At 45.8% G+C, this 72089-nt stretch overlaps 1 protein-coding gene across 1 annotated transcript; it reads left to right on the top strand.

The window, feature by feature from the left end:
* Positions 1–19867: 19867 nt before the first annotated feature.
* LOC143995913 (mitochondrial import inner membrane translocase subunit TIM14-like) lies at positions 19868–55174 on the top strand. The gene is made up of 5 exons (XM_077490671.1): positions 19868–19939; positions 22800–22873; positions 36054–36130; positions 44120–44190; positions 54992–55174. Exons 1-5 carry the CDS (start codon positions 19897–19899, stop codon positions 55060–55062), a joined length of 336 nt encoding a protein of 111 aa, XP_077346797.1. The 5' UTR covers positions 19868–19896; the 3' UTR covers positions 55063–55174.
* Positions 55175–72089: the final 16915 nt, after the last annotated feature.

Below are 72089 nucleotides of genomic sequence, written 5' to 3'. Positions count from 1 at the left end.
TAGTGCTGATCCCATATGTGTATAGGAATGACAGCACCCTTATATTATATTATATATACACTATGGATCATTATGGTTTCCTACCTGATGGGTCTTCTGTTGCTTTGTCTACAATCTTTTTGGGTTTGAAAAACCTTCTGATGCGGCGCCCAGCTGCCCGAATACCCCGCACTATTCTGCTACTAATACCCCTTTTCCGGGCAGCTACATTGGGCTGTGCATCGTGTTGTAAAGCAGGCTGGAGATCCTCGGGGGAGGATTTCCTTTTCTGCTCTGTAGATTCCTCTTTGATGACCAGAGGATTTATCTTATTTCGGTTACGAAATCGATTCATTATAATCTAAAGTTATATCTAATCTATATCTAAATATTAAACGCTACAAATCGCAAGAGCTCACAACTCGTGTCCTGTCTGTACAAGAGTCAGTAGCTTTCTGGGGAAGGGCAGTTGGTCTCTGATTTATATAATGCAGTCTGCAGCAGTTGATGACATCACAGTGAGCGATGGTTGCCTAGCAACTGATGTCATAAGTCACATGACCATCCAGGTGCAGCTGCACTGAGCTTCCTATGTTTTTTTTTTTTTTTTCTTTTTCATGGTCACCTTTGCAGCTCACTATGACAGCTAACAAGTCACATGACCATCACACTTCACAGAGGGATTTTTTTTCTTTTTTTTTTTTAAGATGTTGCTGTTGTTGAAAACTTTTGGTATTCAAAAAAAAAAATGTTTATTTGAAAAAAATATATAAAAAAAAAAATCCCATTTTATGGACCAGAAAATAATGTAAATATAAAGTGCTATTCGTAAGTGTCGGTGTGATACCAATGGGATTTATGATTACAGCTCAGTACAGTACTGCATACTCATTGGTGGAGAATCATGGGATCTATACAATGGAATTATATCTGTTATCAAGCCACTAGGGGGTTAATAGGATGTCATTCTGTGTATAATCCATGAGATATATATACTGTGTGTGTGTTTTCAATCATTTGCCAAACTGGTTGCTAGGCTACGGCTGCCCCGCGTCTAGCAACCAGTGATGTCGGCTGACATGTGGGCAGGGGGCACCCTACGGCTGAGCAGCGTGCCTCCGAGTCCACCTGACCAAAGAAGCAAGTGCAGCAACCCTGTAAGCTCTCGGGCTTCTTTCCACCGGTCTCCTGAGAGCCTCGGCAAGATGGCGGCAGCATGTTACTCGGCCCGCGGCCGGCCCTCTAGTGTATGCCTCTGCAGCTTCTCCCTCGGCCAGCCTGGCCGCCGCTGGGGACACAAATGGCTCAAGTATATCCACTCCTACCTTCTCAAGCCCAGCAAAGTCTAAACCTATCAGGGATCCACCCCCCCTCAGGCGAGGATGCTGTGCAGGATGAGGTAGGAGCAGATTCTGCAGCTTCCAGGCCTCTCCCAGACCACCTCTGGCCAGCCAGTGTCACATACAGTATTAAAAGATACGCCGCTCTCGCTTAGAGTGTCCCTGCAGGGGGTTTGGCGCCATTCCACGAGCGTGTGCAATTTTGAAGCGTGACATGTTAGGTATCTATTTACTCGGCATAACATTATCTTTCACATTATATAAAAAAATTTGGGTAACTTCGAGTTCTTTTTTTTTTTTAAAGCACATCCTGTTTTTTCCCCCCCCCAAAAAAATTGTTCGAACAATTGCTGCGCAAATGCAATGCTCACCATTGTATTCTCTGGGGGGTTCTATATAATTTTCTAGCAGAAAAAAAAAATGATTTTTACTTGAAGGAGAGAAATGTCAGAATTGGCCTGGGCGGCAAGGGGTTAAACAGCTTAGCATGTTATTCAATATATAACAAGTTGTTTTATACTTTAACCACTTAAGGACCGCCGCATGCCATTGTACGTCATCACAATGGCATGTACAGGCACAAGCACATACATGTACGTGCTTGCCTTCCAGCGGGTGGGGGGTCCGATCGGACCCCCTCCTGCTTGATGCGGGGGTCCGTTTCGCTGCAGGAGCGATCCGGGATGAGGGGATGGCCGTTGGTTTCTGGCCATCCCCTCTCGATCGCTCCTGGCGAATGAGAAGCTTCCTCCCTCTGTGTATAGTAAACACAGGCAGGGAGGAAGTGATGTCATTCTCCTTGGGGCGGTCTTATTGACCGGACTACGAGGAGAAGTGAAAGTAAGTGCACCAACACTACACTAACACATAGGCACACATAGGTATACAAACCCCCCCCCCCCCCGATCGCCCCCCCCCCCCCCCCCCCCAGTTACAGTGTCACTGATTGTAGTGATCATTTATTTACTGATCACTGCATTCAGTGTCAGTTGTAACAGTAAAAACTGTCAGGGCAGTTAGTGTTAGGTCCAGGGTAGCCTCCTACCACCCCCCAATAAAGGTTTAACCCCCTGATTGCCCCTAGTTAACCCTTTCACCAGTGATCACCGTATAAGTGTTACGGGTGACTCTGGTTAGTTTGCTTTTTATAGCATCAGGGCACCCACCATTTATTACCCAATAAAGGTTTAACCCCCTGATCACCCGGCGGGTGATATCAATTAGGTTTTAGGGTCAGGGTCTGCGTCGCCCCAGGCAGCGCTAGGTTAGTGCCAGTACCGCTAACACCCACGCACAAAGCATAAACCTCCCGTAGTGGTATAGAATCTGAACAGATCAATATCTGATCTGATCAGATCTATACTAGCGTCCCCAGCAGTTTAGGGTTCCAAAAAAACGCATTGTTTGGTGCAGTTTGGTGCAGTGAGTCTAGTATGTGTTCATGTATAATCAGAGATTTGTGTATGTAGGGGAGACTCTAATCCAGGTATATAGTGCTGATCCCTTATATCAGGACTCGACAAAACCCAGGCGCCAGGTCGCATTTGCGACTAGAATTAGCGACCTGGCGCCTGGGGCAGCACAGCTGGGGGGTATCCTGTCTCCGTGGACCCCCCAGCGTGATCACATCGGGCCGCGCCGCCGGCGGCCGGTAATTGAGCCCCCGGCTTTGAGGCCTTCTGTGATCCTATGGTTCCTTCTGGAATCTGGCACCCTCTTGTGGTGGCTGTTGGAATCACAACTAGCAATGCTAATGGAGCTATTTCCTTCCCTTTCCTTAGAACCCCTAAACAATATAAATATATATATATATATATATATATATATATATATATATATATATATATATATATATATATATATATATATATATATATACACTTTTTTTTTTTATTCTAACACCCTAGAGAGTAAAATGGTGGTCGTTGCAATACTGTCTGTCACACCATATTTGCACAGCGGACTTACAAGCGCACTTTTTGGGGGGGGGGGGAAATAATTTATTTAATTAAAAAAAATAAGACAACAGTAAAGTTAGCCCAATTTTTTTTTATATTGTGAAAGATAATGTTACGCCGAGTAAATTGATACCCAACATGTCACGCTTCAAAATTGCGCCCGCTCATGGAATGGTGACAAACTTTTACCCTTTAAAATCTCCATAGGCGACGTTTAAAAAATTCTACAGGTTGCACGTTTTGAGTTACAGAAAAGGTCTAGGGCTAGAATTATTGCTCTTACTCTACCGATCGCAGCGATACCTCACATGTGTGGTTTGAACATCGCTTTCATATATGCATTCGCTTCTGCTTGGCGGGACAGGGCGCATTTAATTTTTTTTTTTTTTTTTTCACTGTTCTTTAAAAAAAAAAAAAATGTGTGTCACTTTTATTCCTATTACAAGGAATGTAAAAATCCCTTGTAATAGAAAAAAGCATGACAGGTCCTCTTATATATGAGATCTGGGGGTCAGAGAGACCTCACATCTCATATTTACACTAAAATGCAATTTAAAAAAAAATCGTCCTTTGAAAAAAATAAAACAAATAAAATGTCCCTCTAAGAGCTATGGGCAATGACTTGGAGACAGGTGGGGGGGCTGGGGGCTATCTTCCCCTCACTCGTCTCCATGTCAGGCCAGGGACAGGTCCAGATCGCCGTCACGGACCCGGCTCCTAACTTTTTTAGCTGGCTCCTAGATTCCAAGCAAATTTGTCAACCCCTGCCTTATATTATATTATATATACACTATGGATCATTATGGTTTCCTACCTGATGGGTCTTCTGTTGCTTTGTCTACAATCTTTTTGGGTTTGAAAAACCTTCTGATGCGGCGCCCAGCTGCCCGAATACCCCGCACTATTCTGCTACCAATACCCCTTTTCCGGGCAGCTACTTTGGGCTGTTCATCGTGTTGTAAAGCAGGCTGGAGATCCTCGGGGGAGGATTTCCTTTTCTGCTCTGTAGATTCCTCTTTGATGACCAGAGGATTTATCTTATTTCGGTTACGAAATCGATTCATTATAATCTAAAGTTATATCTAATCTATATCTAAATATTAAACGCTACAAATCGCAAGAGCTCACAACTCGTGTCCTGTCTGTACAAGAGTCAGTAGCTTTCTGGGGAAGGGCAGTTGGTCTCTGATTTATATAATGCTGTCTGCAGCAGTTGATGACATCACAGTGAGCGATGGTTGCCTAGCAACTGATGTCATAAGTCACATGACCATCCAGGTGCAGCTGCACTGAGCTTCCTATGTTTTTTTTTCTTTTTCATGGTCACCTTTGCAGCTCACTATGACAGCTAACAAGTCACATGACCATCACACTTCACAGAGGGATTTTTTTTTTCTTTTTTTTTCTTTTTTTTTTAAGATGTTGCTGTTGTTGAAAACTTTTGGTATTCAAAAAAAATTGTTATTTGAAAAAAAAAATATATAAAAAAACAAAAACCCATTTTATGGACCAGAAAATAATGTAAATATAAAGTGCTATTCGTAAGTGCCGGTGTGATACCAATGGGATTTATGATTACAGCTCAGTACAGTACTGCATACTCATTGGTGGAGAATCATGGGATCTATACAGTGGAATTATATCTGTTATCAAGCCACTAGGGGGTTAATAGGATGTCATTCTGTGTATAATCCATGAGATATATATACTGTGTGTGTGTTTTCAATCATTTGCCAAACTGGTTGCTAGGCTACGGCCGCCCCGCGTCTAGCAACCAGTGATGTCGGCTGACATGTGGGCAGGGGGCACCCTACGGCTGAGCAGCGCGCCTCCGAGTCCACCTGACCAAAGAAGCAAGTGCAGCAACCCTGTAAGCTCTCGGGCTTCTTTCCACCGGTCTCCTGAGAGCCTCGGCAAGATGGCGGCAGCATGTTACTCGGCCCGCGGCCGGCCCTCTAGTGTATGCCTCTGCAGCTTCTCCCTCGGCCAGCCTGGCCGCCGCTGGTGACACAAATGGCTCAAGTACATCCACTCCTACCTTCTCAAGCCCAGCAAAGTCGAAACCTTTCAGGGATCCTCCCCCCCCCTCAGGCGAGGATGCTGTGCAGGATGAGGTAGGAGCAGATTCTGCAGCATCCAGGCCTCTCCCAGACCACCTCTGGCCAGCCAGTGTCACATACAGTATTAAAAGATACGCCGCTCTCGCTTAGTGTCCCTGCAGGGGGTTTGGCGCCATTCCACGAGCGTGTGAAATTTTGAAGCGTGACATGTTAGGTATCTATTTACTCGGCGTAACATTATCTTTCACATTGTACAAAAAAATTTGGGTAACTTCACTGTTCTTTTTTTTTTTTAAAGCACAACCTGTTTCCCCCCTCCCCCCCCCCAAAAAAAATTGTTCGAAAAATTGCTGCGCAAATGCAATGCTCGCCATTGTATTCTCTGGGGGGTTCTATATAATTTTCTAGCAGAAAAAAAATATGATTTTTACTTGTAGGAGAGAAATGTCAGAATTGGCCTGGGCAGCAAGGGGTTAAACAGCTTAGCATGTTATTCAACATATAACAAGTTGTTTTATACTTTAACCACTTAAGGACCGCCGCATGCCATTGTACAAGCCGCATGCCGTTGCACAAGCACGTACATGTACGTGCTTGCCTTCCAGCGGGTGGGGGGTCCGATCGGACCCCTTCCCGCTGGATGCGGCGGTCCGTTTCGCTGCAGGAGCGATCTGGGATGAGGGGATGGCCGTTGGTTTCTGGCCATCCCCTCTCGATCGCTCCTGGCGAATGAGAAGCTTCCTCCCTCTGTGTATAGTAAACACAGGCAGGGAGGAAGTGATGTCATTCTCCTCGGGGCGGTCTTATTGACCGGACTACGAGGAGAAGTGAAAGTAAGTGCACCAACACTACACTAACACATAGGCACACAGGTACACAACCCCCCCCCCCGATCCCCCTGCCCCCCCCCCCCCCCGAGTCACAGTGTCACTGATTGCAGTGATCATTTATTTACTGATCACTGCATTCAGTGTCAGTTGTAACAGTAAAAACTGTCAGGGCAGTTAGTGTTAGGTCCAGGGTAGCCCCCTACCACCCCCCAATAAAGGTTTAACCCCCTGATTGCCCCTAGTTAACCCTTTCATCCCCTTTTGCCAGTGTCACTAAGCGATCATTTTTCTGATCACTGCATTGGTGTCGCTAGGTAGCTAGTTATTTTTTTAGGTTCACCGCCAGGTTTTTATAGCGCTAGGTACCCCCATATACTACCCAATAATGGTTTTAACCCCCTGATTGCCCCTAGTTAACCCTTTCACCAGCGATCACAGTATAAGTGTCACTGGTGACGCTGGTTAGCCAGTTAGTTATTTAGGTTCCCCGTCAGGTTTTTATATAGCGCCAGGGACCCCCATATATTACCTAATAAAAATTTGAACCCCCTGATTGCCCCTAGTTAACCCTTTCACCAGTGATCACCGTATAAGTGTTACGGGTGACTCTGGTTAGTTTGCTTTTTATAGCATCAGGGCACCCACCATTTATTACCCAATAAAGGTTTAACCCCCTGATCACCCGGCGGGTGATATCAATTAGGTTTTAGGGTCAGGGTCTGCGTCGCCCCAGGCAGTGCTAGGTTAGTGCCAGTACCGCTAACACCCACACGCAAAGCATAAACCTCCCGTAGTGGTATAGAATCTGAACAGATCAATATCTGATCTGATCAGATCTATACTAGCGTCCCTAGCAGTTCAGGGTTCCAAAAAAACGCATTGTTAGCGGAATCATCCCAGATACCTGCTAGCACCTGCGTTGTGCCCCTCCGCCCAGCCCACCCAAGTGCAGTATCGATCGATCACTGTCACTTACAAAACACTAAACACATAACTGCAGCGATCGCAGAGTCAGGCCTGATCCCTGCCATCGCTAACAGTTTTTTTTGGTAGCGTTTTATATTTAAATCCGGAAGGCAGTGCTTGGTTTTCGGGGTCCCGTACGCGGCTAGGCTCCCAAAAAGTCCCCCACATGTGGTATCCCCGTACTCGGGAGAAGCAGCAGAATTTATTTTGGGGTGTAATTTGACTGATGCCCATAGCATGTGTGAGCAATATCTCATTTAGTGACAAGTTTGTGCAAAAAAAAAAAAAAATTGTAAAATTCCTGCAACTTGTGGCAAAATATAAAATATTTCATGGACTCAACATGCCTCTCAGTAAATAGCTTGGGGTGTCTACTTTCCAAAATGGGGTCATTTGGGGGGGTTTTGTGCTATTTTGGCATTTTATGGCCTTCGAAACTGTGATAGGTAGTGAGGAGTGAAATCAAAAATTTGCACCCTTAGAAATCCTGAAGGCGGTGATTGGTTTTCGGGGTGCCATACGCAGCTAGACTCCCAAAAAGTCCCACATATGTGGTATCCCCGTACTCGGGAGAAGCAGCAGAATGTATTTTGGGGTGCAATTCCACATATAACTATGGCATGTGTGAGCAATATATCATTTAGTGACAACTTTTTGTAAACTTTTTTTTTGTGTGTCATTATTCAATCGCTTGGGACAAAAAAAAATTATTCAATGGGCTCAACATGCCCCTCAGCAATTTCCTTGGGGTGTCTACTTTCCAAAATGGGGTCATTTGGGGGGGTTTGTACTGCCCTGCCATTTTAGCACCTCAAGAAATGAGATAGGCAGTCTTAAATTAAAAGCTGTGTAAATTCCAGAAAATGTACTCTAGTTTGTAGACGCTATAACTTTTGCGCAAACCAATAAATATACGCTTATTGACATATTTTTACTAAAGACATGTGGCTGAATAAATTTTGCCCTAAATGTATGACTAATATTGAGTTTATTCGATTTTTCTTATAGCAAAAAGTAGAAAATATCTTTTTTTCTCAGTATTTTCGGTCTTTTTCCATTTATATCGCAAAAAATAAAAATAAAACCTGTATAATAATAATATCATAAGAGGGCCAATGAGAGCTGCAGAGCAGGAGGTGTGCCTCTGTATTTTACCACTTCCTGTTTCTTGTCTGGTCATTAGCTTAGGCTTATGACATCATGCACACCTCTCTCTCTCTCTCTCTCTCTCTCTCTCTATCTCTCTCTCTCTCTCTCTCTCCCTCTCTCCCTCCTGACAGTTTCCCAGGGAGGGAGGATGAGTCTTAAGAGGGCCAATGAAAGCTGCAAAGCTGGAGGTGTGCCTCTGTGTAAATCCAGGAAGTGAACAGGCAGCAGCTTCAGCTGCCCAAAGTTAAAATGGCTGCAGCCAGACTCAGTGGAGGGAGATTTCTGCAGCATATTTGGCAAGTACAGAATCCCAGTATATATATATAAAATAATATGCAAAGTGGTTGGACGGAAGCTTCAGAATGGCAAAGATGTTTTTTATTATAAATTATGTGAGCAGACTGCAGTTCTTCTTTAAAGTGGAGGTCCAGCCTGGGGGGGGGGGGGGGGGGTTAGCAGGAGGAGACGGAAAAGCAGAAGTTCCGCTTTTGAGTGTCACTCTCTGCTTTAAGTCCCCAAATCTATCCCATAGTTTGTAGGCGTGATCACTTTTGCGCAAACCAATCAGTATACACTTATTGGGATATTTTTATATTTTTTTTACAAATAAGTATATAGCATAATACATATTTCTTCCTGAAGACGTGTTCACACGAAACGTACGTCGAGGCGGTTCTTTGGTCACGCGATTACGTCATATCCGGCCCCTGTGGTTGTCTCCCCGTCGTAGGTGGAACGCATGCTGCTTGTCAGTGCAATACTGTGGGATACCATTCAAATAAGCAGCGCTTTTCAGCCTCAGTGACGGGCCATGGCACAAGATATGTAAGCAGACATTTGGCATTTTTCTTGTTTTTAACCTTTTTTAAAGTGGTTATAAACCCTTACAAACCACTTTTACCTACAGGTAACCCTAGATTAAGGCTTACCTGTAGGTCCAAGAAATATCTATACGGTTTAGGAGATCTTTACAAAAAGACAGCCACCGCTGTGTAGGGCACATGCGCACTGGGCAGGCCGCAGATTGCGGCGATATGGCGCGAGTGTCGGCTACCGTGCGCATGCGCGGGACTGACGTCATCACGGCTCCGGCGAATCACAGCGCCGGAACAGCGAGACCTGGAAGTCACTCCGGGATCCATGGCAATGGCAGACATGAAGACGGAGGACCGCTTCGGGGGCTTTGTTCTCGGGTAAGTTATTCATAATGAGCTAGTATGCTATGCATACTAGCTCATTATGCCTTTGCCGTACAGGGTGTGTTTTTTTTTTTTTTTTCACATGGGTTTACAACCACTTTAAAATAAATGGGATTACACTATTTTTGGTTCCTCTGCATTTTGTTTCATATTCCATCCGTGAGCTCCATGTGCTGGATCTGATCCACAGATTTCTCCAACACAGCAAGGATTGTCTTGCAAAAGCCCGCTTGACCTTTTTTTTTTTTTTTTTTTTCACTAATTAGGTCAACTTCATCTGGTAAACTGATACCCGGGTTTTTATTTTTATATATTTTTTTAGCACTTTTCGGGTGATATCCATAATGTGGTGAAGGTTTCCCATTGATGGTTCGGTCACAAGAATCACATATATATATATATGGACTTTTGTTGTTTGGTTCACTCATAAATGTTATTTAATTTAAGATTTGTACACTGATTTTGATTGGTACACCTAGATAGGTATTCCCGGTGTAAGCACTCTATTGGTATTTATTATATGCGATTTGCCAGTTCACAGGTATAACCGTTTTTTTTATTTTGTGGTTCTATAGGAGGGCTGGTGCATTCACTTATCCAGTCGTAGGGTTTAAACGAATGCAGTTTCTGTTTGCTATGAAATTTTGTCTATTTTATCACAACATTTTTGCACATACCTTTTGATTGGTTATTGGAATACATGCGGATACTGTTAATATTTTTATTTTTTATAAGTCAATTATTTTTCACATATAGGTTAGTTTTAACAATTTATGTGGGTACTGTTAAGATTCACATCTATATGCATTTTATAAGTCAATTATAGTTTACCAGATATTCAACTTAGTTGTAAAACCAGGCAGGCTGGTAGCCCCCCCCAAAAAAAAAAAAAAATGTAATACCCTATTAATTTTTTTTTTTTTTAGACCAATTTGTTGGTTTGTTAGACCAATTAGCGCCCCCTACCAACCTCTCCAAATAATACATATTGGCCGAAATTTAAGAAGAAATTCGTTTTTTTTTTTTATAGCAAAAAGTAAAAAAAAAAAAAAAAATTTTTTTCAAAATTGTTGCTTTTTTTTGTTGTTGTTTTTATAGCGCAAAAAATAAAAACCGCAGAGGTGATCAAATACCAATAAAAGAAGAAAGCGCTGGGGGGGAAAAAAGGACATCAATTTTATCTGGGTAGATTGTCGCAATTGTCAGTAAAAATAGCGCAGTGCCGTATCGCAAAAAATGGCCTGCTCGTGAAGGGGGGTAAATCTTTCAGGGGCTGAAGTTGTTAAAGCTTTGCCTATGGATGGTAACATTTCCACCGTTTTGTTGTAGTTCTAAGTACATTTTTAGCAAATAAAAATACAAATTGGTACATGTAAAGAAAAAGTATTAGAATTGGCCCGGTGTTGTGGCATATAGTGTCCTGCCATCGGATACTGTCCACCCCGTACTGCACATGTGCAACGCTTGCGCAGTACAGAGCAGAAGAAGCTTTGGAAAATCTCAGAAGATGAACTGCGCCGTGAGTCGAGGTGGTAGCCCCACCATCCAAGCGGACATAGGGCTGCCGATATTAGAGGGCCCCTCGCGGGCTCGCCACGCTTCGGGCTCGGTGTTGCTGCGCTCGGTTCTTTTATATTCCATCTCTATGTCCACTTGGATGGTGGGGCTAGAACCTGGACTTACGGCGCAAGCGCCGTTCATCTTCGGCTATTTTCGGATTGTGTGTGTACTGCGCATGCGCAGTACACAGCGGACACTATCCGATGGAGGACTCTATATGATAGGACACCGGTCTTCAACTGATTGATCAAAAAAGTTTTTTGTCTTCAGATATATTATAAATTGCGGGACATTTTCTTGCAGTGTCAGTTTGCTGATTGTTCCTTTTTTTGTTTTCTTTTTCTTTCCAGGCGAGTACGATGATAGCGGCCGGACTGACTCTCGCCGTTGCGGGATTTACTGGTAAACGCACGACGCTGAACCGGAGCAGCTCCAGCATTCCAGCTGCATTCCCGCTCCACCTCCTTCCCACTGCCATGGTGTAAGGATGGTTGGGAGGCAGGACTGTACCGTGAAAGGTACTGAGGACTCTATAAAGTGTGGGGGGGGGGGGTGTGTGTGTAAGGGGGGGACCGAGGACTTTGATGTAAACGGAGGGGAGACGAGACTGGGCACTGTTATGTGAAAGGAGGGGGAGGGGCTGGGAACTGTAATGTGACTGGGGACTGTAATGTAAAAGGAGGGGGGGGGTGACTGGGGACTGTAATGTGAAAGGAGGGGGGGGTGACTGGGGACTGTAATGTGAAAGGAGGGGGGGGTGACTGGGGACTGTAATGTGAAAGGAGGGGGGGGTCTGATGTGAAATAAAGGGGGGTTTCGGACTGTGATGGGAAGTGACTGAGAAATCAGTTTTTTGGGGGGTGTGACTGAATACTCTGATGTGAAAGGGGGGGCTGAGGAACGTGAAGGGGAGCGGGGTGGAGGGGAACGGAGGATTCTGATGTGAAAGGAGGAGGGGGGCGACAACGACTGGGGACTCTGTGAAAGATGGGGGGGGGAACTGTGAGGACTCTGATGTGAAAGGAGGGGGAGGGGGATTAAGGACTCTGATGTGAAAGATGGGGGGGGGGGGGGGGCTGAGGACTCTGATGTGATTAGTTGTCCCAAGAACAAGAGTAGCGGGTAGATCTTTCGATGAGGATGTTGGTTCTGGTGGCGACTGTCTATCCCCCTGGTGCCTAACCTGTGGCCCTTTGGTATATGGCATGCGGCCCTTGGGCCTCAGCAGTGGAGATATATATATATGGTATAAGCAATCCTTTTTACTGAATGAAACTGATCCATTCCATGTGTTATGTTGTGATTACCAATGATTGGCCACAGCTAATCACATGGTGCAGATGGGCTGTGATTGGCCCTGTCTGTACCATGTGATCACTATGACCAATCACAGGTAGCAACATAAGCTGTACACAATGAATGGCATGAATCAAAGCCATCCACTGTGTACAAATGTCATGTGCTCTGCTGTGATTGGTCGCAGGAATCACATGATGCTGTCAGGAGGCCGGTACACTGATCAGTCATCGGCGGTGTCTGGTGAGCACAGCTGTGACAGATTGCGGCCCATTCTGGTGGGATCTCATATGACCTCGACCCGGAACGACAAATGTCCCGCCCAGCCATTTGACAATAGGCTCGGCAGGAAGTGCTTAAAAGGGGTTGTAGGGACTGTCGCTGAATTGCATTTCAATTGCATAATATTCTGAATGTCTCCCGAAAACCTCCTCTATGCACTTGTGTTGCTGGACATCGGGTTGACATTTGCTGCTAAAAATGCTGCAGGCGCCTGTTTTCTGCACAGCATCCTGCCCATTCAAATGAAGGGAACACGTCCATTATTGCAGTTTTTATCAGGCCTGTATGATTATTCTCCATCATAATATTTCATCCTAAAACACAGAAACGGGATAGTGTCCAGTATTCAGACATTGGCAGATTGTACTTTTTCGTATGATGTGTTTTTTTTTTTTTTAGGTCGTTACGTTTTACAAGCTTTCAAACACCTGGAGCCTCAAGTGAAGCAAGTTATACAGACCCTGCCAAAGGCGGTGAGTTTCTTAAAGGGAGGCTATAACTGTTTTTTGGGCTATTTTTAATGTGTGTGTGTGTGTGTGTGTATATATATATATATATATATATATATATATATATATATATATATATATATATATATATATATATATATATGTTCGACCCATTATTAAATGAATATTTTATCTAATTTGTTAATAGTTTCAAGTCTTCAAAATAATGGAATAATGTATAATTTTTTTATTTTTTTTTCTCTTTTAAAGCGGAGGTCCACCCTAAAGTGGACCTTCCGCTCATCGGAACCCTCCCCCCCTCCGGTGCCACAATCGGCACCTTTCAGGGGGGAGGGGGGTGCAGTTACCTGGATAATCCAGGTAACTGCTCCCACTTCCGGGATAGCTCTCTGCGGAAAGGGGCGTAACTTACGCCCCTTTCCGCAAGTGCCCGCCCCTTCCCGCAAGTGCCCCGCTGCCTGCTGGGAAACACACAGATCCCAGAGGCAGCGGGGAGCGTCCTTATTGCGCAGCGCGATTCGTGCATGCGCAGTAGGGAACTGGGAAATGAAGCCGAAAGGCTCCATTTCCTGATTCCCATACCCAAGATGGCGGCGGCAGGACCCGACAGACGACCTAGAGATCGGCTTCGGGTGCCGACATCGCGGGCACGCTGGACAGATAAGTGTCACTATTTTAAAAGTCAGCAGCTGCAGTATTTGTAGCTGCTGGCTTTTAAAAAAAAATAAAAAACGCGGAGTCCCGGTGGACTCCCACTTTAAGAACAAGTATAACCAAAACTAAAAGACAGTTGTTGATCCGTGCCCTTCCTTGTCATTCCTATGGGGGAGCTACAGCCAGCCCCATTGATTCCCCCCTATCCTCAGTGTACTGTCTGGCACAGGCTTAGAGAAAGTGCTGCAGCAGCCCTGGAAGCTTTAATACAACATCTATTCATCTACATTCATGTTGTGATCCATCTACATCACAGGGGTCAAACTGGCGGCCCTCCTCCCGCTGTTGCGGAACTACAAGTCCCATAAGGCATTGCGAGGCTGACAGTTACAAGCATGACTCCCACAGCCGGAGGCATGATGGGACTTGTAGTTCCGCAACAGCTGGAGGGTTGCCAGTTTGACTCCCTTAGTAATACCCCTCACCCCATTAGCTAATTGCTACATCAGTTTCTATAATAAAAAAATAAAAAAAACACATGCAAAAGCCCCAAATGCTCCCCCTAAATTTGCTGTCATGCTCCAGGTCCTGCATCTTCTCTTCTTCTACTGGACTGCTGAAGGGGTGATTCCATTCTTTGGGTATCTATGTCACTGCCTGGGTGATGTGGGCAGTACCCATTGGCTGTCCAGTGGCAGGATTCTCTCAGGCTCCAGAAGACTGCAACCACGTGATGATGTCACAAAGAGGGGCGGAGCACACTTCCAACGCTGGATTGCTGGCCTCCACTCCCGGAAGAGCTGTTGAAGGACATGCACTCAGATATGTTAAACCTGAAATCCAGACATAAAAACTTTAATTTAAATACATTGTTCAGTAGCCAGAGAGGATATAAATCCGCTCTGTGTTCACTAACTTTTTTTTTTTTTTTACAAACCCAGATATCATCTTGTAAACGTAGCAGTGACATCATGTGCTGTACACAACCTGAGCAGAGCTGTGGGAGGGGCCCAGCAGGCTCCACCCACTACAGGCTGCCTGTAGAAAACGACAGGAGGGGCGGAGACGTGACCAGCCACCCGGTACAAGGAGAGAGAGCAAAGCTGTGGGAGGGGCCCAGCAGGCTCCACCTACTACAGACTGTCTGCAGAAAAGGACAGGAGGGGCGGAGACGAGACCAGCCACCCGGTACAAGGGGAAAGAGCAGCAGTGATTGGTAGGAGGGACCCTTCAGGCTCCACCCACTTCAGGCTGCCTGTAGAAAATTAGAGGAGGGGGCGGAGACCAGACTAGTCCCCCTGCACAAGGAGAGAGAGCAGCAGTGATCAGTCTTTATTACAGGAGGGTGAAGTCTCACGCTGGATTACTGCAATGCACACCAAGATTTAGGAAGAATTCACATGATCAATGGACTTAAGCCGCGTACACACGGGCCTACTTAGTCCACCTAAACACATTTCAGCGGACAGTCCGCTCGTGTGTGGGCTTCAGCGGACTTTTTCAGCGTGCAGTCTGGCGGACTACGTATTTCGGAATTTCCGTAATACTGTCCGTCGGACTCGCATTTCGGCGGACAATCCGCCCGTGTGTGTGCCAGTCCGCCGTACTTTTGAAATGAGCGGACTTTTCCCGCCCGGAGAAAAGTCCGCTCATTTCGAGCGGGTATCCAGGTAGGCGGGGCCCGCGAAGGAGACGTCGCTGACCCCGCCGCCTGGTATGGACTTAAAGGGGAACCCCAACGCCGAAAAAAAACGGCGTGGGGGTCCCCCCAAAGTCCACAACAGACCCTTGCCCGAGCACGCTACCCGGTCGCCCCCCCTCCTGAGCCCTACCAGGCCGCGTGCCCTCAACATGGGGGGGTGCCTTGGGGAAGGGGGGGCCACGCGCCCCCCCACCCCAAAGCACCTTGTCCCCATGTTGATGAGGACAAGGGCCTCTTCCCGACAACCCTGGCCGTTGGTCGTCGGGGTCTGCGGGCGGGGGGCTTATCGGAATCCGGGAGCCCCCTTTAATAATGGTGCCCCCGGATACCGGCCCCCCACCCTATGTGAATGAGTATGGGGTACAATGTACCCCTACCCATTCACCTCTAAAATAAAAGTACAAAAAAAAACACAACACACGAGATAAAATACTTTATTGCACAGCTCCGGAGAGAACCGAAGAGGGGGACAAGACCCCCGAAGTCGGGAGAAGAGGCCGGCGGCGAGGAAGAAAGCCGGACTCCTCCGCTAGCAAAAGAGCTACAAGAAGAAGATAGCGGAGGAGTCCGGCGAGAAGACCCCCGAAGACGGAAGACCCCCGGAGCTGTGCAATACCCCATACTCATTCACATAGGGTGGGGGGCCGGTATCCGGGGGCCCCCTTATTAAAGGGGGCTCCCGGATTCCGATAAGCCCCCCGCCCACAGACCCCGACAACCAACGGCCAGGGTTGTCGGGAAGAGGCCCTTGTCCTCATCAACATGGGGCCCCCCCTTCCCCAAGGCACCCCCCCATGTTGAGGGCACGCGGCCTGGTACGGCTCAGGAGGGGGGGCGCTCGCTCGCCCCCCTTTCCTGGCTGGCCGGGTAGCGTGCTCGGACAAGGGTCTGTTGTGGACTTGGGGGGGGACCCCCACGCCGATTTTTTTCGGCGTTGCGGTTCCCCTTTAAGTCCATTCCAGGCGGCGGGGTCAGCGACGTCTCCTTCGTGGGCCCCGCCTACCTGGAGACGCGCTCGAAATAAGCTGACTTTCCTCTGCGTGTGTGGGCGAGTGCGTTCATTTCAAAAGTAGGGCGGATAGTATGGCGGACTTAGTACGCCGTATTAGTCCGCTCAAAAAGTGCCGTGTGTGGGCAAGTCCGTTCATTCGAAAGTATTGTCTGACGGACTAAGTTGGCCAGACAGTCCGCCCCGTGTGTATGCGGCTTTAGTCTGTTTACTTAACCTAGGGTTTAGCTTTAAAATAGATTTTAAAAAATGGTGTGGCGGGGGTCAAATCTTTTTTTGCTTCCTGCACAACAGCACTTCCACTTAAAGGGACATCATTGTGAACCAAGCAAAGCTTTATTGTTTTACAGTCAGTCTAACATTGTGAACACACATGCAGGCGTGAAATCTGTGTATTGGTGTTACTTTATTTTCTTACCTGTTAAATGGGGGAAGAAAGGTGACCAAGGAAGCAGAGCTTCACTAGCCATGTTCTCCTATGGCCAATTATTTCATGGGGAGGTTGGAAGGGGATGTGTACCAGTACCATCTCCGTGTATAAAAATAAGGTAGGACGTGTGTGTGTGTGTATATAATAATAATAATAATAATATTTCTTGGTTTGAGAGCGTTTTGCAAGGCGAGCAAATTTTTTATTTATTTTTCACCCATTATACTTGCCTACCATTGGTCCAAAGCAGCATATGTCCCCCGGCGCCTCTAAACTGATAACCGTGCAATCGAGCACCGCCGATGGCTCGTCCCCCACAGCTCCCTAAGCAGAGAGCTGCAGCCTGTCAGTCAGAGGCTCTCCGCCCAAACCCCCCCCCCCCCCACCCCCTGTCAGCGGCCAGCTCAGGCTCTCTGCGGCTCGCTAAGAGCCTGAGACACGGGTATCAGTCCAGGCACCTGGCGGATCCAGACTTTATTGATGTGATGACGCGGTGCCTTGACTTATTCCAGTAACATCAGCAGAGAGAGCGGACTTCAGCCACCTGTAGGCTTAAAACGGGTCACAGGAGTGAAACATGGATTGCACTCCTGTGATCCTTAGGAGAAGCCCAGCCAGACGAGCTCAGGTTAGACTTCTCCTTTTTAAATACATTTTGACTTGATATACAAGTAGCGTCATGTCACAACTGAGTACAAAAGAGAAGAGAGGCGCCTCTAAGTGTAGCAATTTGGTTACATGTAATGAAGGTCCAACATTTAGCAACTCACATGGTTGATGATTAAAAGAGGCACATCTAAGTATGCAGGCATCTGGGGTAAAGCTGCTCACATAGACCGTCCTCCGTACCGCCATCAATGTCCTCCCTTCCATGCTGCGCTTCACGAGCGGTTCAGATCGCTGTACTGCAGGGTAGTCTTCCCGGTCACGATTGCAGACAGACAGCGGTGAGAGTCGGCGGAAGACAGTCTATATGGACAGCTTCACCCCGGATGCCTGCATACTTAGATGTGCCTCTTTTAATCGTCAACCATGTGAGTTGCTAAATGTGGTAACTTCATTAAATGTAACCATATCGCTACACTAATGCCGCGTACACACGAGCGGACTTTTCAACGTCCAAAGTCCGACGGACTGAGTCCGTCAGACTATTCGATCGTGTGTGGGCTGCAACGGACTTTTGACTCGCCAAAGTCCGAAGGACTTTAGAATATGGAACATGCTTCAAATTTTCCCGACGGAACTCCGCCGGACCCGGGTCCCTTCGAAAACTCCGCTCGTGTGTGTGCTATTCTGACGGACTAAAACCGACGCTAGGGCAGCTATTGGCTACTGGCTATAAACTTCCGTATTCGAATCCAGTCGTACGTCATCACGTTCGAATCCGTCGGAGTTTAGTGTGATTGTGTGTGGCCAAGTCCGCTCCGCCGAAAAGTCCGTCAGAACTCTGTCGGAACTCCGGCAGAACTCCGACGGAACTCCTTCGGAAGTCTGTCGGACATAAGTCCTCTCGTGTGTACGGGGCTTTAGAGGCGCCTCTCTTCTCTTTTATACTCTGGAGCTCCTGATGGATTTTTCTTCTAATCCCCTTGTGGAGGCTTCCATTTGTGGATGGACATTTTATGGTTACACAACCGATCACATTGCTATAATCTTTTTATATGGACTATAAACTGAAGGATTTATGAATAAATGGTTGTGGAACGAATCATCTGAGTTTCCATTATTTCTTATGGGGAAATTCGCTTTGATTTACAAGTGCTTTGGATTATAAACTTGTTTCTGGAATGAATTATGCTTGCAATCCAAGGTTTTAGAGGTTTTAGTGTGTGTATGTGTATTATACAGGATGTATACAGCACCAACAGTTTGCGCAGCATTTTACAACATGAGGGCCGACAGTACAGTTACAATACAATTTAATACAAGAGGAATCGGAGGGCCCTGCTCGATCTAGATCAGCCTTTCTCAACCTTTTCAACACAGAGGAACCCTTAAAATAGTTCTCCAGTCTCGGGAAACCCCTGCTAAAAATTAGAAATCTACAACTCGTGATACATTAATGTGATGGTCAGTGAGAAGAATCTTCAATGGGAAGAATTACCTCCTTACAGAGAGCTAAAAAGATCAATGGTGTCGGTGGAACTTATCCGAGAGGCAGAAATGGCCCAATGCTGAAGGAACCCCTACAACCTCTTTAGGAACCCTGGTTGAGAATCACTGATCTAGTATATATGGGGGAAAAAAAAAAAACTGTGAAACTTTTTTATTTTTTTATTCATCTTTTATTATTATTACAGTATTCTAATATAGTGCCGTATCGCAAAAAATGGCCTGCTCATGAAGGGGGGTAAATCTTTCAGGGGCTGAAGTTGTTAAAGCTTTGCCTATGGATGGTAAAATTTCCACCATTTTGTCGTAGTTCTAAGTACATTTTTAGCAAATAAAAATACAAATTGGTACATGTAAACAAAAAGTATTAGAATCGACCCGGTGTTCTGGCATATAGTGTCCTGCCATCGGATACTGTCCACCCCGTACTGCACATGTGCAGCGCTTGCGCAGTACGGAGCAGAAGAAGCTTTGGAAAATCTCAGAAGATGAACTGCGCCGTGAGTGGAGGTGGTAGCCCCACCATCCAAGCAGACATAGGGCTGCCGATATTAGAGGGCCCCTCGCGGGCTCGCCACGCTTCGGGCACGGCCTCTCTGCGCTCGGCTATTTTATATTCCATCTCTATGTCCACTTGGTTGGTGGGGATAGAACCTGGACTCACGGCGCAGGCGCCGTTCATCTTCGGCTATTTTCGGATTGTGTGTGTGCTGTGCATGCGCAGTACACAGCGGACACTATCCGATGGGGGACTCTGTATGATAGGACACCGGTCTTCAACTGATTGATCAAAAAAGTTTTTTGTCTTCAGATATATCATAAATTTCAGGACATTTTCTTGCAGTGTCAGTTTGCTGATTGTTCGTTTTTTTGTTTTCTTTTTCTTTCCAGGCGAGTACGATGATAGCGGCCGGACTGACTCTCGCCATTGCGGGATTTACTGGTAAGTGTTGGATTGAAGGTCGCTGTGTGTTTTTGTTGGACCTCCCTCTGTTTTCCACCCCCATCACCCCCCCCCCCAAAAAAGAAAACGTCCGCTGTCTGGCCGTTCCTGTAAAATGTCCTCTGTAGTGTACAGTACATACTGGGCCAGCATTTCTCAACTGGGTGCTGTTCTGCGTCCATTTTTTGGGGGTTTTTTTTCCTCGCACATCTTGCATTTCCATGTGGTTGATGGGCCGGCCACCAGCACCATAGTAAACGCATGACGCTGAACCGGAGCAGCTCCAGCATTCCAGCTGCAGACCTGCTCCACCTCCTTCCCACTGCCATGGTGTAAGGATGGTTGGGAGGCAGGACTGTACCGTGAAAGGTACTGAGGACTCTATAAAGTGTGGGGGGGGGGGGGTGTGTGTGTAATGGGGGGACTAAGGACTGTGATGTAAACGGAGGGGAGACGAGACTGGGCACTGTAATTTGAAAGGAGGGGGAGGGGCTGGGAACTGTAATGTGAAGGGGGGGGGGTGACTGGGGACTGTAATGTGAAAGGAGGGGGGGGTGACTGGGGACTGTAATGTGAAAGGAGGGGGGGGTCTGATGTGAAATAAAGGGGGGCTTCGGACTGTGATGTGAAATGGGAAGTGACTGAGAAATCAGTTTTTTGGGGGGTGTGACTGAATACTCTGATGTGAAGGGGGGGGGGGGGCTGAGGAACGTGAAGGGGAGCGGGGTGGAGGGGAACGGAGGATTCTGATGTGAAAGGAGGAGGGGGGGACGTCGATAACGACTGGGGACTCTGTGAAAGATGGGGGGGGGGGAACTGTGAGGACTCTGATGTGAAAGGAGGAGGGGGGGTGATGACTGGGGACTCTAATGTGAAGGAGGGGGATTAAGGACTCTGATGTGAAAGATGGGGGGGGGCTGAGGACTCTGATGTGATTAGTTGTCCCAAGAACAAGAGTAGCGGGTAGATCTTTAGATGAGGATGTTGGGTCTGGTGGCGACTGTCTATCCCCCTGGTGCCTAACCTGTGGCCCTTTGGTATATGGCATGTGGCCCTTGGGCCTCAGCAGTGGAGAAATATATATGGTATAAGCAATCCTTTTTACTGAATGAAACGGATTCATTCCATGTGTTATGTTGTTATTACCAATGATTGGCCACAGCTAATCACATGGTGCAGATGGGCTGTGATTGGCCCTGTCTGTACCATGTGATCACTATGACCAATCACAGGTAGCAACATAAGCTGTACACAATGAATGGCATGAATCAAAGCCATCCACTGTGTACAAATGTCATGTGCTCTGCTGTGATTGGTCACAGGAATCACATGATACTGTCAGGAGGCCGTTACCCTGATCAGTCATCGGCGGTGTCTGGTGAACACAGCTGTGACAGATTGCGGCCCATTCTGGTGGGATCTCATATGACCTCGACCTGAAACGCCGAATGTCCCGCCCAGCCGCCATTTAACAATAGGCTCGGCAGGAAGTGGTTAAAAAGGGGTGGTAGGGACTGTCGCTGAATTGCATTTCAATTGCATAATATTCTGAATGGTTCCCCAAAACCTCCTCTATGCACTTGTGCTGCTGGACATCGGGTAGACATTTGCTGCTAAAAATGCTGCAGGCGCCTGTTTTCTGTGCAGCATCCTGCCTATTCAAATGAAGATCACAGCTGTGCGGACGCATCCCGAGGGCCCATGCACACCTACCCAGCCCCATCGGCTGCATTAAACAGCCTACCAAGAGCACCACAGTAGGCTGAGGAACGTGAAGGGGAGCGGGGTGGAGGGGAACGGAGGATTCTGATGTGAAAGGAGGAGGGGGGGGGGGCGACAACGACTGGGGACTCTGTGAAAGATGGGGGGAACTGTGAGGACTCTGATGTGAAAGGAGGAGGGGGGGTGATGACTGGGGACTCTGATGTGAAAGATGGGGGGGGGGGGGCTGAGGACTCTGATGTGATTAGTTGTCCCAAGAACAAGAGTAGCGGGTAGATCTTTCGATGAGGATGTTGGTTCTGGTGGCGACTGTCTATCTCCCTGGTGCCTAACCTGTGGCCCTTTGGTATATGGCATGCGGCCCTTGGGCCTCAGCAGTGGAGATATATATATATGGTATAAGCAATCCTTTTTACTGAATGAAACGGATTCATTCCATGTGTTATGTTGTGATTACCAATGATTGGCCACAGCTAATCACATGGTGCAGATGGGCTGTAATTGGCCCTGTCTGTACCAGGTGATCACTATGACCAATCACAGGTAGCAACATAAGCTGTACACAATGAATGGCATGAATCAAAGCCATCCACTGTGTACAAATGTCATGTGCTCTGCTGTGATTGGTCGCAGGAATCACATGATGCTGTCAGGAGGCCGGTACACTGATCAGTCATCGGCGGTGTCTGGTGAACACAGCTGTGACAGATTGCGGCCCATTCTGGTGGGATCTCATATGACCTCGACCTGAAACGCCGAATGTCCCGCCCAGCCGTCATTTGACAATAGGCTCGGCAGGAAGTGGTTAAAAGGGGTTGTAGGGACTGTCGCTGAATTGCATTTCAATTGCATAATATTCTGAATGTCTCCCGAAAACCTCCTCTATGCACTTGTGTTGCTGGACATCGGGTTGACATTTGCTGCTAAAAATGCTGCAGGCGCCTGTTTTCTGCACAGCATCCTGCCCATTCAAATGAAGGGAACACGTCCATTATTGCAGTTTTTATCAGGCCTGTATGATTATTCTCCATCATAATATTTCATCCTAAAACACAGAAACGGGATAGTGTCCAGTATTCAGACATTGGCAGATTGTACTTTTTCGTATGAGTTTTTTTTTTTTTTTTTCTTTTTTTAGGCCGTTACGTTTTACAAGCTTTCAAACACCTGGAGCCTCAAGTGAAGCAAGTTATACAGACCCTGCCAAAGGCGGTGAGTTTCTTAAAGGGAGGCTATAACTGTTTTTTGGGCTATTTTTAGTGTGTGTGTATGTATGTAAATATATATATATATATAAAAAATATTTATGTTCGACCCATTATTAAATGAATATTTTATCTTATTTGTTAATGGTTTCAAGTCTTCAAAATAATGGAATATATATCATTTATTATTTTTTTTTTCTCTTTTAAGAACAAGTATAACCAAAACTAAAAGACAGTTGTTGATCCGTGCCCTTCCTTGTCATTCCTATGGGGGAGCTACAGCCAGCCCCATTGATTCCCCCCACCCACAGTGTACTGTCTGGCACAGGCTTAGAGAAAGTGCTGCAGCAGCCCTGGAAGCTTTAATACAACATCTATTCATCTACATTCATGTTGTGATCCATCTACATCACAGGGGTCAAACTGGCGGCCCTCCTCCCGCTGTTGCGGAACTACAAGTCCCATAAGGCATTGCGAGGCTGACAGTTACAAGCATGACTCCCACAGCCGGAGGTATGATGGGACTTGTAGTTCCGCAACAGCTGGAGGGTTGCCAGTTTGACTCCCTTAGTAATACCCCTCACCCCATTAGCTAATTGCTACATCAGTTTCTATAATAAAAATAATAAATAAAACGCATGCAAAAGCCCCAAATGCTCCCCCTAAATTTGCTGTCATGCTCCAGGTCCTGCATCTTCTCTTCTTCTACTGGACTGCTGAAGGGGTGATTCCATTCTTTGGGTATCTATGTCACTGCCTGGGTGATGTGGGCAGTACCCATTGGCTGTCCAGTGGCGGGATTCTCTCAGGCTCCAGAAGACTGCAACCACGTGATGATGTCACAAAGAGGGGCGGAGCACACTTCCAACGCTGGATTGCTGGTCTCCACTCCCAGACGAGCTGTTGAGGAACATGCACTCAGATATGTTAAACCTGAAATCCAGACATAAAAACTTTAATTTAAATACATTCTTCAGTAGCCAGAGAGGATATAAATCCGCTCTGTGTTCACTAACTTTTTTTTTTTTTTTTTTACAAACCCAGATATCATCTTGTAAACGTAGCAGTGACATCATGTGCTGTACACAACCTGAGCAGAGCTGTGGGAGGGGCCCAGCAGGCTCCACCCACTACAGGCTGCCTGCAGAAAACGACAGGAGGGGCGGAGACAAGACCAGTCACCCAGCACAAGGAGAGAGAGAGAGAGCAAAGCTGTGGGAGGGGCCCAGCAAGCTCCACCTACTACAGGCTGTCTGCAGAAAAGGACAGGAGGGGCGGAGACAAGACCAGCCACCCGGTACAAGGGGAAAGAGCAGCAGTGATCGGTAGGAGGGACCCTTCAGGCTCCTCCCACTACAGGCTGCCTGTAGAAAATTAGAGGAAGGGGGCGGAGACAAGACTAGTCCCCCTGCACAAGGAGAGAGAGCAGCAGTGATCAGTCTTTATTACAGGAGGGTGAAGTCTCACGCTGGATTACTGCAATGCACACCAAGATTTAGGAAGAATACACATGATCAATGGATTTCGTTAATATTTACTTATCCTGGGGTTTAGCTTTAAAATAGATTTTAAAAAATGGTGGGGGGGGGGTCAAATCTTTTTTTGCTTCCTGCACAACAGCACTTCCACTTAAAGGGACATCATTGTGAACCAAGCAAAGCTTTATTGTTTTACAGTCAGTCTAACATTGTGAACACACATGCAGGCGTGAAATCTGTGTATTGGTGTTACTTTATTTTCTTACCTGCTGAATGGGGGAAGAAAGGTGACTAAGGAAGCAGAGCTTCACTAGCCATGTTCTCCTATGGCCAATTATTTCATGGGGAGGTTGGAAGGGGATGTGTACCAGTACCATCTCCGTGTATAAAAATAAGGTAGGACGTGTGTGTGTATATAATAATAATAATAATAATAATAATAATATTCCTTGGTTTGAGAGCGTTTTGCAAGGCGAGCAAATTTTTTATTTATTTTTCACCCATTATACTTGCCTACCATGGGTCCAAAGTCCCCCGGCGCCTCAAAACTGATAACCGTGCAATCGTGCACCGCCGATGGCTCGTCCCCCACAGCTCCCTAAGCAGAGAGCTGCAGCCTGTCAGTCAGAGGCTCTCCGCCCAAACTCCCCCCCCCCCCCACCCCCTGTCAGCGGCCAGCTCAGGCTCTCTGCGGCTCGCTAAGAGCCTGAGACGCGGGTATCAGTCCTGGCACCTGGCGGATCCAGACTTTATTGGCGTGATGACGCGGTGCCTTGACTTATTCCAGTAACATCAGCAGAGAGAGCGGACTTCAGCCACCTGTAGGCTGAAAACGGGTCACAGGAGTGAAACATGGATTGCACTCCTGTGATCCTTAGGAGAAGCCCAGCCAAACGAGCTCAGGTTAGACTTCTCCTTTTTAAATACATTTTGACTTGATATACAAGTAGCGTTGTGTCACAACTGAGTATAAAAGAGAAGAGAGGCGCCTCTAAGTGTAGCAATTTGGTTACATGTAATGAAGGTCCAACATTTAGCAAGTCACATGGTTGATGATTAAAAGAGGCACATCTAAGTATGCAGGCATCCGGGGTAAAGCTGCTCACATAGACCGTCCTCCGCACTGCCATCAATGTCATCCCTTCCATGCTGCGCTTCACGAGCGGTTCAGATCTCTGTACTGCAGGTTAGTCTTCCCGGTCCCGATTGCAGACGGACAGCGGTGAGAGTCGGCGGAAGACAGTCTATATGGACAGCTTTACCCCGGATGCCTGTATACTTAGATGTGCCTCTTTTAATCGTCAACCATGTGAGTTGCTAAATGTGGTAACTTCATTACATGTAACCAAATTGCTACACTTAGAGGCGCCCTCTCTTCTCTTTTATACTCTGGAGCTCCTGATGGATTTTTCTTCTAATCCCTTTGTAAAGTCTTCCATTTGTGGATGGACATTTTATGGTTACACAACCTGTTCACATTGCTATAATCCTTTTATATGGACTATAAACTGAAGGATTTATGAATAAATGGTTGTGGAACGAATCATCTGAGTTTCCATTATTTCTTATGGGGGAAATTCGCTTTGATTTACAAGTGCTTTGGATTACAAGCATGCTTCCGGAATGAATTATGCTTGCAATCCAAGGTTTTAGTGTGTGTGTGTGTGTGTGTGTGTGTATATGTATTATACAGGATTTATACAGCACCAACAGTTTGCGCAGCACTTTACAACATGAGGGCCGACAGTACAGTTACAATACATTTTAATACAAGAGGAATCGGAGGGCCCTGCTCGATAGAGCTTACAATCTAGATCAGCCTTTCTCAACCTTTTCAACACAGAGGAACCCTTGAAATAGTTCTCCAGTCTCGGGAAACCCCTGCTAAAAATTAGAAATCTATAACTCGTGATACATTAATGTGATGGTCAGTGGGAAGAATCTTCATTGGGAAGAATTACCTCCTTACAGGTAGCTAAAAAGATCAATGGTGTCGGTGGGAACTTATCCGAGAAGCAGAAATGGCCCAATGCTGAAGGAACCTCTAGCAACCTCTGGAGGAACCCTGGTTGAGAATCACTGATCTAGAATATATGGAAAAAAAAAAAAACTATGAAACTTTTTTATTTTTTTATTCATCTTTTATTATTATTACGGTATATTATATATATATATATATATATATATATAAAGCTGAAACTCATTTTTGCTTAATTGATGTTACTGCTGTAACTATTGATTGATACGTAACAATAATCTTGGAATGTGGGCTCCCTCTAGTGGCCAGTTGTGTAAGTGCGACAGCTCTGGCTGAATGGCGTCAAGCGATTGATGTTCATACAGAGCCAACTATTCACAGCTCTGCCTGATCACTAATCCTACCATGTGGCTGGATTCCTGTGATTACAGAATCGGTATTTAATCGCCTTTCCTTTTGGGGAGCATTAACCGTAAAGACATTTTTAGGATATTGGGCCACTTTAAAAGGAACCTAGACAGAAGAGAAGAGAAATATAAAAGCTGCCCTTGCAGATCTGTTTTTTGAAGGCCCTTAGAAGCTCCAGGACCACACACACTTTTCATTCTTGGTTCGCTACTGAAAGTGGAGCAATGAGCAAAATAAAAAATGACCTATATGTTGGAGTCTGTCACTAGAATTAAAGTAGTATTCCGAGATATACCCAACTAATTATAAAAACTGCTCCCTCCCCATTCCTAACACCTATACCAGGGATATGCAATTAGCGGACCTCCAGCTGTTGCAAAACTACAAGTCCCATCATGCCTCTGCCTCTGGGTGTCATGCTTGTGGCTGTCAGAGTCTTGCTTTGCCTCATGGGACTTGTAGTTCTGCAACAGCCAGAGGTCCGCTAATTGCATATCCCTGACCTATACTAACTAACCCGTGTAAGAAAGATCTGTATAATTACATATTTTTAAGGTCGCTCTGGTCCAGTTGCATGACCAGATTTCTCTGTGTCAGCCAGCGGTGGCTTCAGGGGAATGCTGACAACAGATGGACCACAATAAGCTTTTGAGTGACCCCCCCACCCCCCCCCACCCTCAAAAGTTCAGGTCTATCATTCTTGTTAAGGTGAGGATGAGGTGCCCAGACCCTGCACATGTACAGGAACCACACTGGGTTTTTTTCGGATACGTTGCAGCATTTCTGTACATGCGCGCTGACCTGTTCATTACCTCCTGGGATTTCTACTCGTCCCAGGAGGCAGATCGTGGGCTCTCGCTCGTGTGCAGAAACGTTGCAGGATGTCTGTCAGTTTACTAGCACGGGATCACGGTGTTGTCTGCACATGCATCAACATGCCATGGGGCACTGCCAGGTCCCGCATACCTGGCAAAGATCCCTGTAGTGTGCCAGCACATGCACCAGAAATGAATTCAAGATGGCGCCGCCAGAGAGTAGCGGAACTTTTCCTACAAAGAAAAACGCTGCACTCCATTCACTAGTAAGTTTTTGTTTTTACCTTTTGTACAAGGACAATTTTTAATATTTTTATTTTTGATGGTATGGGTGGAGTTCCTCTTTAGAGTCCACCCAAAACTGTAGAGCGAAAAGTATTGCCCCAGTGCGACGTCTCTCTAATTCTGGTTGTAAAGACCTAGAGAATTTCCTTAAAAAGAAAATAATAGAGAAAGAAAGGAGAGTAAGAAGTAAAAAGGAAAAAGGGAGAAAAATGTGCAAATGAGAAAAGGGGGGGGAGGGAGAAAAAATATGATTGTTATGTGTATGAGTGTTAGATTGTCTCTCTTGTGGCATTTGTAGTATTACCCGTTATTTAGGGCAATATAGGGGTTTATTTACTGTTTGGGTTTGTGGGTTTATTTTCAAGACATTTTTGTTCATTAACATCCTGGTAGTGAAGATATATGGGTGTCTAATTATAGATATTCTCCCCCTGTATAATCTCTGAAATTGCCATTGATAGTCTTCGAAATTGCCCCTGGTCTGTTCGTTTTTTCATGCACACATGCGTTTATTGACACAGACAGCAGGACTCAGCCCTGCCCCCCAGCTCCAATTATTGGATTTGATTGACAGCAGCGGGAGCCAATGGCTGCGCTGCTATCAATCTATCCAGTCAGGACCCAAGACTGCGGCTGGAGCGGGTGTGCTCGTCCCTGTAGCTGGACATTCCTGGTTCAGGTAAGTAAAGGGGGGGGGGGGCTCAGAGGGCAGCACAGGTGGTTTTAAAAAACCTTGAGGGTTTACAACCCCTTTAAAAAAAAAAAAAAAAAAACACACACACCTCCCCGTTGAAATGCATTAAAAACACAGCAAGAACGCACCTGTTACATGACATGAAAAACACACCATAAAGCACAGTAAAATTGCAGTTAAAATCGCAGTGTGTTTTCTGCTCCATCATTGCCACCTTTTTCTTTTATCGACAAAATGCGGATAACACCATTTTCGGTTGATATGTTTCGGCGACCCAAATTTTCGGTGCATCTCTAGTGGAAATGCATTGAAAATGCAGCAATAACGCACCTGTGTTTATGTTTTTGAGTCGCATGACCTAAAAATGCACCCTAAGCACAGTAAAATCGTGGCAAAATCACCTGCTTTTATAGGCACCTTTTTTCTTTTACCTTTTTATATTCTTTATTTTGGTGCATCTCTACTTTTTGAGTAAAGTTCTGCTTTACGTTTTGCCATCAAAGGGCCCGTTCACACCAAATCTTGGTGCAGAAAAAGTACGTTCCATGCGGGTGCCAATTAATTGTTAATGGCGGTTTGGTGCAGTGCGATCTGAAAGGGTACTGCTTGCGCTACTTTTTCTGTGTTCCGGTGCATTTTGCACTCCGTCTTTAAATGAAAGCGATGTCTAGAGCGGAATGTGTTAGTTCCTTCCGAGAACGAGGAGGACTCTCTCAGGAATTGTTCTCAAACTGTTACGCATTTTGCTTCTTACCTATAACTGCATAATCTATACCGGGGGGGGGGGGGGGGGGACAATTTACTGCCTTTCAGGCTTTGGGAGGGTTTGGGGGGTGGCGGGCGGACGGTGGCCAGTGGAAGTAGAAAATTCTCTGGCATCCGTGCCCCATCATTGGTTTTGGTGGAAGGAATAGTGCCCCATTGTTGATATCGATGAGACGAATATTCCCCTCGTTGATATCGATGAGAAGAATAGTGCCCCATTGTTGATATCTATGAGAAGGATAGTGCCTCATTGATGGTGTTAGTAGGTGGAGCAGTGCTCCATCGTGGGTGTCAGTTGGTGAAATGGTGCCCCAAGAGCCAGATAAAGGTAAGCAGAGGACCACATCTGCCCCTTGGGTTGCAGTTTGGAGACCACTAATCTATACCATACTTTGAATTATTTTGTACATTTCCTGGCACCTTGCGATGACTGACTAGGTTTTTTGTGTACCTATTTTATATACACCTTGCAATGGCGCCTTGGCATTTCAGATGTGACTTAAAGCGGAGTTCCAGACAAAAATACACCCCTGTCCTAAACAAAAGGCGCTATATATATATATATATATATATATATATATATATATATATATTTGTTTTTTACTTTTTGTGTAGTACTTCCGTCCTAGGCATGGTACCTAATTTCTCCATCTGCATCGCCCCCCTCCTCCTTCCAATTTGCTGCCTTCTGGGACCTGTGTGTGTCAATTGGAGGAGTTGTAAAGTCAGAAGGTTTTTTATTTTAAATCGTTCTATATTCTATGTGTGCAGCAGCTCCCCTCAGCCCCCCTAATACTTACCCTGAACACCATCTCTGTCCAGCGATGTTGCAGGACTGTCTTGACTGCCCGAGACTCTCCCTCCTGAAATGGCTGTCAGTCGACTTCATTGAGCCAATAAGGAGAGGGGGCGGGGCCAGGCTATGGCTCCGTGTCTGAATGGACACAGGAAGCTGTGGCTCGGCTCAGGTGTCCCCATAGCAAGCTGCTTGCTGTGGGGGTGTCAGGGCTGGGCTTAGAGCAGGCCGCTCAGCTGTCTGTTAATTGCCAGCTTCAATCTTTTCCGCAGTGATTCACTTGATGATGATATCCTATTCAACAGTCCTGCTTGTTACTTAAGCTGTTCAGTTAAGTTCCTCTCTGCCTTCGCCTTGGTCAACACATCCAGAGACTTTCTTCTGTGTACCTGTTGAAGACTCCCTTGGCTGACGTCCCTTCTGATTCCTGATCCTGTTTGCTGTTCCACTACTACGCTGATTCTCCAGTTTCCTGATTTTCTGGCCTGTCCTGAAGTATGCTGACATCTGGCTTCCCGACGTCCTGGCTTGTCTGACTATCCGTTCCGGTTACCTAAAAACTTTGGCTATGATTTGACTACATTGCTTTGTTTACCCTTTTACTATTATTATTATTATTATTATTATTATTATTAATAAACAAGTGTGATTTTTAACTGCGCTTCCGTCTCAGTCTGATTCATGGTTTCTGACAGGGGGCACTGAACAGGAGGGAGGGGCCAGAAGCAGCAAAGAGGGACCTGAGAAGAAGAGGATCGGGGCTGCTCTATGCAAAACCATTACACACAGCAGATAAGTATAACATGTTTGTTATTTTTAACCAAAAAAAAAAGGAGACTTTAAAATCACTTTAACCACTTCCTGCCCACCATATAGCAAAATGATGGCCGGAAAGTCGTTGTTATCCTGACTGGGCGCCATTTGACGTCCAGCAAGATGAGACGCAATCGTGTGGTGTCAGTCTGTATAGGTTCCTTCAAGTGTAAAAAAAATAAATAATAATAATAATAATAATATATAAATATATGTGTGTGTGTATTGTGGTAGTTCGGAATCTCCAATCCTGGGACCGGGTTTTGGGAACAGCCAGCAGTCTGACTGGATGATTGCACAGGTGGGTCTTGGGCTTAAAACAAAGCCAACACCATGGTTCTGGGCTCCACCCTCCCGAAGAGTCCAGGCGTGTAAGGGAGAAGAAGTGTGCATGTCTGCACAGGTCGGTCTGTCAGAGTAGACAGAGGGTCCAAGCTTGTGGGCTGAAAGAGAAGCTGTTAAAGAGTGCTGAGGTACTGGGTGTACAGGAACTCTGTTAAAGAGCCAAGAGGGCTGCAGCAGAAGTCTGAGCAGCAGTGCTGCTAAAGAGAGCCAGGTGGCTTGGTATTTTTGGTTCTACATACATTACTGCTGTGGAAAGCTGAAACCCCTGTGTGGGCAACTATTTTGTTATCTGACTTTTCTTTCTTTAATAAAAGTGGGCCTACAAGCCCTTAAACGACATCTGGTGTGGATCCAGCTCACTGGTAAGCTCTACCTTTAAGCTAAAATAACCCCCAAATATTACAAGTGGTGTTCGAATGCGGGCAGAAGACGGTGGAATCCGGGTCCTTGCTCTACAGTAAGTTCAAGTCAGGAACTATTGGCTGTGTGTGGAAGTGCAGCCAGGCAAAAGGCATTGCGTGTTGCAGGTGGTGTACCTGTGAATGAAAAGTCAAATTTTTTTTTTTTTTCTCTTGCTATGAACTGTGTTTGTGTGCATGAGACAGCACAATCAGTGTGTGCAATGTGCAGGTGAGGAAAGCTTGCATGAAGAGAAAAGCAACTTGCTTTAAATGAGAGACAGAGCTCTGTGGTTGGAGGGGTTGTTACCACCCAAACGAGCCCCATACATACCTGATCAGAGTGTATCCAGGAGAAAAAGGGCTGGGGTTGTCCCTAGCAACCCTGGTGCAATGAGTGCACAGGTGACTGCTATTATGGAGAGTCCACCAGCATTTGAATCTGCAGTGGATTGGTGCAAGCGGCATTTAGCAGCACTGGACCAAGCTACAGAGGAAAGGAAGCCAACCCTCAGTGCAAGGGGAAAGCCGCTGGATGTCCATAACTGGAAGAGGGCTGTTGTTGCCCCTGGCAAAGCTGATGCAGTTAAAACGGCTAATGTGAAAGATGTGAATGTGTCACAGCATGAGATGGGATCCAGCAGAGAGAAGCCCATGCGATATGCAAGGAGAGAGGCTGATCAAAGGCTGAGGATGAGAGTGGTTGCCCATAGCAACGCAAAAGAAGCCAGTCGGGCTGTCTCTGTACCATGGGCTATGTCTAATAAGGATCGTGGAAAGTGGCTTAAGGAGGAGCCAGTTTATTATGATGGAGAGAGCCAGCAAAGTTCTGCTGGGAGAGTGCGGTCTCCCATGGCAACCGGAGTGAAATTTATGCCTGAAAGGAGCTGCAGTAGAGGTTTGGTTCAGCGTCCCCACAAAGAGGCCTGTGCATTCCGGCCAGCTGGGAATCACCAGGAGAGAATCGCTTTGGGAAAAAGTCGTCCAGTAACATGCCTGGAATGTGGCCAGCTGGGGCATGGCATGTTTTCTTGCCCTAGGTTGTGGAATACGGCTGGAGATAATGTTGCTGAGAAAGTTTTGTCTGTAGGCCCAGATTCCGGTGAAAATATGTTTGCAGTGACCCCTAGCAACAAGAAGTTTCCTGTGGTGCCTGCAGGGGGTGCTAAACGGTGGGAGATGCCTGCTGTAGTTTCATCCCATGGCCACCAGGAGGAGTTGGCCAGTAAAAGTGCAGCAGAGGACTGGTGCATAAGACGACGTACTCAAATGAAGATGGTGACCCCAACTACTGCGGTGGGTAAGACTGTCTTTAATGAAATGATGGCTGGAACTGCTGATTTCATGTATAAAAGGACTGGTTACGAGACTGTCCATGATGATGTGAGAGTGACCCCAGTTAGTGGGGCCACTGAATGTGCACTTGAGAATGACTTTTCCCTATATAGTGGGAATGCAAGGGTTAAAGTCCAAATAGAACCTGTGTTGATGTCTAAAAGTGTTGTGTCTAATGACTATCAGGCTCAAGTTGACCATGGGCTAGGACAGCCTACAAATGCTAAAAATGCTATAAGTGTTACTGTTAATGAAAAGTTTGCTGCTGTTGGGAAAACTTTTGCTCTGAAAGAACCTGGGGTTATCAAAAATGGGCCGTTGCCTGTAGCAACTGGTGGTAAGCCGGCACAGTTGTCCACTGGAATCCCCAGGGAACTTCATGTATTGGAGTCAGAGGTTGCCCTGGACAACTGCGATGTCACTCTGGTGGGACAGAATGGAACTGTACCGTGTAATGGTAATGTGTTGGTGCAAACTGCTAGTACTAAAAATGTGGAGGTAAATGGTGGATTAACGCAACCTGTGAAAAATGCAAAGGTGTGTGAGGCTTATGAAATGCAAGCTGAGCAAGGTGGTGAATATGGTGTATTGCAACCTGTGCTACCACAGTCTGACATGATTTACAATGACTGGTGTAATAAGTCTGCAGCTGAGCCAGTCTGTTCTTATGTGTCTCCTTGGGCAGATGGATCGGTGCTGAGGAATACCGCAGAAGGGAGCGCACATACAACAGATTGGGATAGTTGGAGAAAAAATCTTATCTCCCTGATAGATAAGGCTTTTATGCACAAAGATAAGGTGGACACGGTTTCTGCTGGGCCAGCAGGAGGGGCTACAGAACAGCTTGTACCTGAGGGCGCGGTGGCTGCTGCAGGGGTTAACCCTGGTGAGCAGGATGAACCAAATAAGGGCACAGCAGAGACATTGTCCGTGATCAACAAAACTGAGGTTGGCATGGAGTGTCAACGTGACGTTGTCACTAGTAATGTTCTGGAGCAGTTCACTGATGCTGAGCCTGAGAAGTTGTGTATAAGTCCAGCACCTGGCAGCGCTCTGGTGGAGCACCAGGCTGTGTTTACCTCCCAGCTGGGAGGAGGTTCCGTTAACCGTCGCAACTTTTCAAGTCTCAGCAAGTGGGTCTCTCTGCAGCCATAGTGTCATGAAAGACCCCAGGAAGGACTTAGGTCTGGAGTCAAGGGCCTGGTTTATAACTGAAGCATTAAAAGAGATGCTTGAACTTTGGGATGTACAGCCAATCTATACTAGTGTGTCTCCTCCACAGTCTGATGGGCTGGTACTGCGGAGTACCACTAGGTGGAGCACTTTATGGCAGACTGTACAGAGCAAAGCAATACAGGACAGGAATGGTTTATTCCTAAATTTGCTACTTTTGTTAAAGGTTGCCGCTACGTATGCTGCTAGATTAGCTCCAGAAGAATTATTTGAGACATACTTTGGAGAAGTTGAAAATAAGCCTAAAATGTCTGTGGTTACACCTCCTAACAGCCAGATGGGAAGCATTTCTGCTGCTATGGTCCAGTGTGGTGCTGGTCAGTTGGTGAAGGGCGCGTATACTGCACCAGTAGAAAAACCACATGAGGTGGAAGGGCCATGTGTGGACCTGAAAGCAGCAGAGATCCTGACCAGGGCTCAAACAAAGGTGGTTAAAAAGACTGGGGTCCCCAGTCCAGTGGTTGGTTTAGGTGACAAACCTAATAAGGTCCCCGGGACAGGGGAATGGACAAGGAGTGTGATAAAAATTGTATGTGGATCAGACCAGAGCTTGCCTGTTCTGGTGGATAAAAATACAGATGGCATCAGAACAGGTCAAGTGATAGGACAGCTGCCTGCAGAGTGGGTGAACCCAGGGGAGGTGGCGTCCTGTGAGGTTCCTGTGGGTGATGGCGGCCCTCCAGTATGTGTGCCCTCTGTGGACTCTACCCTAGCAAATGTTGGAAAAAAAGGCATTGGTGACATGTGTAACATTGAGAGGTCTAATGTTGGTTTGAATATGTCTGTCAATGATGAACCAAATAATGTGTTAATGGTACATGATAATGTGGTGTCCAAAGGTACAGGTAAACCTGGTAATCAGTTAGTGACTGCTGAGTCAGGTACCAGAAATAAGAGGTGGGTTTCCGTTCTTAACACTATAGAAATAGGCCCCCTACAGTCTCAGAACAGTACTGCTGAGAGAGTTTTGGGGAAACCTGGGAACCTGAAGCGTGGAGGCAGAAGGGTTGGTAGGAAGACCAACGGGTACCCGTTAAGATTTCAGGAGAGGAAGTGCTTATGGAAATGCACTCGGAAGAAAAGTTGGGAAGGTTGCATCAAAGCTCATAGCAGAGTGACAGTAAGGCTTAGAGGGAGACACCAAAGGAGGCATTGGGTGGAGTTCCCCGTTAGGAGAAGCGAGGTTGGACAGGAGGGTACTTCTGTAAATGGTATCTGGCACAGAGGTGCCAAAAGTAACTTGGGTGTTCCGCCCTCTGGGTCGAAACAAAGGGGGGGGATATGTGGTAGTTCGGAATCTCCAATCCTGGGACCGGGTTTTGGGAACAGCCAGCAGTCTGACTGGATGATTGCACAGGTGGGTCTTGGGCTTAAAACAAAGCCAACACCATGGTTCTGGGCTCCACCCTCCCGAGGAGTCCAGGCGTGTAAGGGAGAAGAAGTGTGCATGTCTGCACAGGTCGGTCTGTCAGAGCAGACAGAGGGTCCAAGCTTGTGGGCTGAAAGAGAAGCTGTTAAAGAGTGCTGAGGTACTGGGTGTACAGGAACTCTGTTAAAGAGCCAAGAGGGCTGCAGCAGAAGTCTGAGCAGCAGTGCTGCTAAAGAGAGCCAGGTGGCTTGGTATTTTTGGTTCTACATACATTACTGCTGTGGAAAGCTGAAACCCCTGTGTGGGCAACTATTTTGTTATCTGACTTTTCTTTCTTTAATAAAAGTGGGCCTACGAGCCCTTAAACGACATCTGGTGTGGATCCAGCTCACTGGTAAGCTCTACCTTTAAGCTAAAATAACCCCCAAATATTACAGTATATAATAAAAAATATTTTTATTTTTTTTCCTTTTAGGCATTTGCCGGTTATTACAAAGGTGGGTTTGAACCCAAAATGACTAGAAGGGAAGCTGCCCTGGTGTTGGGAGTCAGGTAAGGGGCGAAGAGCCACATCATGAATAAATACAAATGATCGAATTCTAAGTGTGTGGTTTTTTTTTTTTTTTTTTTTTTTAGTTTTTTTTTTCTTCCATCAACAGGAGATTGCTTTGTGTTCTTTTCAAAGAACACAAAGCATTCTATAATGGCGATAGCGCCCAGTGAGCAACCCCTTGTGGTCAATGTACATTGGGGTTGCGGCTGCTTGTATAGAACCCAGGCAGGGACTGGAATATCAAGGCAATCTTTGTAGTAGCACCGACTACTACATTGATTGTAAGTCTTCATATATTTTAAAAAACATTTAGTAACCACAGATTTCTTCACCCCTTTCGCACTGGGGCGTGTTCGCAATAAAGCACTGCTCATTTTGGCGGTGCTTTACCAGTGTTTAAGCGGCGCTTTTCGGCAGTTAATGGGGAGCTTTTTACCCCAAAGAAAGGGTTAAAAGCTCCCGTGTTGTGGCACTTCCAATGGACAGGGGTGTTTTGGGAGTGCTAAATACAGCGGCGTTCCTAATAGGGTTGCTGCCTTTTTCTTTAACCACTTCAGCCCCTGAAGAATTTACCCCATTCCTGACCAGAGCACTTTTTGCGATTTGGCACTGCGTCGCTTTAACTGACAATTGTGCTCTCGTGCGACGTTGTACCCAAACAAAATTGGTGTCCTTTTTTCCCCACAAATAGAGATTTATTTTAGTGTTATTTGATCCCCTCTGCGGTTTTTATTTTTTGCGCTATAAACAAAAAAACGAGTGACAATTTTGAAAAAAACGCATTATTTTTTACTTTTTGCTATAATAAATATTCCCCAAAAATATATAAAAAAAGACAATTTTGTTTCCCTCAGTTTAGGCCGATACGTATTCTACATATTTTTGGTAAAAAAAAACGCAATAAGCGATTTATTGATTGGTTTGCGCAAAAGTTATAGCGTTTACAAAGTAGGGGATAGTTTTATGGTATTCTTTATTAATTTTTTTTTTTTTTTAAATGGCGGCGACGTTATGGCGGACACATTGGACATTTTTGACAAATTTTTTGGACTATTGTCATTTATACAGCAATCGGTGCTATACTACTGATTGCTGTGCAAATGACACTGGTAGTGAAGGGGTTAACCACTAGGTGGCAGTGTAGGGGTTAAGTGTGTCCTGGGGCCTGTTAACTGGGGGGGGGGGGGGGCTTGTTTCTGACATGTCACTGATCTCTGCTCCAATCACAGGGAGCAGAGATCAGTGATACTGTTGCTAGGCGGAATGGGGAGATGATAAAGTAAACAAGCATCTCCCCGTTCTTCCTCTCCGTGAGGCGATCGCAAGTATCCCCATGGCGATCGATGTCCACAGGACCCGCGACCCGACTCACGGAGCTTCCCGCGGGCACGCCCCCCCGCCTCTTAAAGGGCAACCTACAGGCAGGGTACATGATTCTGCCTGTACATTCCCTTCTGCCGATGTATATATCGTCGGGAAGCGGTTAACCACTTCAATACCAGTGGGTACTTGGACACCTTCCTGCCCAGACCAATTTTCAGCTTTCAGCGCTGTCGCACTTTGAATGACAATTGCACGGTCATGCTACACTGTACCCAAAATACATTTTTAGCATTTTGTTCCCACAACTAGAGCTTTCTTTTGGTGGTATTTGATCACTTCTTTCATTTACAAAACCTGGTAAATGGGTAAGTTTCCTTCGCTGATGGGGCACTGATAGGTGGCATGGATGGGCACTGATGTACTGTAAATCGGTCCCCATAGCCCACAGAAAGCGGGTGGCTCAGTCCCTCCACAAAGCCCAACTAATAGACGTTTGGCGGTTGCAGCACTCTGGTGAACGAGACTACACCTTTTACTCAAACACCCATAAACTTTACACCAGAATTGATTTTTTTTCTTGATACCCCACAACCAACTGCACGCGGTGATAGACTCCTCTATTGGACACATTACATGGTCGGACCATGCCCCCATCTACCTTACATACACACTCACTGGGAGATCGGCGATCCACTCGCAGTTCAGGCGGCTGAATGAGAGTCTCCTCCAGTCACCTGAAATACTAACGGAAGTGAGCAAAATGCTTGAATTATATTTTAAGGAGACTGCGATCCGGGATCGCCCTGGGAAGCGCATAAGGCTGTTATTAAGGGTCTCTTAACCACTTCCCGACCAGCGCACGACGATGTACGTCGACAGAATGGCACGGGCAGGCATATTGGCGTACAGGTACGTCCAATATTCGATGCCGCCCTGCCATCGGGAGCGCGCCGGCGGCGGCGCGCTCCCGCGCTGGTCGGGACCCCCGTGAGTCCGGTCCGGCCTCGAGCATCCCCACGATCGTCTCACGGAGCGGCCGAATGGAGGAAATGCTGTATAAACAACATTTCTCCATTCTGCCTAGCAACTAGTGATGCTGATCTCTGCTCCATGTGATTGGAGCAGAGATCAGTGTACACTAAATGAAAGCCCAACCCCCCCACAGTTAGTAACACACCCCTAGGAACACTTAACCCCTACACTGCCACCCACTGGTTAACCCTTTCACTGCCAGTGTCATTTACACAGGAATCACTGCATTTATATAGCAGTGATTACTGTATAAATGACAATGGTCCCAAAAATGTCCGATGGGTCCCCCACAATGTCGCAGTCACAATAAAAATTGCAGATCGCCGCCATTACTAGTAAAAAAAAAAATAATAAAAAATTATTAATAAAAATGCTATAAAACTATCCCTATTTTGTAAACGCTATAACTTTTGCGCAAACCAATCAATAATCGCTTATTGCGATTTTTTTTACCAAAAATATGTAGAAGAATACGTATCGGCCTAAACTGAGGGAAAAAAATGTTTTTTTATATATTTTTGGGGGATATTTATTATAACAAAAAGTAAAAAATAATGCGTTTTTTTTCAAAATTGTCGCTCTATTTTTGTTTATAGCGCAAAAAATAAAAATCGCAGAGGTGATCAAATACCACCAAAAGAAAGCTCTATTTGTGGGAAAAAAAGGACGTCAATTTTGTTTGGGAGCCATGTCGCATGACCGCGCAATTGTCAGTTAAAACGACGCAGTGCCGAATCGCAAAAAGTAGTCTGGTCTTTGACCAGCAAAATGGTCCGGTCTGCAAGTGGTTAATCAGCCACAGGGGAACGTATAAAAAAAGAAAGGTCCGAAAAACTTTCCAAACTCCTGAACGCTCTATCCTCATTGGAGGCACCCCACAAACACGCCCCCTCCCAGACCCTGGAATCAGAACTGGGGACAATACGCAAACAGATTACAGACCTGCTACACTACAGGGCTAAGGCAGCAGTACAACGTAGTCGACAACTTGCATATGAATTGGGAGGCAAGTGAGGGAAATCGCTAGCTAGAACAATTCAGGAACAAAAACAGGCAGCCTACATTCCTCATATTGCAGGCCCCAACGGCCAGAGGGTTACCCTGCCGAAACAAATCTCGACGGTATTCAGTGACTACTACAACAAATGATATAACCTCCCACACGAAAGTCCTTCCCAAACTGGCGTTGATGCTTATGTAGCATCCTCACGGATGCCCTCTCTCCCTACGGACATCAGGGATGAACTTGAAGCACCGATAACTTTAGTGGAACTCCAGACTGCAATTAGTGCCATGAAGCCAGGGAAAGCCCCGGGTCCGGACGGTTACACCACTCAATACTATAAGACACTGCTCCCCATTCTAGGTCCATGTATGGTGACATTTTTTAACGCCATTGGTGCAGAAGCAGTCTTCTCCAGGGATATGCTAAATGCCCATATATCTTTATTCCCCAAGGAGGGTAAGGACCCTTCCGTGTGCGGGAGTTATAGACCCATCTCTCTGTTGAACACGGACTTAAAACTATTCACCAAAATTCTGTCAACACGGCTAGCCCGCCACCGCCAGTCCCTAATCAACTTAGATCAAGTCGGTTTTATACCTGACAGGGAAGCGCGTGATAACACTATCAAAGTTTTGAACCTCCGTAGTGGCCTTTTTTCTGCTTTGACCCATTTAACCTGGGGTTGGTTACCTGGGATAACCTTTGCCCTGGCTGATGCACCTCCCCCCCCTCCCCTGAAGAGAATGTGTAAAATGGAAGGGAGGCTCCCGTCTTGGTCAGGAGTAGTTACGATGGGGTATTGCGTGGCCTTGCGCATTATCCAGGTTTAATTGAAGTTTGATGTGAATTCCTGGCCATGAGATACTGCTTGTATTATTTTTATGTTGTACAGGTGCTTTGTACGTACTTCTGCATTGACTTTATTGTCGGGATTCCTCCCTTGAGTGGTGTTTAATAAAAATTATATTTGCAAAAAATAGAAAAAAATTATATTTGGGACCGGGATATCGGACACGAAAAGGTATGGCGGTGCCAGCAGGAGAATAGACAGGATCACCAGCTGAGCTAGCTAGGCACACGACCATCTACATACTCTGCAGGTCACACCCCCAAAACGTGTTATACTTGCCTGCTCTGTGCAATCGTTTTGCACAGAGCAGCCCCAATCCTACACTTCTTGGGTACCCCGCCGGCAGTTCTGGCTCCTCTTCCCCCCCAAGCCCCCTGCCCCCAATAGGAACCCTTTTGCTGTAGGGGGCACTCGAGCAGGCTCACTGCTGTGAATGGACATTGTCCATTCACACACAGAGCATGGCTCCGCCCAGCCCCCGGCTCTCTCTTCATTGGCTCACTGACTGTGATTGACACATGCTCCTGTGTGAGCCAATAGGGAAAGAAAGCGAGAGAGACCCGGGAGAGCCGTTGCTTTTGTGCACATGGCTGGATCGAGATGGGGCTCAGGAAAGTATAGGAGGGAGGTTTTTTACCTTAATGCATAGAATTCATTAAGGTTAAAAAAAAAAATAATAATAATTTTGCCTTTATAACCACTTTAAAGTGATTTGTAAAGGATCCTTTTAAAAAAAGAAATAACAAATGTGTTATACTTACCTCCTCTATGCAGTTGGATTTGCACAGGGCACCCAGATCCTCCTCTTCTGGGCTCCCACTTTGCTGCTCCTGGCCCCTCCCTCTGGTGAGTGCCCCTCACCCAGCAGCTTTTTATGAGGGCACCCGAGCTGAGTCAGGGCTCAGTATATCCATTCAGACCCAGAGCTTCAACCTGGCCCCTCCCTCTTTCTCCCCTGATTGGCTGACCGATTTTGACTGACACCCGGGGGGAGGGGTTCCGTGGAAGACTGCTACACAGAGAAGGTTTTTTTTTTATCTTGATGCATAGAATGAATTAAGATTAGGGCTGTGGAAATTAAAGATTAATTCCTCTATTTAATCGATTCATTTTTTTTGATCAATCAAAATTCTTTTGATCAGTACTCATCTCTCCGTCGGAGATCCGGTGACGTCACGGACATCGACATCACTGGACTCCTCCCCCCTTCCCCAAGTGCCTCCGTCTGTTAATGAAGGGAAGGGGGGAGGAGTCCAGTGACGTTCAAGTTGTGATTGAACGTAGCGCATACGGGGGAGGAGCTACGCATGACGTCACCCGCTGCTGCCCTACGGAACTAAGACAATTGTCGACTTTACATGCCGTGTTTTTATCATCTTTATGTGAGTAGTTTGTGTTTGAACACAAAAATGAAATCTTATACTTAAGCGGTGAGCACTTCGATCTTTTCTTTCTACCCATGACCCGGCGTCCTTGCTGAGATCTAAGGAGACGTGAGATAAGTTTATGGTCCGTGTTAACCCTTTTGATACCCGCATGCATGACCACCTGTTTGCACAGGGGTCCATGCCATAAGGTGAGAGTGATTAGTTAGACCCGGAGGAGGAGGGATTTTCACGCTACTGTGGAAAAAAAAAATGACTTACGTCAGCGCTACAGTTTGAATTTAAAACGTATTTGTGTGGACTGTGAAGTTAAGTCATGGATTGTGGAAACTAACTAGTGTCGGGTGATTGTATATAGTGTATACCACATTTACCACTGACTAATGCAGAGTTGCAATGCAAGTAGATCAGCTAAAAGTAGTTGGGTCTGTATGTGCGTTATAATTAATCGAAATTAGTTGATTAATCGATAAAAAATAAAAATAAAAAATCGATTAATCGAACATGAAAATTTGAATCAGTAACAGCCCTAATTAAGATATAAAACTTTCTGCCTTTACAACTCCTTTAAGGCCACTGAATGACGCGATTCCAAGCATTTCATTCACATAAGGAAGAAAGGGGAAGCCCGAGGAGGCAAAATTATAAGCAGATTAAACTTCACCTTTTAAATAAGTCTCTGGTAGTTTCTGGTAGAAAAGATCCGTCTTTGTAGAAGTGACAATGTGTTTGCACTGCCTGTTTATGCCGCCTTCTCTCTACGCTGGTATTTTGGATGTGGGGGAGGGGATGGAATGAGAGGAGAGGGTGACCCACTTACCGTATCCTGTGACACTTTCCCTGCCAGCCAGAAGATTAGAAGAATCTTGTAAATCCGAAGACAATTCCAATTCAAAACAAAATTCCAGGTCAGACACGGATAAAAGATATGGGAACTTTTCTACCTGGAAAATAATTTTTGTATTTCTGTCCCAACCAGTCTTCAGATTTGCACATTTCTGCTAAAAAGCACAGCCCGGCTGATTACACAGTACACGTCGCGTCACCTCACTGCAGCTGGCCTGTGGTTGGGCAATGAAGGAGCAGCAGCAGACTGATTAGATCTTCCTTCTGCTCCTGCCATCCTGTTCCTTCTTGGCTCATGTGCATGTAGCATACCTGCCTGGCCCTTCCCCCTCCCAGAATCCGTGCCGCTGTACATGGACTACAAGTGTCTTATACCAAGTCAAATGCAGTTACTTACTAGTTGGATTTAAAAATGCATTCTACACACTTTCAATGAATGCGTAGCCACATTTCTTTACAGCCCCAAATTCCCTTAATACCAAAAAAAAGAAAAAATGGTTGCTGTGAAAAATCTACAAAAAACAGAATGTGATTTGCAGATCTCGTAAACCTGTATCTTATTTACAATGGAAAATAGAAAACGGCTACAGCGCGGGCTTTAATTGCTGGGAGGGCATCAGTAGACGTCCATCCGTGCATGAGACTCCGGCTGATCACAGATTAAGGGGGTGATCCCGGCGCCTTACCATGTGATCAGCTGCCGGCCAATGACAGCTGATCATGTGATGCAAACAGAAGATCGGTAATCGCCTTCTTTTCCCTTTTTAATTTATTTTTTATTTTTTCCATCGCGCCGACAGTGTGAGGGAGATAAAAAAGCCAATCGGCGGCTTCTGACAGAGGGACATCCTTCCCGAACAGGGAGAGGTACTGCCGCCTACCAGTGCCACCTATCAATGCCCTTTAGTGCCACTCATCAGTGTCTATCAGTGCCGTCTCATTAGTTCCCGTTAGTGCTACCTCATTTGCGCATATCAATGCAGGAGTAAAATTGCCTGTTTTCAATATTTATTTTATAAACTATGAAACTTTTATTTATTTTTTATTTTTTTATTCATTCATTTTTTATTATTATTACGGTATTATAATAATAAAAAAATATATATATATATATCTCATTTATTTTTATCAAAAAATATAAAAATCCCAGCAGTGATTATGAAAGCTCTATTTGTATGACAACGATTTATAAGAAATGAATTTGGGAACAGTGTATCATGACCGCTCAATTGTCATTCAAAGTGTAACAATGCTGAAAGCTGAAAATTTGGCCTGGGCAGGAAGGGGGTGGGGGGTGGGGTGGGGGGTGTGCCCAGTATTGAAGTGGTTAAACAGAGAAAATGCACACTCTACATCTACAATATGGTAGCTCGGGATACCGCCAGGGAGGTTACACAGCGAAATGCAGTATTGTTATAGAAGCCCCCTTGCTGCGCTGACCAATGCTCGATCTGATTGGCTGGAGCTCCCCTTATTTATAATGTTGACCTTGGCTTCTTTGGTGTCTTTTATATGAAGTGTTGACCCAGACCTGGTTTTGTTGCAGCCCAACTGCAAATATAACAAAGATAAGAGAAGCTCACAGACGGATTATGCTGCTGAACCACCCTGACAAAGGTAAGGACCGCTAAATATCGTCTTCTTTCCTTTTCTCCTACTATTACGGTTTGCATTGCTGCTGTAGTTCTGGTTGGTTGAGGTCGGCCCCGGCTGCAGTTATGCATTCTCTGTCAGTTGTTTTTTTCATGTTAAGTAAAGTAGTTTGGCCTCGGCTTCAATGCCCCATTCATAGCATGCAGTCTAGAAGGGGGAGAATGTCCCTTTCCATCTGAAATTCATACAGGATTTGTAGTTCTTTATCTTTTTCCACAAGAGAAAAAAAAAAAAAATGGGATCCCCGGGTGTCTTCTGTTCTCACACTACATGAGTGTGTAAGGATCAAGGTATGTGGAAACAAAATGGTTGACAGTATGCTTTACTAAAATACTTGTCTATCTTTATCCTTCTCAGTAAAATAAGGACTCATCATCTTTAGTCACGTACGCATAAGAAGAGGCCGCATCAGCCCTAAAAAGCAGTCTACGCCCAGAAGATTGTCTTATCAGCTGATAACACCTGGAGAATTGCCTTTTCTTTGCAAATTGTTGTTTTTTTACATTGCTGATGCTTGCCTTTTTCTGTCTATAAAAGATGTAATAAAGAAGCCTCAGGGTCAGAGTTAAACACGGACTTCTGAGCAGAAATACTGAGTACCTCCGTGTCTCTTTGCTTAGATAAGAACTCTAACTAACAATTGGGAAACGGTAACATAACCTGACAAATAGGTGACTTGTTGAGGTCACACCTAACATTCTGGCGCTGCCGAACAGGGACCTGCAGAAAGAAACTACAAGAGGCGAACGAACATAAGGACGGAACAAAGAGGTCGGGCACATCAAGAACCACAGACAAATCCTGCGCAGGTAAGAAAAGCTTTATTTTCTTATAAACTCTGTGCTTCTTAGATTTGTGCCCACCTGATCTGTCTGAATTGTTCTTCAGGTAAACACCAACCTCTGTAGTAAGCGGGTCTTGAACTTAATATTTTGGCTTATGTTACCGTAGTTTCTTGTCTGTCTACTTGTCATCTGTCTGTTGTGAATGAGATAAGCCCTGTTTGTATGGTGTGAATTGAAACATATATCATCCCAATGGGTAACGGAATGCGCCCTTAACTCGTAAGAGTACTTTGGGGGTCCGACACTTAAGTTTGATATACGCTTTTTGATTCATGAGCCTAAAAACGGGTTGAAAGTATAAGTCCTGACTGCCTCGATAAAGCAGGAATAAGAAACGAATGCTGAGAGATTCCATGGTAATGGGAAGGGAATAAGGTCTCCACAAAGTCCCGGAGATCTAGTCATATGTGTTTGGCCACCTATAAGTGATGATTGTGATTGTCGTGTCTGCTGTATTAGTAGTCGCATTCATTGTCTGGTTGGGGTATAAAGTAGTTCGGTTTCAAAGTAAATACCCCGGACAAAGTTTTAATATTTTGGCACCCTAGGAGGAGAAGGCAACGAGACACTTAATAAGTGATCCAAACGCCACCTAGGCAAGACTGTCAAAATGGGCCAGACACAGGGTAAACCCCAGGAGGAATCTCAGAAATGTTATAGTGTTAAAGACATAATTACAATGTTGTATGGGAAGGATAAGGCACAAGGCACAAATAGGATTCTCAAGAAATTGGGGATGGATGGAGAAAATGGATTAAGTGTAGAAGGTTGGGAAGAAATAAAGAAAGACAGACAGGGAGAGATATTGAAAAACGGATGGGTATCACAAATACAATGTCTAATTAAGGTATCCAACAGGGCCAAAGAGGAGGGATGGGAGTATTGTCAGGAAAAGGGTGGATGGGATATGAAGGTCCGACACAAAAGTCTTCCTTCTGCTCCCGGCGATAGGGTAAATACGGGAGATACTCCACCTCCTTATAACACCACCACACCAGGTAATGAAAGACCAAAACTTTATCCTTCCTTAAGAGGAAGGGGGTGGGTATGCCGAGTATGCGGTACCCAGAACCCAGACTGGGCACAGGAATGTGTGCATTGCGGCGCTCAAAGACCAGAGCCCGTAGCTCCAGTCCATAGTCGGACTAGGGTAATACAAGTGAATAATCCAAATTTCGGGCAGGAAGAACCGCCTACGGTGACTCGACAAGTTGTCTTGAGGGCATGGGCACCTTGGACAGCTAACACTCTTATGGCACTGGTACAGAATGCTCCTGATCCCGTAGCAAAACCCGCCGCCTTCTGCAGATTTGTGACACAGTTACTGGACACACATGAAGCAGCTTGGCAAGATGGGGAAGATATATGTAGACATAAAATGACACTGACAATGTTTAATCAATTCATGACTAAACTTACCCCACTTAGACCGAATGGGGATCCTACCACGGACCCGCCAGGAGTACACCCTCGTCATATAGATTCTAGACCCCTGTTTATTGCTCAGTTACGAGAATTTTGCCAAGAGAAACAGCGGGAAAGGGGCTCAACGGCGCCCATAAAACAAGCCCCAGGTCAGACTGTTACCGAATTTTACCTTAATATGGAAAGCATGATGGCTGACGAAGGGCTAGATTTAGCCCTACCCATCACCATTAGGGCTTTCAATCGACAGTTTATGGAAGGATTAGTACCACAAATAGGTGACAAACTAAAGACGTGTACTCCTGAATGGAGAGCCTTACAGGACAGAGGAGCGCTGTTACAGAAAGCACAAGGTATCGAAGCTGATCTAACAGAAACTAAACCTAGGAGGACACCGGGAGTTAACACTGTTGCCCGGGTCAGGGAAGGAGGGAACTCCTCCCGTAGACCTCTTACCTGCTATTACTGCGACAAGGTAGGACATATAAAAAGAAATTGCAGAAAAAGGATAAAAGACGAACAGGAAGGAAGCACGGACAGAGACGAGAGGGACAACAGACAGAGGAGTGGCAACGATAGGGACGATACGGCATGACTTGCCCCGGTCCTAGCTGAATCAGAGAACAAAATGCTCCACATGTTGATGAAGGTGGAAGGTAAACATATTCCTTGTTTGGTTGACACAGGAGCGTCACGCAGTCTGTTATCTGATTCAGTAGTCCCTCCACACATGACGTCCCGTGACACCATACCCATAAGTGGTTACGACGGACTCCTGACTGATGCCCCGCTGACTAAACCTTTAAAAGTAAAGATAGGAAATCACATGTTTTTGTCACGCTTTTTGATTTCCAGAGGAGCTCCCACTAATTTATTAGGAGCAGACATTCTTCAGAAAATAGGAGCGAACATTACTTATCACCCAGATGGCATGGTCACCCTAGCAATAGGAGATGACCCAGAGGGTATAGAAATCTGTAGTAAAATACAATGCTTGGAAGAAGAACCAGAACCGTCCAATACGCCCTCACCAGAAATAGACCAAATTCTGTCTAGCCTTCCGGAAGGGTTATGGGAAACACATCCAGCAGACGTTGGGCTTCTGCCCATACCCCCGGTTGCTCTACAGCTGATTCCAGGAGCAGTTCTCCCTCAGCAGAAACAGTACCCACTCAGTGCGCCCCAGGAAGCAGCTATAGAACTACAAGTGGAGGCTCTACTTAAAAGTGGAGCATTAAAAGAAATACAATCACCAGCCAATACCCCATTGTATCCAGTTAAGAAAAAGACATTGGGGGATGGCCCAATAAGGTATAGGATGGTACAGGACTTAAGGGCAATAAACAAAATATTGGCCCCAATAATGCCATTAGTACCGAACCCGCATACCTTACTGTCAGAAATACCATCAGATAGCTCCTCATTTACAGTTGTAGACTTGGCAAATGCTTTCTTTTCTGTACCCCTGGCGGAGGAATGTCAACCATGGTTCGCGTTCCGCCTTCGAAACCGTCAGCTAACCTGGACACGCCTACCGCAAGGAATGGCGCATTCGCCAACTCTATACTCACAAGCCCTGCAGACAGTGTTAGGAGAATGGCTACCGCCTGACACTTGTGTATTGTTGCAATATGTAGATGACCTATTGTTATGTTGTCCGGATAACGATACTTGTTTAAAAGCCACTCTCTCATTGTTACAATTCCTGGCTGAAAAAGGGTGCAAGGTGAATAGAACTAAGTTACAGGTATGTCAGAAAAAGGTTGTCTTTTTGGGCCACTGTATATCCCAGGGTACTCGACACCTCACTGAAGAACGAGTCCAGGCCATAAGACAGATGAATGTCCCACGCAACTTTAAGCAACTTCGTATGTTTCTGGGAATGGTGTCATATTGTAGACAATGGATACCACATGCCAGTTCTCTGATGCAGCCATTATATGATTGCTTGAAAATAGTACCCTATGTACTCACAGAAGCAGGTCATGAATCTTTTAGCACCTTAAAAAGGTTACTAATTTCGGCACCTGCGATCGGGATCCCTGATTATACCAAAACATTTCATTTGTACATTGCTGAAATCACGGGACACGCAACAGGGGTGTTGACACAACAACACATCAAACAAAGGCCGGTAGCATACTTCTCGACAGCTCTCGATCCTGTCTCTAGAGGATCACCGTCCTGTGTACGAGCAGTTGCAGCAGTGTCAATTATCATTGACAAATCCTCAGAAATTGTCTTAGACAATCCTGTAGTGGTACATACCACACATGACATACACGCCATCTTGTCACAGGTCCAGCCAAAACACATATCAATGGCAAGGCAGCTGCGTCTACAATGCACCTTGCTCCTACCCCCCAATGTTACCTTTCAGCGATGCACTTCTTTTAACTTAGCACAGCTTTTACCATTACAGACAGATTTGACAGGGGGGAGTAATGATGATAATGGTGTAGACACAGCACAAGATACTCAGGATTCTGACACACTTTCGTTTCAGGACATAACATCTGATGAACACGATTGTTTTCAACTTATGGAACAAGAAACCACGGGGTTCCCACATGTCACAGACATACCCATTGCAAATGCAGAACACACACTGTACATAGATGGTAGTAGATTTGCCGATGACAAAGGTAAATATCACACAGGTTATGCTGTGGTAACGGACACACAGGTAATTGAGGCAAAGTCACTACCAGCACACATGTCGGCACAAGAAGCGGAACTAACCGCTCTAGAGAAAGCCCTAGAACACTTGGAGGGACAAGAAGGGAACGTTTACACTGATTCCGCATACGCCTACGGTGTTGCACATGATTATGGCCACATATGGAAAGCTAGAGGTTACCTTACAGCAGCAGGCACACCTGTTAAACATGGTGAAGGAATCAAAAGAGTCCTGAACAATCTTCAAAAGGTTAAAAGAGTAGCCATTATGAAGATAGCGGCACACACGAGCGCAAAAACAACTGAGGCAAAAGGAAACGCATTTGCAGATTTAACTGCAAAGAAGGCAGCTCTAGGGGAAGTGAGCCCTGAGACCTTAGCCACGGTACAGGTGAGTATGCCCGAAACCACATGGCAGCAGCTAATCGAACTACAGGAACAAGCAGGGGCTATTGAGAAGGACCGTTGGGTTAAGGAGGGAGCTGCACCAGGCCTTGACAATGTATGGAGAGAAGGAGACAAAATATGTCTACCCGCTTCTCTATACCCAGCAATGGCAGCGGCTGTTCACTTACCCACTCATGTCAGCTCCAATTCTATGTATAGGATTGTAAGCCAAGGATGGCTAGCCCCTGGATTCAGTAGTACTGCAAGGAACTACTGTGCTGCATGCCAAATCTGTCTGATTAATAACCCAGGACAGAGAGTGAAAACCCCACGTAAACATCAGGTCCGGGCCCAATATCCCTTTCAGAGACTGCAGATTGACTACATACAAATGCCTAAGAGCGGCCCCTTTGAATTTGTTCTCGTGTGCATCTGCCTATTTTCAGGCTGGCCCGAAAGTTATCCTGTGAAATCAGCTACGGCAAAAGCCACCGCCAAGAAACTGATTACTGAGCTGATACCTAGGTTTGGTCTCCCAGAAACAATAGAATCAGATAGGGGGACACATTTCACGGGAGAAATAATGCAAAATGTGATGGCAATGTTAGGGGTTCAACAAAGTTTTCATACTCCTTACCACCCACAGAGTTCAGGATCAGTAGAAAGAGTAAATGGTACAATCAAGCTGAAAATACAAAAGGCCATGCAGGAGTTGAACAAACCATGGCCTGAGTGCCTACCCTTAGCTTTGTTCTCTATTAGGTACACCCCAACAGGAAAAACCGGGTTATCCCCATATGAAATACTGTTTGGAAGTGCACCTAGATTAGGTTTATATTTTCCTCAAAGTATGCAATTGCAATGTGATAGTTTAACTACGTATGTAATACAGTTGCAACAGCGTCTGACTAAAATCCACAAGAGTGTGTATTCTTCTCTTCCAGACCCTAATTCTGTCACAGGTACTCACGACTTACAACCGGGAGACTATGTGTATGTAAAGAAACATACCAGGAAGACACTGGAACCAAGGTTTGAAGGTCCTTTCCAGGTGCTATTGATTACAGCAACCTCAGTGAAATTGGAAGGGAAACCTACCTGGATCCACGCTTCTCACTGTAAAAAGGAGCCAGTTGGCAAATGACAACATGTATCTTTTTATTGTTTCAGTAATCCTGGCTAATAGTTTGGTTACCTCACAGAATAAAATACACAAGGATGAAGGATTTTCTAAAAAAATGTTATTACTGAAGTTTAAATATGCTTATGCCCAGAAGTCAGGATATGAGAAATGTTGGATTTGTAGCAAATTACACCCCAGCACAGCAAGTATACCACTGATGGCAGTTCCTATAAACTATACTGATCTTGCTAACAGTAGCATTAACATAATTAGAACAAATACCAGCGAGACAGTAATGTTTAAGTCAAATGGCCTCGCCTTTTCCCCTGATTGGTGTTTCAACCTAGGGAACACAACGGGAGGAAATGGAGAATGCCAAGACAGCAAATTTAACTTGTCCATTTTCATACCAGAAGCTACTCCTGGGAAAAACACGGTCTTCTACCCTAGTATAACCCACACACACCAATCGTTAGCTGAGTTCCTCGGTAATATTTCAGACAACAACACCAGGTGGTTAGTGAGTAACCTATCTCTTTATGGATACACCTCCCTTTATAGAAATAATATCGGTAATAGATCAGTAGCACTGGGAAATAATATATATATCTGTTGTGAGGATAAATGTTATACTTGGATACCTAGAAGGGCTCAGGGATGGTGCTACCTCGCAAGTTTAGTACCAGTAATGGGAGTAGTAGGTGATGAACGAGGTGATCACCTATTAGAAGCTAGCATGCACCCTAGGTATCCCCTCAGGTATCGTAGTAAAAGAGAAATATTCCTGAAGAAGGACATGGCATGGGCTTGGTTCCCGTCCTGGACAGGATGGGGTATAGACTTAATGAAACGACTAAATAACTATACAGGAATTATTAATGATGTTTTGGAGAAAAACTCTGATGATATTACTAAGTTAAATCTGGAGACCAGAGCCATCAGACAACAATTAGAATTACATGAATTAGCAATTGAAAGTATGAGTGCAGCACTGACAGGACTCTGTGAAACTACTGAGGACTATGAGTGCTGTACTTGGATACAAAACACCAGCATTGAGGTACCTGACTATTATGACATCATTGCACAACACCGTACGGAAGTAAAGAATTTACAAGAGAAGGCCCGAAATATTGGTCGCGACTGGGATCCGTTTGGTGGAACTTTTAGTTTCTCAGGGTTATTCTCTTGGGTTAAGAAGGCAGCAATGACAATTATAGTGGTGCTCTTATTCGTATTTCTCTTTTATGCATGCTTTAAACTGCTCATGTGCTTTTGCAAGAAAGCCAAGGTAAATGATAGACATGTGCATTCGTTTTCGTCCGAATGCATTTTCGTCCGAATTTCAGGTATTTTCGTTTTCGTTTTGACAAACGATAACGAAAGTGCAGATTCCGAAAAACGAAAGATCCGACATAAATAAATGCTTTTTTTCGTTTTCGTTGTTACAACAGTTCGATATAGAATAGGAGATTCGAAGTGACCGTTCGATATAGAATAGGAGATTCGACGTGACTCCATATGTCTATTGAACCTGTGGTCGAATGTGCCTAAGTTTCGTTTACCTCTATTAGTCCTATTATATAGAAAAGCTTCGACAGAGAGTAAATATTCGACATAGAGAGAACAGAATCGACAGAGAGAAACGATACTGGAATTTGGTGGGGGAAGTAAATTAAAAAAAAATAATGATAATATTCGACGGGATCGTTGCACGTTTATAATAATATTCGACGGGATCGTTGCACGTTTAAATAATATTCGACGGGATCGTTGCACGTTTAAAATAATATTCGACGGGATCGTCGCAACTATACGACACTGCAATCGTACATTTCGGCAATCGAATGCTCCGCCTATAGGCTATATAGTTTAGCAGCTCCATCGAATCTTCTTTATCCATTCGACAGATACCATAAGCCTTCCAAGACAGATTCGACCGTAATTCATGTGGATTTTCGGACGAATACAATTTTTGCACGAAAAACGAAATAAATAAAAACGAATTTCGGGAGTAACTAAATAAATAAAATTTACGGACGAAAACGAAAAAACGAAACGAAATATTCTAGTCTGCACATGTCTAGTAAATGATGCGGAAAAGATGGAACTTTTGTGAAGATAGGTGGATTTAGATCCTTGACATCACCCATCCTGCAGAAAAGCCACTCTTCCTGAATTTTAGATGTTGGTACTGTCCAGGGGGATGGGTGTATACCCCTCTGACAACTCGCGGTCAGGGAGAGTACTCTGGATATAGGCCGACTAGAACTTGTTCAGGTGGACCCAGGGCAAGAGGGAGGGGTGATGTCAAAGGGGGAAATGTAAGGATCAAGGTATGTGGAAACAAAATGGTTGACAGTATGCTTTACTAAAATACTTGTCTATCTTTATCCTTCTCAGTAAAATAAGGACTCATCATCTTTAGTCACGTACGCATAAGAAGAGGCCGCATCAGCCCTAAAAAGCAGTCTACGCCCAGAAGATTGTCTTATCAGCTGATAACACCTGGAGAATTGCCTTTTCTTTGCAAATTGTTGTTTTTTTACATTGCTGATGCTTGCCTTTTTCTGTCTATAAAAGATGTAATAAAGAAGCCTCAGGGTCAGAGTTAAACACGGACTTCTGAGCAGAAATACTGAGTACCTCCGTGTCTCTTTGCTTAGATAAGAACTCTAACTAACAATTGGGAAACGGTAACATAACCTGACAAATAGGTGACTTGTTGAGGTCACACCTAACAAGTGTTACACCAAAATTTGATTGAGGGCGGGGTTCACAATATTGCGAATTGAATGTGGTTTCCCCGCAACCAATAGCAGGAGATTTTGACCGGCTCTCAATGGAGCCAGTTCACATATCTCCACTGCGTGAGACGTGTGCGCTGCGCTGTGTGAGGTGTGTGTGCTACGCTGTGTAAGACGTGTGCTGCGCTGCATGAGGCAAATGGTGGTCACACCAGATACTGGGTGTTCTATCAGGTTGAGGTCAGGACTCTGTGCATACCAGTCAAGTACCTCCACCCCAAACTTGCTCTTCCATGTCTTTATGGACCTTGCTTTGTGCACTGGTCCAAATCATTTGGTGGAGGGGCGAATATGGTGTGGGGGGTTGTTTTTTCTGGGGTTGGGCTTGGCCCCTTAGTTCCAGTGAAGGGAACTCTTAAGGTGTCAGTATACCAATAAATTTTGGACAATTTCATGTTCCCAACTTTGTGGGAACAGTTTGGAGATGGCCCCTTCCTGTTCCAACATGGCTGCACAGCAGTGTACAAAGCAAGGTCCATAAAGTCATGGATGAGCGAGTTTGGGGTGGAAGAACTTGACTGGCCTGCACAGAGTCCTGACCTCTACTTAGTGCATGTGCCTATTTATTTATTTTTTCTTGTACAGTATTTGTGATAAATTTGCCAAGATTTCAAACTTCTTTGATGTTACCACTATGGGGTGGTATTTGTAGAATTTTGAGGAAAATAATGAATTTAATCCCACTTTGGAATAAGGTTGTAACACAACAAAATGTGGAAAAAGTGAAGCACTGTGAATACTTTCCAGATGCACTGTAAGCGCATTTATTAGTAGTTTTTTTTTTTCAATGCCTAATGGGACTTGTAGTTGCGCAACAGCTGCTGGGTACCTTCGCAGACAATGGGGGTTGATTTAATAAAGGCAAAGAGACCGAGCACTTTGCAAATGCAGTTGCTCTAGAGCAGTGACGGTGAACCTCGGCACCCCAGATGTTTTGGAACTACATTTCCCATGATGCTCATGCACTCTGCAGGGTAGTGGAGCATCATGGGAAATGTAGTTCCAAAACATTCTGGGCTGCCAAGGTTCACCATCACTGCTATAGACAGAGCTTTATAAATGAGGTGAAGCTTCACTTTGCAAATAATACCCAATTGCATGCAGAGAAAAGGAGAAAAAAAAAACTAAAAAAAAACACTTTTGCTTGCACGTGATTGGATGATGGCAGACAGCAGAGCTTCTCCTCATTTACTAAGCTCTGGAGCAGTTGCACTTGTAAAGTGAACAGTCTATTTGCTTCTAGTAAATAAACGCAGTGAGAGGCCTGAGCGGTGTTATATGGGGTAATGGCGAGACACTTTAGTCCTATGTCGGCTCATTGTACGAGATGACCCAGGGCTACAGCGGGCGGGGGTGGTGCAGCAAAGGATTGCGGGGGGGGGGATATGGGAGAAGGTGGGAGATCCATAAAGAAAATCAGTCTTTGTCCTGATTGGACAGATTTACTCCCCCGTGTCCAACATCCACTCACCACTGTAACCATCTCCTCCCTTTTCCAGGCGGATCTCCATACATTGCCACCAAGATTAATCTAGCCAAGGCTCTGCTGGAAGCGCAGGCCAAGAAATAGCCGATTGCTCTGGACTTTCTTTTTCCTGAACTCTTTATAATCGTTACCTGGAAGAACGTGATCTCCATTTATGGGAAATTCTTTACCAATAAAATCATCAGAATTCTCACTTTATCCGTCTTCATTTTATGGCAGAAGATTGCAGGTTCAGCTCAAGAATGTCCCCCAGACTTTGATTTGTGTTCCACAATCCAGTCTGATAAATGTGTTGCTATGTCTTTATCTGTCATCTACACGGCATGGCCAGAAGCTTGTGGACAGCTGGCCATCCCCCCCATATGAGCTTGTTGGATATCCCCTTCCAAAACCCAAATGCGTTCGTACGCGTTTCTGCTCCACCCCCCTTGCAGATATGTCCGCCTCCACTTCCAGGCTTCCCCCCTATGATTGTGGAGGGTGTCTGCAAATTCTTGTGCATTCAGCCACAAGAGCATTGATGAGTTCAGGTATTGATGTTGTATGACGGAGGTAATGAATAAAAAATCAAGGAGTTCCAGTCGCTAAAATTTTCTTCAGGCCGAGATCCGAATCTCAAGTTTGTGCTATGACTCCGCAAGATGTTGTTGTATGTCTATCAAAAATATATTGGGTGCCCCTTTATATCTGGTGTGCCCATAAGAGTGCCCACTTCAGGTGTGCTCCAATCAGAGCGCCCCTTTATATTCAATGTGCTCATCTGAGTGCCCCCTTACATCAAGTGGCCTTTATATCTGGTGTGCCCATCAGAGTGGCCCCTTGAATCAGGTGCCCCTTTATATCCGGTGTGCCCCTTTACATCACATGCACCCATCAAAGTGCCCTTTATATCCAGTGTGCTCATCAGAGTGCCCCAGTCAGAGCACCCCTTTATATTCGATGTGCCCCCTTACATCAGGTGCCCTTTATATCTGGTGTGCCCCTTTACATCACATGCACTCATCAAAGTGCCCCCTTGCATCGGGTTTGCCCATCAGGGTGCCCCTTTGCATCGGGTTTGCCCATCAGGGTGCCCCTTTGCATCGGGTGCACCCATCAGAGTGCCCCTTTGAATCAGGTGCGCCCATCAGGGTGCCTCTTTGCATCGGGTGCGCCCATCAGAGTGCCCCTTTGCATCGGGTGCGCCCATCAGAGTGCCCCTTTGCATCGGGTGCGCCCATCAGAGTGCCTCTTTGCATCGGGTTCGCCCATCAGGGTGCCCCTTTGCATCGGGTTCGCCCATCAGAGTGCCTCTTTGCATCGGGTTCGCCCATCAGGGTGCCCCTTTGCATCGGGTTCGCCCATCAGGGTGCCCCTTTGCATCGGGTTCGCCCATCAGAGTGCCCCTTTGCATCGGGTGCGCCCATCAGAGTGCCCCTTTGCATCGGGTGCGCCCATCAGGGTGCCCCTTTGCATCGGGTGCGCCCATCAGGGTGCCCCTTTGCATCGGGTGCGCCCATCAGGGTGCCCCTTTGCATCGGGTGCGCCCATCAGGGTGCCCCTTTGCATCGGGTGCGCCCATCAGAGTGCCCCTTTGCATCGGGTGCGCCCATCAGGGTGCCCCTTTGCATCGGGTGCGCCCATCAGTGTGCACCCATGAGAGTGCCCCTTTATATCCAGTGTGCCCCTTTACATCAAGTGCACCCATCAAAGAGCCCCTCTATATCTGGATGGTGCCTCTTTACATCAGCTGCGCCCATCAGAGTGCCCATCAGCGTGCCTCTTTACATCAGGTTCCCCAATCAGAATACTCCTTTACATCAGTTGACCCCATCTGAGTGCCCCCTTAATCGGGTGTGGCCAGCAGGGTGCCCCTTTCTACCTGTAGACTGGTAGAGCCCATCACATGAACAGTACCTGTACCTGATGGATATTTCCTTTGTCGGCCAGGCAGGGGGCGGGAGCTGGAGAAGAAGTAAGTTGCAGGGGGCAGAAGCTGGGCGGAGATGCTTGCTGCAAGGGGCGAAGCACACACATAATGCCATTGGTTGCTAGGACACCAGCGGCCCTACCAACCAATGATTGCTCAGCGGTGAGGAACCAGCTTTGCTGGCTGTAGGTCCCCGACATGAGCGTCACTTGGTCCAGATCTGGACCAACGGTTCTCCATTAAGTGACCACTGTTGTATGAGAAGACATGACTCGGATACGGCATTCCAATTCACCCCAAAGGTGTTCAGTAGGGGTGAGGACAGGGCTCTGTGCAGGAAACTCCAGTTCCTCCACACCAGACTGGTACATGATGGTCTTTATGGAGATGACTTTGTACACAGGCGCACAGTTGGGCTGAAACAGAAAGGGGTCTTCACCAAACTGTCACCACAAGGTTGGAAGCAATTTATTAATATGTCTGTATAAATTCCAGGGAACGGAAAAATCCCCCCTTACGGTAGAGTCCCTCTCTTTATAAACACTACAGACGCCCTTTAATCAGCTGACCTGGTGACGAAACGCGCCCATCGATGAATGGAGTCTTAATGGAACCGGATCACATTCCCAGTGGAAAATTTCTCTTCATGCATACCGTACTTTTATCTGGCTGAGCAATGTCCTTGAACTCAAATTCCATACCAGTCCCATATACACTATATTACCAGAAGTATTGGGACGCCTTGTCTTTACACGCACATGAACATTAACGGCATCCCAGTCTTAGTCTGTAAGGTTCAATATTGAGTCGGCCCTTTGCAGCTATAACAGCTTCAACACTTCTGGGAAGGCCGTCCACAAGGTTTAGGAGATGTGTCTATGGGAATGTGTCACGATTCTTCCAGAAGCGTATTTGTGAGGTCAGGAACGGATGTTGGACGAGAAGGTCTGGCTCACAGTCTTAAGCTCTACAGTGCCTTGAAAAAGTATTCATACCCCTTGAAATATTCCACATTTTGTCATGTTACAACCAAAAGCATAAATGGATTTTATTGGGATTTTATGTGATAGACCAACACAAAGTGGCACATAATTGTGAAGTGGAAGGAAAATAATAAATGGTTTTCTTTTTTTTTTTACAAATAAATATGTGAAAAGTGTGGCGGGGGGTACATTTGTATTCCGCCCCCTTTACTCCGATACCCCTAACTAAAATCTAGAGGACCCAACTGCCTTCAGAAGTCACCTAATTAATAAATAGAGTTCACCTGTGTGTAATTTAATCTCAATATAAATGCAGCTGTTCTGTGAAGCCCTCAGAGGTTTGTTGGAGAACCCTAGTGAACAAACAGCATCATGAAGGCCAAGGAACACAACAGACAGGTCAGGGATAAAGTTGTGGAGAAGTATTAAGCAGGGTTAGGTTATAAAAAAAATATCCCAAGCTTTTACCATCTCACGGAGCTCTGTTCAATCCATCATCTGAAAATGGAAAGAGTATGGCACAACTGCAAACCTACCAAGTCATGGCCGTCCACCTAAACTGACCAGCCGGGCAAGGAGAGCATCATCAGAGAAGCAGCCAAGAGGTCCATGGTAACTCTGGAGGAGCTGCAGAGATCCACAGCTCAGGGGGGAGAATCTGTCCACAGGACAACTATTAGTCGTCTCTCCACAAATCTGACCTTTATGGAAGAGTGACAAGAAGAAAGACATTGGTGAAAGAAAGTCATAAGAAGTCCTGTTTTTCAGTTTGTGAGAAGCCATGTGGGGGACACAGCAAACATGTGGAAGAAGGTGCTCTGGTCAGATGAGACCAAAATGCTATATGTGGCGAAAGACTAACTGCACACATCACCCTGAACACACCATCCCCACCGTGAAACATGGTGGTGGCAGCAGCATGTTGTGGGGAGGTTTTTCTTTAGCAGGAAAAGGGAAACTGGTCAGAGTTGATGGGAAGATGGATGGAGCCAAATACAGAGCAATCTTAGAAAAAAAAAACTGTTAGAATCGGCAAAAGACTTGAGACTGGGGCGGAGGTTCACCTTCCAGCAGGACGACGACCCGAAACATACAGCCAGAGATACAATGGAATGGTTTAGATCAAAGTATATTCATGTGTTAGAATGGCCCAGTCATGTCCAGACCTAAATTCAATTGAGAATCTGTGGCAAGACTTGAAAATTGCTGTTCACAGACGCTCTCCATCCAATGAACAGAGCTTGAGATATTTTGCAAAGAAGAATGGGCAGAAATGTCCCTCTCTAGATGTGAAAAGCTGGTAGAGACTTTGTGGGAACAGTTTGGGGATGGCCCCTTCCTGTTCCAACATGACTGCACACCAGTGCACAAATCAAGGTCCATAAAGACATGGAGGAGCGAGTTTGGGGTGGAGGAACTTGACTGGCCTGCAAAGAGTCCTGACCTCAACCAGATAGAACACCTTTAGGATGAATTAGAGCGGAGTCTGCGAGCCAGGCCTTCTCGTCCAACATCAGTGCCTGACCTCACAAATGCTCTTCTGGAAGAATGGTCAAACATTCCCATAGACACACTGCTAAACCTTGTGGACGGCCTTCCCAGAAGAGTTGAAGCTGTTATAGCTGTAAAGGGCGGACCAACTCAATATTGAACCCTACGGACTAAGACTGGGATGCCATTAAAGTTAATTTGTGTGTAAAGGCAGGCGTCCCAATACTTTTGACAATATAGTGTATGGGAGTTCCCAGGGTACAGATCAGTAAACCGCGATCTTCCGGTTGTAGAGGAATCGCAATTTGCAGCTTAGTCGCTCTTCTCACGAAATGCTGAACGTACTCAGTGCTTGAATTATGGACGGGGCCGCACCTTTCTGCCATTTCATTTAAAGTGTATCTATAACAAACAAAGCTTAGCAGCTCTTAGAAGTGGCGTCTGCATTTGTTTTCTTTTTTTTCTCCTTTATCCACTTCAGCTCCGGAAGATTTTACCCCCTTTCCTCCTTTCATGACCAGGCCATTTTTTGCTTCAGCACTGCGCTACTTTAACTCCTTCCTTCCCTATAGCAGGTTTACTGCTACAGGGCGGCAGCTGTGCGCAGGATCAGGTATATATATATATATACGTAATCCGACAGGTCCGGGTAGGGGCAGCGCATGTGTGCCCGCTGGCGGCTCGCTTCCACCGTCATTACACACAGCGAAAGCCGATCCGTGGGCGCCGGGCACTCCGCTCCTGCCAGCACCCGCCGCTAGTTGGGCAGGGAGGCAGAACTGCAATCTGCCTATGTAAACAAGGCAGATCTTTGTTCCTAGTAAAAGCACCTCACACAGTACACACAATGACTGGCTAGGCACACATTTAACTCTTTGATTGCCCCTGATGTTAACCAGTGTCATCAGTACAGTGACAGTGTACATTTTTAGCACTGATCACTGTATTGGTGTCACTGCTCCCCAAAAAGGGTCGAAAGTGTCAGTTACTGCCAGAATGTCCACTGCAGTCCCACTATAAGTCGCTGATTGCTGCCATTAGTAGTAAAAAAAAAAAAAATAATAAAAATAAATTAAAATATCTTCTAGTTCATAGATGCTAATACTTTTGCACAAATCAATATACACTTATTGGGATTTTATTTACTAAAAATATGTAGCAGAATACATACTGGCCTAAATTTATAGAGACATTTCACTGGAGATGTCAGTGGCAGTTAGTCAGTCCCCTCCCCCCCAGCGTCAGTTAGTGTCAGACTGTCCGCCGCACTATCCACAGCTCCACTATAAGTCGCTTGTCGCCGCCATTAGTAGTATAGGCTTTGTAGGGACTATAACTTTCACACAAACAAATCACTATACACTTATTGGGATTTTATTGTGCCTAACTGTGGGGGAGATTTACTAAAGCTGGAGCACTCAGAACCTGGTGCAGCTGTGCATGGTGGCCAATCAGCTTCTAACCTTGGGCTTGTTCAATTAAGCTCTGGCAATAAAACCTGGAAGCTGATTGGCTTCTATGCTGATCTGCACCAGATTTTGCGCTCTACAGTTTTAGTAAATCACTGCCAATGTGTAATGTGTGTACAGTGTGCTGCTTTTATTAGTTGATCTCTATGTTTCTCATCCCGGCTTTGCTTTGCAGAAACACGGATCGTTCCCTGTGAGTCCACAGAGATCCCCTTTACATTAGAGTCACAGAGTCCCCCTTTACATCAGAGTCACAGAGTCTCCCTTTACATCAGAGTCCACAGAGATCCCCTTTACATTACAGTCACAGAGATCCTCCTTTACATCAGAGTCCACAGAGATCCCCTTTACATCAGAGTCACAGAGATCCTCCTTTACATCAGAGTCCACAGAGATCCCCTTTACATCAGAGTCACAGAGATCCCCTTTACATTAGAGTCACAGAGTCCCCCTTTACATCAGAGTCACAGAGTTTCCCTTTACATCAGAGTCCACAGAGATCCCCTTTACATTAGAGTCACAGAGATCCTCCTTTACATCAGAGTCCACAGAGATCCCCTTTACATTAGAGTCACAGAGATCCTCCTTTACATCAGAGTCCACAGAGATCCTCCTTTACATCAGAGTCCACGGAGTCCTTCTTTTTCCTCTCAATCCACAGAGTCCCCCTTTTTACATCTGAATCCACAAAGTCCCCCTTTACATCTGAACTTGCAGATTTCCCTTACACTGTAGATTCTAATGTAAGGGAGAACTCTGGGGACTCTGACATAAGGGATGCTCTGGAAACCCTGATGTAAGGGGAACACTGAGAACTCTGATGTATGGAGAGGACTCTGATGTAAGGGGGAACACTGAGAACTCTGATGTATGGAGAGGACTCTGATGTAAGGGGGAACATTGCTGTAGTCCACAGAGTCCTTCTTTTTCCTCTCAATCCACAGAGTCCCCCTTTTTACATCTGAATCCACAAAGTCCCCCTTTACATCTGAACTTGCAGATTTCCCTTACACTGTAGATTCTAATGTAAGGGAGAACTCTGGGGGACTCTGACATAAGGGATGCTCTGGAAACCCTGATGTAAGGGGGGACACTGAGAACTCTAATGTATGGAGAGGACTCTGATGTAAGGGGGAACATTGCTGCCTCTGGTGTAAAGGGGAACTCTGATGTAAGGGGTGCTCTGAGAACCCTGATTTACCTTAGTGTACTCACTCAGAGGCAGGAGAGAGAATGGGGGAGACTTCAGTCACAGACAGGGATGGATGGTGAGCTCACTCACCTCTTGGCAGTCAGCGCCTCTCATCCAGATGTATCTGAGGCTGCTGGACTTCAAATTTCCGGCCCCAGCTTTCCTTTTCTGATGCACAGCACCAGGTATTGGAGTATGGGCAGACACAGAGGGGTAGGGGCGGGAGGAAGAGGAGCAGATTGATCCCTCTCTCCTCTTCCATCTGTGGGGGGGGGGGGGGGGGTGGTGTTAGTGCTGGACAGTGTGAGAGAGCATGTAAGCCCTTGTACACAAGGTCGGACATTCTGCCAACCAAATCCGTTGGATTTTGTCCAACGGATTTTGTCCGAAACTGTTGCATACACACGGTCGGACCAAGTTGTCGGAAAATCCGATCGTTTACAACGTGATGACGTAATTTAGTTACGATGGGACTACGTTCAGGCTAGTAGCCAATAGCTTTGGTGTAGGAATTTGATCTGAGCATGCGTGGCACTTTGTCCGATCGGAATTCTCTACACATGATCGGAGTATGTCCGATCGGAGCAGTTTGTCGGAAAATATTTCTAACAAGTTGGAAAATTGGGTCCGATGGATATTCCGACGGAAACAGTCTGATGCATACCACACACAGTCAGATTATCCGACAACACGGTCCGATAGGACACATTCCGACGGATTCTCCGACCGTGTGTACAAGGGCTAACAGACACTTATGGCTTAGACAACTGCAGCCAGCAACCCTGCTGAGTAGTCATAGTCCAGTGTGAATAATGTGTCTGGGTTTCAGACAGTCTGAAGCCCGGACGCATGATTCTAAACCCGGTGGCAACCTTACGGGGGGGGGGGGCACACAATGCGCACACCCTAAACCCGGAAGTAGGCAGCGACGTAGGGGTACATCACTTTGCCTACAGTGGCCACTCGGCCGCAGTACAGTGCAGGTGGGTGGTCACAAAGTGGTCATTTTCATCTGGGAATCTTGTAAATAACACACTTCCTCGTCCTAGATGGCTACACTCATTTCCCCCCTGTATCTATGGAGCGAATCGCATGTTGGGCACCAAGGCTGTACATACGGCTAAAATCCATGTGAATAGGGCCTTATAGGCTAAAAAAAAAAAAGTGTGAAAATGTTACCAGATAATCTAACCTTTGCCCCCCTCTACCCAACAATGAAGAAATGTTCTGGCTGGGAACCGATGCAAATGGTTTGGTGTTCTCTGTAAATGTATCTAAAAGTGCTCTACAAGAGTATATACCAGGGATGTGCAATTAGCGGACCTCCAGCTGTTGCAGAACTACAATTCCCATGAGGCCTAGCAAGACTCTGACAGCCACAAGCATGACAGCCGGAGGCTGAGGCATGATGGGACTTGTAGTTTAGCAACAGCTGGAGGTCCGCTAATTGCATATCCCTGGTATATACAGTACATTAGGGTTGCCACCTTTTCTTCAAGTCACACCCGAACAGTTTAGCAGCGCACGCCAATTTTTTTTTTATAGTATAAACTTTATGTATATTTTGCTATTAAATAACATTTCTAATCATATGAAGTTAATAACAAGAGTCCCCCTTTTACATCAGAGTCCACAGAGTTCCCCTTTTTACATCTGAACTCGCAGAGTTCCCTTTCACTGTAAGGGGGGGGACTCTGCAGACTCTGATATAAGGGAGAACTCTGGGGACTCTAACATAAGGGATGCTCTGGGAACCCTGATTTAAGGGGGAACACTGTGGCCTCTGTTTTAAAGGGGAAATCTGATGTAAGGGGTGCTCTGAGAACCCTGATTTACCTTAGTGTACTCACTCAGAGGCAGGAGAGAGGAGGGGGGAGACTTCAGTCACAGACAGGGATGGATGGTGAGCTCACTCACCCCTTGGCAGTCAGCACCTCTCATCCAGATGTATCTGAGGCTGCTGAATTCAAATTTCCAACCCCAGCTTTCCTTTTCTGAGGCACAGCGCCAGGGATTGGAGTGTGGGCAGACCCAGAGGGGTGGGGGGAAGAGGTGCTGATCGAGCCCTCTCTCCTCTCCCATCTGTGTGTGTGTTTTGGGGGGGGGGTGGATTGTTAGTGTTGGCTTTGGGCAGTGTGGAAGAGAGTGTAACAGACACTCTCAGCCTAGACAACTGCAGCCAGCAGCCCTGCTGGGAAACCATAGTCCAGTTTAAATAATGTGTCCGGGTTTTAGGCAGTCCGAAACCTGGACGCATGATTCCAAACCCGAACTGTCCGGGTGAATCCTGGACAGGTGGCAACCCTACAGTACATACATGTCCCAATTTGCTCAGGGGAAGGGCCGAGTGGCAATGTATCCATAGGCAGCTTTCCAGGGTGCATTAGAAGTCACAGATTGGTCACTTTGCCTGTAAACGACTTCTTTCTAAACAACAATGAAGACCATGAGAAGTTGACAGGACGGCCAGCATGGAGCCCAGGCACTGACCTCTCACTCAGCTCCTGTCTTCAGTCATTTACTCCGCTGGAAGTGTGCGGTCACCAGAAATAAGGTATTTCTTTCTTTCCCGGGTTTGATGCTGGAGATACACTCGATTGCTGACGTTTGAAGTTTTTTAGTGCTGTGATGCTGCCATATACCGGTGTTAGTGCAATCATGATGCCAGAATTATGATACGGAGCCTTCATTATTAAGTTTACAATCCGTTCCGGTTAAATACCATTAAGGCTATTAATTCATCTACATCTGGGAAGCGCATCAAAATTCTGGTGACGGGCACTGATCTGCAGTTCTGTTTGGATTCACCGCGGTGACTTGATAAGCACGGATATATTGGACTTTATTGGACTTTATCTTTCAGTTCCAGCTTTCTGCAAGCTGTTATATGCTATTTTTCACATTTTTTTTTATAATTGTTGGTGGTCTTATTAGTGTAATGTTAATGCTATTTTTTTTGAGCAACACTTATTCATCTTTTGTGGGTGCTATTAACACTTTATTGATATTGCACTTTGTTTCCTATTATTGACTAGGACTTTTGGCGCAGCTTTCCTAATTTTCCCATATTTACTCCAGTGCGTGTATCCCACTTAGAGCCGCAGCCTCAATTTTTATTTTTATTTTTTATTTTATTATTTTTTAATGTTTAATATTTTTTTTATTTTTTTTTTTTTTATCTCATTTTCTATATGTTTAATATTTTTTATTTTATTATTTTTTATCTCATTTTCTATATGTTTAATATTTTTTTATTTTTTTATTTTTTATCTCATTTTCTATATGTTTAATATTTTTTTATTTTATTATTTTTTATCTCATTTTCTATATGTTTAATATTTTTTTATTTTATTATTTTTTTATCTCATTTTCTATATGTTTAATATTTTTTTATTTTATTATTTTTTATCTCATTTTCTATATGTTTAATATTTTTTTATTTTATTATTTTTTATCTCATTTTCTATATGTTTAATATTTTTTTATTTTTTATCTCATTTTCTATGTTTAATATTTTTTTATTTTATTATTTTTTATCTCATTTTCTATGTTTAATATTTTTTTTATTTTATTATTTTTATCTCATTTTCTATATGTTTAATATTTTTTATTTTATTATTTTTTATCTCATTTTCTATATGTTTAATTATTTTATTATTTTTTATCTCATTTTCTATATGTTTAATATTTTTTATTTTATTATTTTTTATCTCATTTTCTATGTTTAATATTTTTTTATTTTATTATTTTTTATCTCATTTTCTATATGTTTAATATTTTTTATTTTATTATTTTTTATCTCATTTTCTATATGTTTAATATTTTTTTATTTTATTATTTTTTTCAATAGCTATAATTTTTTTTTTTTTTCCTGAGCGCAGTTTACTATTTCTTGTTACATGAGATGGGATGTCTGCAGACGGGGGTCCGGTGGTGTCTCGCTGAGATGATGACACGCACACATGGAGCACAGACGGACGCTCTCACATTTCCCGGAGACACAGTTGTCACATTCTTGACAGATGTTAGGAGTTGTTTTTCCATATCGAAAATGTAATCCTGGAGGAAGCGTCTAGGAAGAGGAGTGCCAAACCAGAATAACGAAATCCAACTTTATTCCAATAGTAGGTTCAAGATTATTATATTTATCCAATACGTTTCAGGGGCTTATGCCGCGTACACACGACCGGACTTTCCGCCAGAAAAGGTCTGACGGAATCATTCCGTCGGATATTCCGATCGTGTGTGTGGGGCGTCATCTGACTTTTTTTCTTCAAAAATTCAGAGGGACCTAGAAATAGAACATGTTTCAAATCTGTCCGATGGAATCAATTTCTATCGGGGAAAACCGTTCATCTGTGTGCTGGTCCGACGGACCAAATTACGACGCAAGGGAAGCTATTGGCTACTGGCTATTGGACTTCCTCTTCTAGTCCCGTCTTACGTCATCACGTTCAAAGCGAACGGACTTTGGTCCATTCGTGTGTGTGGGCAAGTCCGTTTGGTCGGAACTCTGTTGGGAAGACCGTCGGACCTTTTCTGCCGGATAGTCCAGTCGTGTGTCCGCGGCATTAGAGACACTGGCTTCATAAGGGCTAGTTCTACAGGTAGAATCCCGAAGAGATGGACTACAAACTTTAGTGGATATTCAGTGTGTTGTATTATATGGTGAGAGATATTGTAGGTACACTGAGCAGATGGTAGTTATGGATGAAAGGTTCTTGAGCTCTCCCCAAAACATGTTGGAGAAATATACAGATCTTACTGCCAACCATTGTCTATGTGCTGTGCACCACCCTCTCCCCTTCTTTCACCGCTCCTACCCCCCCCCCCCCCCCCACACACTCATCCCTGTCCTCACCACTTATCCCCAATCCTCACCACTCTTGCCCTGACCACCCACTCCTACCTTCACCACTTTTACCCCCAGCCGCACCATTTCAAGCTACCCCCAACATGCAACAGTGCCCGCAACATCCTTCAACCGCACCCAGACCTTTCGTCAGCCACTCTTGTCCTCGTCACTTGTCCCAACCCTCATCGTTCTTACACTAACCACCCAACACTGCCCTCATCACTCTTAAGCCATTTACCCATGCTCTTCCCCTGCCTTCACTGCTACAAGCCGCCCACCCACCCATACCTTTCCTTGACACTTATACCCAACTGTGCCTGCAACACCCCTCAACCCCACCCAGACCTTTTGTCAGCCGCCCCCGTTCTTGCCATTTGTGTCAACCCTCACCACTCTTGCTCTGACCACCCAACCCTGCCCTCATCACCTGTAAGCCATTTAACCTTGGCCTTACCACTCTTTCCCTGTCTTCACTACTCCCCCCCCCACTCATACCTTTCCTTGACTTTTATACCCAATCCTAATCGCTCTTGCCCTGACCACCCAACATTGCCCTTATCACTCTTAAGCCATTTACACTTGTCCATACCTACCTTTGCCTACCTTCGCAACTCATATCCCACCCCCTTCACCCATACTTGTCCTTGACACTTATACCCAACTGTGCCTGCAAAACCCTTCAACCCCACCCAGACCTTTGGTCAGCCACCCCTGTCCTCACCACTTCATCGCTCTTGCCTTGACCACCCACCCCTACCCTCACCACTTTTACCCCTGCTGCACCATTTCAAACTCCCTCCAACATGCAACTGTGCTTTGCAACACCCCTCAACCCCACCCAGGCCCTTTGTCACCACTGGCCTCACTGCTCTTATCACACCTTTGCCATCACCACTTCTCCCCCACCCACCCATGTCCTCGCCACTTGTTCCAACCCTCACCGCTCTTGCTCTGACCACCCAACACTGCCCTCATCACTCTTAAGCCATTTACCCATGCTCTTCCCCTGCCTTCACTCCTAACCACCCACCCACCCATACCTTTCCTTGACACTTATACCCAACTGTGCCTGCAACACCCCTCAACCCCATCCAGACCTTTTGTCAGCCGCCCCCGTTCTTGCCATTTGTGTCAACCCTCACCACTCTTGCTCTGACCACCCAACACTGCCCTCATCACCTGTAAGCCATTTAACCTTGGCCTTACCACTCTTTCCCTGTCTTCACTACTCCCCCCCCACTCATACCTTTCCTTGACTTTTATACCCAATCCTAATCGCTCTTGCCCTGACCACCCAACATTGTCCTTATTACTCTTAAGCCATTTACACTTGTCCATACCTGCCTTTGCCTACCTTCGCAACTCATATCCCACCCCCTTCACCCATACTTGTCCTTGACACTTATACCCAACTGTGCCTGCAACACCCTTCAACCCCACCCAGACCTTTGGTCAGCCACCCCTGTCCTCACCACTTCATCGCTCTTGCCCTGACCACCCACCCCTACCCTCACCACTTTTACCTCTGCTGCACCATTTCAAACTCCCTCCAACATGCAACTGTGCTTTGCAACACCCCTCAACCCCACCCAGGCCCTTTGTCACCACTGGCCTCACTGCTCTTATCACACCTTTGCCATCACCACTTCTCCCCCACCCACCCATGTCCTCGCCACTTGTTCCAACCCTCACCGCTCTTGCTCTGACCACCCAACACTGCCCTCATCACTCTTAAGCCATTTACCCATGCTCTTCCCCTGCCTTCACTCCTAACCACCCACCCACCCATACCTTTCCTTGACACTTATACCCAACTGTGCCTGCAACACCCCTCAACCCCACCCAGACCTTTTGTCAGCCGCCCCCGTTCTTGCCATTTGTCCCACCCTTCACCACTCTTGCCCTGAGCACCCAACGCTACCCTCATCACCCTTAAGCCATTTACCCTTGCCCTTACTGTTCTTCTCCTGCCTTCCTCCCCCCACCCATACCCATCCTTGACACTTATATCCAACGGTGCCTGCAACACCCCTCAATCCCACCCAGACCTTTTGTCAGCCACCCCTGTCCTCGCTACTTGTCCCAACCCTCATCACTCTTGCCCTGACCACCCACCCCTACCCTCACCACTTTTACCCTAGCCGCACAATTTTGAAATCCACCAAGCACGCAACTGTGCTTGCAACACCCCTCAACCCCACCAACCATTTATGCCCAACCTTCACTGCTGTTGCCTTGACCACCAACCACTGCTCTCATCATTCTTATGCCATTTACCCTTGTCCTTACCACACTTCCCCTGCCTTCACTACTCCTCCTAATATCTGTCCTTGAAACAAATCCCCAACCCTCACCGCTCTTGCAATGACCACCCATCACATCCCTACCCTCAACGCTTTTACCCCTGCAGCACCATTTCAACCCCCCCCCCCCACAACACGCAACTGTGCCTGCAACCCTTTTCCCAACCCCACCCAGACCTTCTGTCACCACTGACCTCACAGCACTTCCCCCACTCAACTTTGCCCTCATCCCCTGACCCTCACCACTACACCCTCCATCCACCCCTGTCCCAGCCACTTGTCCCCAACCCTCACCACTCTTGCCCCGAACACCTACCACTGACCTCAACACTCTTATGCTATTTACCCTTGCCCTCACCACTCTTCCCTGGCATCCCTTTGTCCTTGTCACTTATCACTAACCCTCGCCGCTCTCGCCCTGACCCACCCCTAACCTTACCACTTTTACATCTGCCGCACCATTTCAACACCCCCCCCCCCCAACACGCAACTGAGCCTGCACCCAAGCCCCCCGCCCCACCCAGACCTTCAATCACCACTGCACCTGCCACCAAATAAATCCACCTGCTCTCACCACCACAGTTGCCATCATCCCAACCCCCTTCTTTTCCTATCCCCAGCCTTGACCACCCTTGAACGGGAACACATTTGTTTTGCTATTCCATAACTAATGGGGCACAGTGGAGTGACATCAAGAAAGGACATCAACTTAGCTGGCAAGAGAAGACTTGATCAAGAGATGAAAACCAGTAGATCTCAGGGAATATAAAGGTCATAGACCCAAGTAGTGAGTACATAGGGGTAGGTGGCTTGGATATTTGCCTGCATATGCATACAGTATGGAAGGGTTGGAGCCCCTGTCAGGTTCACATTTCAACACCTCCGGTCTAGGTGATGGGCACTTAGATAATTCTTGGTTTATTGGTTTACATATTATTTATTTTTATTTATTTGTTATATACATACATACACACTTGTGTATTATCCAACTCCGAAAAACAATTCCTTCATATTTACAATCTGTTTACTTATAAGATTTGTACATTTTTCCTGGCAGAAAACGTCCCGCAATTTCTTAGTAATTTACTTCTAAAATGTCATTAATACAAAAGCACATCAACGCCTTCTTTATGTAAAAACCATACAAATTGTGCTTTCCAAAATCCGCACCTCCCGAGTTCAGCCGGCCATACACTACTAGTAGAATTTAGCTACAAATTTTTATTTTAAAAACGTTTCTTTCGATTTTCGGAAGTCGACATTTTTTGTAGACCACAATGATGAGAAAATTCAAAATACTGAAGTTCTTCTGAACATTTGTGAGGTCATCGAGTGTGCTAGGAAATGTTCGGAATTTTTGTAAGAATGTTCATTCGGAAATCTATTGGTCTATGGTCAGATTTAGACTCGGCGTTGTCATGCAGGTCAAACCTTAACTTAAAAGAATACCGAACATCCAGAGCTACCATCTGTATTAGGCTGAGGAGAGATTTCATGTTGTGACATTCAGCTGGAAGGTAGAAGGAGCAGAGTCCTCCAGGAGAGTATTTCAGGAGAGGAGAGATAGATAGAGGAAGGAGCAGAGTCCTCCAGGAGAGTATTTCAGGAGAGGAGAGATAGATAGAGGAAGGAGCAGAGTCCTCCAGCAGAGTATTTCAGGAGAGGAGAGATAGATAGAGGAAAGAGCAGAGTCCTCCAGGAGAGCAGAGTATTTCAGGGGAGGAGAGATAGATAGAGGAAGGAGCAGAGTCCTCCAGGAGAGCAGAGTATTTCAGGGGAGGAGAGATAGATAGAGGAAGGAGCAGAGTCCTCCAGGAGTGCAGAGTATTTCAGGAGAGGAGAGATAGATAGAGGAAGGAGCAGAGTCCTCCAGGAGTGCAGAGTATTTCAGGAGAGGAGAGATAGATAGAGGAAGGAGCAGAGTCCTCCAGGAGAGCAGAGTATTTCAGGGGAGGAGAGATAGATAGAGGAAGGAGCAGAGTCCTCCAGGAGAGCAGAGTATTTCAGGGGAGGAGAGATAGATAGAGGAAGGAGCAGAGTCCTCCAGGAGTGCAGAGTATTTCAGGAGAGGAGAGATAGATAGAGGAAGGAGCAGAGTCCTCCAGGAGTGCAGAGTATTTCAGGAGAGGAGAGATAGATAGAGGAAGGAGCAGAGTCCTCCAGGAGAGCAGAGTATTTCAGGAGAGGAGAGATAGATAGAGGAAGGAGCAGAGTCCTCCAGCTGAGCAGAGTATTTCAGGAGAGGAGAGATAGATAGAGGAAGGAGCAGAGTCCTCCAGGAGTGCAGAGTATTTCAGGAGAGGAGAGATAGATAGAGGAAGGAGCAGAGTCCTCCAGCTGAGCAGAGTATTTCAGGAGAGGAGAAATAGATAGAGGAAGGAGCAGAGTCCTCCAGGAGTGCAGAGTATTTCAGGAGAGGAGAGATAGATAGAGGAAGAAGCAGAGTCCTCCAGGAGTGCAGAGTATTTCAGGAGAGGAGAGATAGATAGAGGAAGGAGCAGAGTCCTCCAGGAGTGCAGAGTATTTCAGGAGAGGAGAGATAGATAGAGGAAGGAGCAGAGTCCTCCAGGAGAGTATTTCAGGAGAGGAGAGATAGATAGAGGAAGGAGCAGAGTCCTCCAGGAGTGCAGAGTATTTCAGGAGAGGAGAGATAGATAGAGGAAGGAGCAGAGTCCTCCAGGAGAGCAGAGTATTTCAGGGGAGGAGAGATAGATAGAGGAAGGAGCAGAGTCCTCCAGGAGTGCAGAGTATTTCAGGAGAGGAGAGATAGATAGAGGAAGGAGCAGAGTCCTCCAGGAGTGCAGAGTATTTCAGGAGAGGAGAGATAGATAGAGGAAGGAGCAGAGTCCTCCAGGAGAGCAGAGTATTTCAGGAGAGGAGAGATAGATAGAGGAAGGAGCAGAGTCCTC

This window comes from Lithobates pipiens, unplaced genomic scaffold (genome assembly GCF_037356315.1).
Source record: "Lithobates pipiens isolate NorthernLeopardFrog02 unplaced genomic scaffold, aLitPip1_a1.2 Scaffold_19, whole genome shotgun sequence".
In the NCBI taxonomy this organism is placed as follows: domain Eukaryota; kingdom Metazoa; phylum Chordata; class Amphibia; order Anura; family Ranidae; genus Lithobates; species Lithobates pipiens.
The sequence above is the reverse complement of the archived record's forward strand: the minus strand, read 5'-3'. Positions and strand labels throughout refer to the sequence as shown.

Bases quoted from the DNA above. Each gene is read 5' to 3' on its own strand.
- LOC143995913 (XM_077490671.1), top strand. From the start codon at position 19,897: ATGATAGCGGCCGGACTGACTCTCGCCATTGCGGGATTTACTG. The intron at 19,940-22,799 runs GTAAGTGTTGGA...TTCTTTTTTTAG, and splicing joins CGCCATTGCGGGATTTACTG to GCCGTTACGTTTTACAAGCT. The intron at 22,874-36,053 runs GTGAGTTTCTTA...TTTTCCTTTTAG, and splicing joins TACAGACCCTGCCAAAGGCG to GCATTTGCCGGTTATTACAA.